Below are 71,435 nucleotides of genomic sequence, written 5' to 3'. Positions count from 1 at the left end.
ATTGAGCGTTCTAAACGTCCAGGATCTGAAAAGAGTAGTGTTTGTTCCTTGTTGCTTCTGGTACTATTGGGCATGCACCTGAAAGACAAGAAAAAAATTTATCAGTCTTTTGCAAGTTAGAAAAACTTAGACTAAACCTAACTAAATGAGATCTAATGGCGATCGAAGCTCCCCGGCAACGACGCCAAATTTGATATCACTCAAATTACCCCTAAGGAGTGATTTGTACTCTCTGAAATAAGAGGTCGAATTGTAGTACTTAGGGATCAAATTCATAGGAAGCTAGGGAACACAAAAGATCTAGTAGTTATGTGGTTAAGCTAGGCTAACAGGTTTAAATGTAAATAGCAGTGGTGTGAGCAAGATAAATGCTCGGTTGATTGATTGGGGGTTTTAAACAAATATGAAAGGTGTTAGACTTAGGGTTTATATTCAGTCAATCAGGATTATAGGGATATATAGACTAAGTGTATGTTCGATATTCTAGAACTCAAACTAAAGAATATTCGATCAACTTTCATATTTTTAGACTATCTATTGCCAGATATAAGACCTCAGCTGTTGCTCGTTGGTCCTGAGAAAGTGTCGATTGATAACAATTATGGATTGTCGATCGATACACCTTTCAGCCCGTCGATCGATGCAACTACTGAGTTGTCGATCGACGTTCCTTCCAGCAAGCTTTACCGCACGGGTTTGACTTGTTCACTAGGTTAAACTAAATCAGTTGTCGCTTGTTTCTAGCAATCCTAGCACAATGTAAACTAGATCAGACAAATGCCATGCTTCCGCCCTAATATCTATAGGCAAGGTCCTAGTTAGCTACTCTAGAACACATGCATTAAAGAACAGTTCAATTGATTGATATCCTAACATTTAGCAGTTCTATATTTTGGGTTAATCCCTCACGAATAGCTGAACCCTAAATCTAACAAAGAGAACTACACAGACATAGCAAAGCAATTCATAACAAGATAATAAATAAACTGCATAAATAGATATGAGTATAAAAACTTGGAATTCCAATCACAAATCTCTGAAAGAGTTCTTGGATATTCTCTCTAAACTTAAAACTCTAAGTATTTTACTGTGTAAGACAGTATGAAAGCGTGTGTTGCCTAGAACAATGGCAGAGCACATAAATATTAGGTTGAAACTCATCAGGGGCAATTTGGTAATTCTTGTGGGACTTGCGCTTAAAGTCGCCTGGAACCAAGTATGGTATTTGCACGCTTCGCCGTCGATCGACAACACGAGGTGTGTGTCGATCGATTATCATCTTCAATCATCGACCGCTGGACTGTTCGATGGTCAGCTACGGGTCATTTTCATTTTATCTCCAAAATACACCAAAATCACCACTTTCCTCCAAATCACTCCAAAACCCAAAAAATACTAAAAAGACTACAAAACAACTACAATGTATCTAAAAACACCTATATACCCTCTCTCTTCTCTCCATCTCCTAAGTTACTAGATGAAGGTTACCCTCTCTTTTCTCTCCATCTATCTCTCTCAATCCATCTCTCTCTCTCTCTCTCTCTCTCTCTCTCTCTCTCTCTCTCTCTCTCTCTCTCTCTCTCTCTCTCTCTCTCTCTCTCTCTCTCTCTCTCTCTCTCTCTCTCTCTCTCTCTCTCTCTCTCTCTCTCTCTCTCTCTCTCGGTGTTTCTCTCTCTATCTTCTCGCTGGATCTCTCTCTATCCGCGCCGGTGGCCGCGAGTGGTGGTGGTGGTGGTCGTGTGTTGTGGTCCTTTGCTAGATCTCGTTCCTCTTGTTCCAGTTTTCTATATCTATCTCTAGATCTATTCCAAGTGAGGTGTTCGAAACCAGTATTCTCTCATATCTTCTATACTGATGGATGTTAAAATTAGGATTGGTTAGACCCTTTTTGATGATTGGTTGATAGATGATAATGGGAGTTAAGTTTCTTGATGCATGATTCATGTTGTATAGGAACTTTCACATTGTTTAAAAAAAAGACTTAATGGACTGTCTTATGTTGATGCGAATGATGGCTTGTGATATTTCTTGTGTGATTGCTTTTATGCTTCTTATGGTGATTGTTTGGTGAAAGATAAGTTTCTAGAAAGAACTACTTGCCTAAGTTACTAGATGAAGTTTTCAATTGGTATCATTACAATTGGTATCAGATGAGAATGAATGATTAAAATGAAAGATGAATGTTATAAATGATGTTATTGAATGTAAAGTGCTTTGGATGAGACACCGATAACTGGTGGCGTCTATTGAAGAGTACCTGCGAAACAGAAACTAACATGAGGTACCCACAGGAATTTAATGATAAGTTAATGGTTAACGATGAATGGACATGAATGATGTTAAGACACATAAAATGGGTGGCGTCTAGAAAGAGACTTTAATTTAATGATGAGTATCCCCGGGACAATAGCCTAACATGTGGTACCCGCGGGAAGTAATGTAAAGGGTGCCATAAAATTGAGTCATGCCGAGTTATAGCATATGTGATCATCAAGACTGTGGGGGCAGACAATGCCGAAAGGGCCCAAAGGGCTGCGAGCAGGTGGTCACATAGGAAGCCTTGACACGGTTGTATAATATTAGATCTCGTGGGATAAGCATATACGAGGTGAGAAGTCTGTGAACGAGCCATAGGTCCTTACGTCTAGGTTAATTGGCGTCAGTTATGTCGAGTCGGTCGAGTCCATGTGTAGTAATGGCTGAGTTCTTGCAATGTTTTTTGTAGCATCCGCCCTGAACCCTGATAGTGGAGCGGATCATTACAATTTTAATTTGCAAAGTTCTAAAAAAATAGCATTATTTTTTTTTACAACAAATGACAATTTTAATACTTAAACAAGGGTTGGTATGAGAAGCAATACCATAATAAAACAAAAAACATACAAAAGTTCCATATTATAAGATCTTGCAGTTTTAATTAAAGAATCAACAATTACATTATAACCCGAGGAATGTAACATGAAATCATGAAAGCTTGAAATCTTTATGGAATTCAATCAATTCCTCTTCAAGCTATGTTAAGTAGTTTGGTCAATGCATATTGTTTCATCTATATTATTAAAGTTGAAGTACACATTGAGATTGTTTGGCAATATGGATTGTAGTTAAAAAAATAGTACTGTTTGGAAACATGGATAGCAGTAAATTAGAAAAAAAAATAATAGGATTATGCTACTAAAAAAATTGGAAGCCCATTACATTATTTTAAAAAGTAATGGGTCTATGTTACTTGATATATATATTCAAATCAAAATAATAATTTAAAATTGATTTATATCAAAAATTCATTCAAAAATATACATATATTCAAAATTTAATTTTTGCTAACATATTTTCCAATAACTATTATAAAAATGTTTTCAGTATATATAAGAAAAATACAATACAAAGCCCAATTTCAAATACCAACTTAAATTATGGTTTTTATATTTCACATTAAATTTTAAAATATAATATATGTGAATATTTATATGATTGTACGTTAAAATATTATTAATTATAAGAAAACTTATTTGATGGTACGTATAAAATATGATTAATATATGATAACACATATTTTGTAACCTATGATGACACATATAGGATATATATATATATATATATATATATATATATATATATAATAGTGATTATGGGTGGACGTTCGGGTCCGTTTTCGGGTCTTTTTGGAATTTCGTGTTTAGTTCAGATCTTTGAGGATTTGGTTCAGATTTGGATAACCAATTTAAATAGGTTTGGTTTAAATATTTGGATAGAGAATTAATAATTATTTAAGTATTTTTGGAGTTTTGAGTATTTTTTAACTATTTAAGATATTTACGTTTGATTATTTGTATATATTTCAAGAATTTATGTGAACTTAAAAGTATCATATATATTCTGGATGTTTTTATATATATTAAATCTAAAAATAATTAATATATATTAGTATATAAATCTATTTTGGATACCCAAAATACTTCGGTTCGGATCGGATTAGATTTCAGTGCTTCAAATTCCAAAATTTTGAATAATTCGGATATTTAATCATTTTCGGTTCGGATTTAGTACTACTTATTTGGATTGGGATCGATTCGATTCTTCGAATTCGAGTTTTTTGTCCAATCTTAAATAGTGACATAAAAATCAAATAGCATCATATTTTGAAAAAAATATACACCTGCATGAGCGTGCGGGTAAAAATCTAGTAATCATTATGATCAAATACTTGTATCATGTTCCAAAATTTTAACAAGTTGATCGATGTTACATATATTATTTCATAGCACAGTAAATTCATTGGTACAAAGAGCATACGAAGATGATTCTTTGTAACCATGAATTTAATGTTCTTGTGATGTATATATGTGTATATATATATATATATAAGTATTTAACCATTGGTTGAACTAAACATGATTTAATTTTTTAGTTTTAATATATAGCTTATATCTTACATTTCCAATTGTTCTCTAAAAAAATAGAACAATATCTGATATGGTAAACTATTACAATCAGTTTAATTTGCCAACGCAGCAAGTCTTAGATTATATATAATTGAGGTGTAAAACAATCCTACAAGCTCGGAATTAATTCTTCCTGATTTTGGGGTTAGGTATTTATGTCGTTTTCCGGAAAAGTTTGACGTTTCGTAGACGTTAAAGCTTGTTATGTCATCACTGTTGCATAAATTATGACCAAACAAACCAAAAACGGAAGAAAAGTAGTAAACTAATAAGTCACATATATTTACTTAACAATTAATTATGTTTCTTTATTTTGGGTAAGTAATAAAGTACTAGTGATATACGTTGGATTTTGCTGATTTTTTCTTTCGTCTACGATTATTTTCTGTCTACGGCATCGGATTTTGCTTATAGATATCATATATTTGCTTTTTGTGAATTGGTAGTAAGATGTTGTTTCTAATCGTGATAAAGACTTAAAAAAATCTGGTAAATACAGACAGAGTTACCGACTATTGTTTGAAGTATACCTCTCCTTCCATAGGTCTAGGATATCACATGTTAATAAAAAATATGTATATACCCTTTTTAAAAAAAAATAGTTTGTGTAATAACAATTTTTTTTTAAAAAAAAAGAAAAATTTATTATTAGTGTTTACATTATTAAATCTCCTAGTATTTTTTTATGCATAGTACATATTATTCAAATTTTGAAATGTATATGATTTCATGGAAGTAGGTAATGCTTATCCCAACGTCAACCCAAACCTTCTATAAACTAAACCCAAAACACTAATCATTAAACCCTAAAAGGAAATATAAACCCTAAAATAGAAACCTTAACTCAAATATCAAAATATGCACATAGTACATAATATGAAGCATTACTAAAATATAATAGTAATAAATGAAATATCATAGTACATATTGTTCAAATAGCATAGTACAAACGAGGGCGCTTCGATTGTAATGTCGTCGTGGTCTGTAAATTTCAGAAGTGGAGACGACATATGTAGCGGTAAAAACGATATATGTTGGAGACATTATGGATTTGGAGGTAGTTGTTGTGTCTATGGTGATGGTCGCTCAGTGATGAATGTGAGTATGAATGTGGCGATAATGAATATGTAAAAAGAATATTGATTATGGAAAAAGAGGTGGTGTCTAAGGAGATGATAAATATAAAACACAGTGTGGAGTTGGTGATGATCGTATTGTAACGTTGACGGAGGGCAAGGTGGTAGGGGTAGAAGAAGAGCGGTGGTAGTTGATAATCGAAGAAGAAGAAGGTATTTTGATCTTTCATTAACCAGATACTAGGGGTAATATAGTATATATTACATAAATAATTGAGGCATTTTCTTGTTAGATATTTAATGGGCTTATTTGCGAACTAGCCATATTTCAGCAACAAATTAGAAAATATCATTAATTTTTACATAATGTAATTTCTAACATTTATGCCACAAAGTATCCGATTTTATTTTTTCTCTTTACAGGTACCAGATAAATGTGGCCAATATAATATAAGGGCAAGAGCACCTGAAAACCATTTCATATAAAAGAAGGAGAAGCCATTCATGTATAACTTTATTGATCACATACATATGCACCGAGTGTTCTTTTTCATATTACCAAAGTAGTCTAGAATTATAACCCCACCTATAACCCTAAATACTAAACATATCCCAACCCCTAGATACTAAACCTTATCTCAATCTCACCCCAACCCTTAAATACTAAACTCTAATCATTAAACTCTAAACCCAAATATAAACCCAAAACCGAAGTAGAATGAAACAAAATAAATAACAATATTACATATTGGTGAAATTATGAAACGTCTATGATTACATGGAAAAATTTAATGTTGACCCCAACCACAACCGCTCACCTTATAAATAATAAATCCAAAACTCTAATCACTAAACATTTACCCATATATAAATCCTAAACCGAAATATAAACCCTAAGACGAAATTGAATGGAACAAAATAAATAACAAAGTACATATTAGTGAAATAGTGAAATGTCTATTATTACATGGAAGAAGTTAATGCTGACCCCAACCATACTTCCTTACCTTCTAAATATTAAATCCTAAACTTTATTCTCTAAACCCTAACCCAAATATAAACCCTAAACCCAAATATCAGAATCTAAAATGTACATAACATTATGTAATATCAAACTATACAATATAGATCATAGTACGATTTTTACAAGTTCAAAACATGTAATGATAGTTAGAACTGAAGATAATTACAAACAATATTGCTAAACAAAATAGAGTACTTTTTAGTAACCGTCAAATGGAATGGAACATGATTAAATAGTATAGTAACATAATACGTCACATAACAAAATATGAAAAATACATATTATTTTACATTTCTATTGTATATGAATATAATATAATAGAACACAATAACAATAACGGCTCATCTTCTCCCACATGCGATAGAGATTTACTTAAAATTCAGATATGTACATATTATGGCGTCATAGCGACTGTCGCTTTTGAAATCCGAGAAATCTCTTCTTTCCATCACTGACAAAGCCTTCTAAACCGGTCTTCTCCTCGACGCAGTGGGTAGCGTCTTCATCGTTCATATCTGCGGAAAAATCTATTTACTTTTTTTAAATATTAGCAATAAAAAACTTATTTTATGAGAGTGTGTGAGTAACAAAGGGCCACATTTTATTTTTCACATTCAATAACTACTAATTAAATTTTTGTTTCTTTGCAGGTTGCACCAATTTTATCGGAAGGTATAATAGCATTATTACACAAAATATAAAACATATGTGAGGAAGTTAGGTTTTTTTTGTCAAACACTGAATTATAATTTTTTCGGCTTCATACATCCCAATTTTTCATATTTAATCATACTTTGTTTTGTTAGCTATTTAGCCCAATTTTCCTTTTAAAAATGAATAAAGTAAAGTTGATAGAAAATATAGTTTTGGAAAACGAAAATCCATATCAAAACCAACTTTTGGTTTATATTACAGGTAGTCATGAAAAATATCGAAAATTTAGCACCTGCCTCCGAGTTAGAAATTTGGGAATTGCGGATCATCGCAATGATTCTAAGAAAGGATTCTCCTCTATAACATCTCAATCTCCATCCCTCTCACATCTAACGTTACTACTTTTGCACAGCGACGACCACTGTCTAATGTTGGGGTCAAAAATGGTCACGACGGAATTATCACCCGAAAACTCTCGGAAATCGCATTTCCGAAAAAGATAGTAAAAAGAAAAATATAATTTTCGTAAAAAAATAACCAATACGAAGTTTTTACGAAGAAATATCTTTGAAGGCTCAAAGCAAATGAACCAAGCTTGGTCATTGCGTAACTACAACACATACACGCTGTCCGTAGCGACCGAGCTCTTCCGAAACGTCGAGACGACACCAGTCCATGCACTCTCGTCAAACCTTCAATGCTATCTCCGGAAGACCGTAGCGAGCTCAGTCTAGTTTTTCCGCTATTCTAAATCATCGATCAAACTTTGCGGATTAATACCGCGGAAAGTTTGTTCCTTATCGAAAGAAATCGTGGTAAACGCTTCGAGTCGGAAGACGGCCCAAAGGGACATAAAACACGACTCGAGGCCCATCCTACGATTTCTTAACCAAAAGCCTGTAAACCACAACACGGTTTACGCTTGGTTCGCAAGGAAGGATAAATGTCAAATTTCCGCGGATAAATACGGAAGTTTTGAAGATAATTGTGAAGATCGGAAAAAAAAAATCTCCATTTTTATGCTATGACGGCTTAAGGGCAGAAGAGTAAAAGCGTAAACCAACCTTGGAGCTAGTTTATAAGGAGTCCTAGGCGAGGAGCGTGGAGAGATGATTTTTCAGAGAAAACTTAGCACTTAGAGCAATTTAGGCAATTTTCCGTTTTTGTTATTTCGAGCTGCGACTCAATTAGGTTTAGCCGTCTTTGGGTTGCTAGAACTAGGAATCTCGCCGACAGCTCTCGAGCCCAGGCTTATACCTTGTTGTCGCTCATACCCAAATTCGGAATAAGATCTTCTTTGCTCTCTCTTTTCGATTTCTTATTTTTATTGTTGTTATTCTCGTATTCTGATTGCTTGACGTGTGGTATTAGCAGATATCCGGGTCCTCTGGGAAATTAGGATTTTCCTAATTTCCTTATTTAAACGGAAATCGACAGTGCGAATTTCGGTTCCCACAGTTTAGCGCTAGAAGGAGGGGGATACGGATCAATCTAACCCGCAAAAGCCACATCACGCTCAATCAGACATGTCAACTAACGACGCGGATAATGTGCAGACTCCTCTTAACGGAGGCTGCGGCACCAATCTCCACACTCCAGCAGCGGACGTATCCGCGGCCAACGCACCAGCCAACGCCGCGGCGCTCGAGGAGTTTAAAAAGATGTTCGCCACCTATGAGAAAAGGTCGGAAGAACAAGATAAGCTCATGAGTACCTTGACCAAACAGGTTGAAACCTTAACGGCAAGGACTCGAGCAATCCGTCCCCGCGGAACCACCAAAATCCGCGGGAAGAGGCTCGACTTCGCTACCCCACTTGACAGATCTGGAGTCGCGTGGGAACGACCTTCGGGTCAAAACCCTAGCGAGAAATCTCCCATCGAAAAGGGGAACCCTGAAAGTCCTCCGCCTCCTGCAAAGGATTCGGAGGATAACGAAGCCGAAGGCATTGACCTAGATCCTAGTGATGTCTCCAACGACACCGACGAGGACGTCGACAGACATCCAAGAAGGACCAGAAGCCGCTCTGCTCGGGAAAGCTCTCCGTTCGACAAACCAATGACGGAAGAAGAGGAAATCGTCTATTGGAACGAACAAGAAGAGCTGGCTAAAAAGCAAACCGAGCTCGCTCGCAGTAAACGCCGACAGGCTCAGAAATCTACTGACGAGACGTCGGATATCCGCGATCTCCACGACTACATCACCAAGACTGCGGCAGAAGTAAGAGCCGTAAAGTCTCAAATCCATCATGTTACTAGTGCTGCCCCCGAAATTGATCGACTGCTGGAAGGAGCTCGGAATACCCCTTTTACCAGTCGCATTTCGGACATGAAGGTATCCGATCCGGAAAAAATCAAAATACCGAAGTACGATGGTACGGCCGATCCAAAAGCGCACCTTCAGGCTTTCCACATCGTGATGGGAAGAGCGAGACTGAAGAACGGCAAAAAAGATGCCGGCTACTGCCGCCTGTTCTTCGAAAATCTGGAAGGAGCAGCGCTCGAATGGTTTGCACGCCTTCATCGCAATACTATTAGGAGTTTCCAACAGCTCGCATCGGAATTTCTCAAACAATACTATGTGTTCATAGACAGAGAAACTTCCGATGTTGATCTCTTGAGTCTCTCCCAGAGGGAAGACGAACCCCTCCGTGAGTTTATCAGCCGGTTCAAGCTGATAATGTTCAGGATCAGCGGAATAAGCGATAAAGTGGCCATTGACGCGCTGAGAGAGACGCTCTGGTACAAGTTGAAATTCAGAAAGTGGATAACCCTCGACAAACCGCGAACGATCCAGGACGCCCTCCACAAAGCAACGGACTACATCATAGTCGAGGAAGAAACTAAAGTCTTATCGCAAAAACATAAGGCGGCAAGACCATGCTCGAAGGACGTGGATCCGAAAGCGAGAAAGAAAAACTCTCGTAACGACAAGTACGTCCATCACGAGGGGAAAGATCTCCAAGGGGCAAATAATTATGCGATCAATTTGGATCAAGGCCGAACCACGGGCAACACGTGGACCCGCAATCAAAGGTATGACGAAAACACCTTCTGCGAGTTCCACCAGTCCCGAGGACACTCCACGACCAACTGCAAAGTCTTGGGAGCAAGGCTGGCCGCGAAGCTACTCGCTGGAGAGCTCTCGGAAGTAACCAGCGTCAAGGATCTCATCCTCGACTCTGATCGCCCTCCAAAGACGGACAGAAATCCTCCCGCTGAAAAATCCCCTCAACAAAACCAGCCTTGGGATAAAGGCGGTAGGAGGCCGGACGACAAGGGGAATGATAACAATCGTCGCAGAGTCAACATGATCATCGGAGGATCACAATACTGCAGCGATACTGTGTCCGCCATCAAGGCTTACGAACGGAAGGCAGAGTCGAGTGCAAATTGGCCTACATGGTCTTCTCCCCGAGATGGCCAAAATTGCTCGATCACCTTCGAAAAGGAGGAAGCCGGCGGCATCGATCAACCTCACTGCGATCCGCTCGTCATAGATCTCGTCATACGAGACTTAGAAGTCGGAAGGGTACTCGTCGACACGGGAAGCACGGTCAACGTAATCTTCCGCGACACTCTCAAGCGGATGAGCATCGAACTCAGAGAAGTAATTCCGACGCCAAAACCGCTTACGGGTTTTTCAGGCGAAGTATCGATGACTCTTGGATCAATCTAGTTGCCAGTCATAGCCAAGGAGATCACGAAAATCATCGAGTTCGCGGTAGTCGATCATCCCACTAGCTACAACGTTATCATGGGAACTCCATGGCTCAATGCCATGCAAGCAGTTCCATCAACCTACCATCTGGGTCTCAAATTTCCGACCCCAAGCGGAGTCGCGGCTATCTGAGGATGCCAAAAACAGTCGCGGCTATGCTTCCTCGCAGAGCACAAGTTAAGGCAAATCAGGACTTCTGCAACTGCGAATCGAAAACGCACGAAGATGGATCAATCTTCGGCCAAAAACGCCCCAAGGAAAGACGAATTAAAATCGTCTGCCGACGCAAACGCATCTGACGTCGAAACTCGACACGAGTCCGAAGCTGACGCTACAACTCAACCGGAACATCCGGAAAATAGCGTTGACCCAGCCACGATCAACACGGTCAAGGCGGACAGCACGACGTCTACCGCCGAGTAAAAACGCTCGCGGCATGAAACAGAACTACGAGATGGCTTTATCCTCGAAAGGGGTACGTAGGCAGCTCGTCAAAAGACGAGTTCAGCTATCCCCCTCTCTAAAAAGGGGGGGGAGTGGGTGTGTATACTCGTATACTCCCATTTAGAAAAATCTTCATTATTGTAATCGAGTTTTTAGAAACTTCAAAAACTTTTACTACAATCTACGTTGCTCCTTTTTATCAAAAACGTTTACGCTTCAGTTAAACACAAAAACTTTCCGGACACGCCTGGAAACGTTAAGACTCTGGTTTGCGGCCTCATCCGGCCCAAAATCGTAAAATTATCATCTTTCAAACACTCAAAGATACACATATAATCCTCGAAACAACTGCGAGACATCGCAAAGTTAAAATTCGAAGATAATACGAACAAATTGTCCGAACGTGACCACCAAAATCTTACACCCAGTTCGTCGATTGGCCCCAACGAACACGCCAGCCGTCTTAAACAAACGCAATTCGATCACTCTTTTGATCTTCAAAACGTCCAACACAAGGACGAAAGCGCGCTACAACAAAAATCTGAAATTTTTGTTTAGCACTCCCAGTTGGCTTAAAAATTGCCTCTGAGAAGATGCTCGATTCGTACCATACAAGTCATATAAGCCGAGAACCTATCGCGGACTTTAAATCGGAACGAGTCAGGAAGAAATCGCAACAGGAAAAACGATAGCCGGCTAGTCACCGCACAAACCTTAACCGAAAGTAAACCTAGGTCTTGCCCTAAACCCAACGCTCTGGTCTCAAACATCTCAAGACATGATATCTAAAAGATACGAGATCCTAAACCATGTCTCTCCGTTCACATCTCAATGTTCTCGAAAATCGTAAAGATAAGTAATTTTCTACGAAAATCACGAACGAACCAACAGATTAAACGTCTCATCGGAATTAAATATGAGACGACAACTCATATTTACTTCTAACCTACTCAGGGAAAATTCAAAATGAAACATCCTTCATATATATAAAAGCCGCGTAAAGCGGTAAGGGATTCAAAGCCACCAACGGCCAGTCCCGATAAGCAATAAAAACGGCCAAAACAGGCCCATACAATCTCTCAAAATAAAGGCCACATTCGGCCACAAACATAGAATGGAAAGACAAGCATCTTCCTCTCAACAATCACTCCGCCTCTCATGGCCCAAAGTCAAAGTCCCCGGACAACGAAGCACCAAACGCATCTGCAGGACGGTCCACTTCCTCGCCATCATCAGTAAGCCCGGTCGGAACCTCTTCGGTATCAGGGGAAACCGGAATGGAATCCCAGAACCCTTGGATCCTCTCGTCGATCGAAGGAATGAGCGCCTCAGCGTGGGCACGTTTGTTCATGCCGCTCTTCATCAAGCTCATTTCCTTCTCGAACACATAGTCATCGGCTTGCGTTCTCCAAAGACTTCCGACTGAACCGCGGCACTCACGGAAATCACCTACCGAGGAAAAGGCATCCTTGAGGTTCCCATACTCGACCCGGAACTGAGAGACACGAGTCTTCATCACCTTGACGATTTCCCTTTTGCCCTTCCTTTCCGCCTTACGGATAGCCCGCGCATGATCGCAAGCAAGTTGCACTTCTCTCTCCAACATCTCGCCTTGCACACGAGCGAGATCTCGTTCCGCTTTCTACGCTTTAAAACGATAGACCATAGCTTCCCTATGGCTCGCCTCAATGGCCGAGCCAAGCAAGTTAAGGCCCTGCGAAACCAATTAATACGTTATAAGCAGAAAAAGAAACACCTAGGCAATCACAAACATTTTTGAAAAAATTATACCCCGTTGATAATACGAGACCCTTCCGCGACAACCTTCGGCCTCCCTGATTCATTCGTAGGTGGAGGAGTACCGAAGCCCGAAGGTAGACCAGCGAAGAAATCATCGAAGTCCGGAATAGGAACCTCGCTAGAACCGCTTTCGTCGCCATAAGCAAGGTATGGATCCCATCCCGTAAGCATAGAATCGTCCATCGAAAACTCTATGTCACAAAGATTGATATCCTTCCCCTTTGAAGAGTTCCACCCCATCGCAGCAGCGGGGGCAGCGTCGGGACTCTGACCATCGGGCTCGGAGTCGTTCCCCGCTTCTGCAGGATCGGGACACACAAACTTTAGCGCCTTCCGAACTCGTTTCAGCGTGAAAGAAGTCCAGAAAAACAGACCATTCCTAAGAAGGTCCCTCACTTCAATGATATCCTCAGGGAATGGGGCCAGCGGGTTGATGAAGGGACGATCATTTGGCAACCTCCGGAGCAGTGGGATACAACTATCTTCGACAGACGCAGCGTCTATACGAATAAAGAAGAAAAATTTCTTCCACGAGTTGAAGTTGGAGATGAATCTCTTAACCACCGACATGAAGCTCCGAGGGACCAGCCTATACTTCTCCTTGTCCTTGATGAGCTGTAGCCTCAAAAGCGTGTCAAAGTGATCAACGGAAAGGGAGAGGCCATGCTCGTAGCTCAAGATAAGGATTCCAACAAGGTGCTGAACGGCAAGGGGATTCAACTGGCTGATTGGCACCTCGAAACGCTCTAACACTCGGACGATGATTCCGGGAATTGGGAACCACAAGCGACAACGCACTACGTACGCTTCGTAGCAAGTGAAATAACCCTTCGGGGGGTTATCAGCGCTTTCCCCTCGACGAGGAACCCGGAACTCCACCGTGCTTAGAATACGGTAGAACAACCGCATGATCTCGAGGAACTCGTAAGTACTCCTGCTTGGTGCTCCTTCCTCAAATGCACGATGGGTCAGGACCGGGAACGGCTTCTCTTTGGGAGGAGTGATCGAACCGTAATGCGCAACCCACCATGCCTCATTCTCGGCAGGATCTACCGAGTGAGGCACAAACTCTATCATCGGAACGAGGAGCTCTTCATGAGCACTTGCGGACGAAGACCCTTTCCTCGCAATCTGTTTCTTACTCGACATTTTACACTCCTCTTTGGAAAAAATGGAAGGAAGGGATAGAGAGAAAGAAGGAAAGTTTTCTTAAGGAAAAATCTTTGAGAAAACAAGAAAGTGAAAAAAAGTGTGAAGAAGTTACCTCTTTTCTTATAGGAATGAGAATTTACTATTCAAGCTCGGACTTTCGGATATTAATTCCATCCAACACGCCTAACTTGCCAAACATGCCTAACCGCACGCTAGGACCCTACGATGCATGGTCCTAACAGGCTGGGGGGCTAACTGTTGGGGTCAAAAACGGTCACGACGGAATTATCACCCGAAAACCCTCGGAAATCGCTTTTTCGTAAAAGATAGTAAAAAGAAAAGTATAATTTTCGTAAAAAAATAACCAATACGAAGTTTTTACGAAGAAGTATCTTTGAAGGCTCAAAGCAAACGAACCAAGCTCGGTCATTGCTTAACTACCGCACATACACTCTGTCCGGTCGCTACGTAGCAACCAAGTCCGAGCCAAGCTCGGTCGCTACGTAGCGACCGAGCGCTCGTCCCGTTCGATCGCTACGTAGCGACCGAGCTCGAGCCAAAGCTCGGTCGCTACGTAGCGACCAAGCGTCCGTCTCGCTCGGTTGCTACGTAGCGATCGAGCGGGACGCGATCGCTACGTAGCGACCGGGCTCGAGCCAAAGTTCAGTCGCTGCGTAGCGACCGAGCTCTTCCGAAACGTCGAGACGACACCAGTCCATGCACTCTCGTCAAACCTTCAATGCTATCTCCCGAAGACCGTAGCGAGCTCAGTCTAGTTTTTCCGCTATTCTAAATCATCGATCAAACTTTGCGGATTAATACCGCGAAAAGTTCGTTCCTTATCGAAAGAAATCGTAGTAAACGCTTCGAGTCGGAAGATGGCCCAAAGAGACCTAAAACACGACTCGAGGCTCATCCTACGATTTCTTAACCAAAAGCCCGTAAACCACAGCACGATTTACGCTTGGTCCACAAGGAAGGATAAATGTCAAATTTCCGCGGATAAATACGGAAGTTTTGAAGATAATTGTGAAGATCGGGAAAAATGGAATATCTCCATTTTTATGCTATGACGGCTTAAGGACAGAAGAGTAAAAGCGTAAACCGACCTTGGAGCTAGTATATAAGGAGTCCTAGGCGAGGAGCGTGGAGAGATGATTTTTCAGAGAAAACTTAGCACTTAAAGCAATTTAGGCAATTTTCGTTTTTGTTATTTCGAGCTGCGACTCAATTAGGTTTAGCCGTCTTAGGGTTGCTAGAACTAGGAATCTCGCCGACAGCTCTCGAGCTCAGGCTTATACCTTGTTGTAAACGCTCATACGCAAATTCGGAATAAGATCTTCTTTGCTCTCTTTTTTCGATTTCTTATTTTTATCGTTGTTATTCTCGTGTTCTGATTGCTTGACGTGTGGTATTAGCAGATATCCGAGTCCTCTGGGAAATTAGGGTTTTCCTAGTTTCCTTATTTAAACGGAAATCGACAGTGCGAATTTCGGTTCCCACATTCAAGAAACAAATTAAAAAAGCAATCCAAGGATATTGTGCCATCTTGAGTGTCCCATAAAGTACAACTTTGAAAATAATAAGGGTGTGTATGACCCGTAAGGAACCAAGAGCTGTGATCAGTCTCCCCATAAATTAGAGAGAAAAATACGAGAAGAATCACATATCATCCTAATGCCTAAGTGACCATACTTCATCACAAGGTCCACATACATCATCTCAATATTTCTGCTTTATTATGTTTTGATAGATGCCCAACCACAAGAATGCACCGCACAAGCTCTCAGAGTCTCAGTTATCAGTTGACAAAAAAAATCTCTCAGTTATCTGATAACACTTTAGACCACTAAAATATACTCGTTCGTTTTGAAACGGTCCACAATCTGAATGCTTCATAGGTAAGCTGTCGAAAACACTGTTCCTTACTATCATGGGGAAGGTTGATTGGTATACCTACCTTTACTATTTTTCTTTTAAAGATAGCCCTTCTATGGTGTTCCGTAATAAAACGTATCCTTGACCTTCGCAAATATCTTGTTAATTGACATCCATTATTTGTTTTTTTGTGGCCACGTACAGTTTCATAATATTATTAAATAAACATTAAATTATATAATTACTATCTAAAAATATATAGTAATAGTCACTAAATCAAAATTATCTGTTAAACCCTTATAAAAATATTTTAATTAATATACATAGTAAATCATATAAATGTAGGAACTAAACTAAAATCTACAGTAACATCATAATTTCAAATAACTTAAAAGAAAAATCTGACAACATTTAATTGTGTTTATTTTAACTTTGACTAATGATTTAAAAGTTAGGCACGTGATTTCTAAGTAAAGGATGTTAATTTGGTTTCGCATAAAAAGATGGGGGCACATACTTATATTTTGCTTTCTCTCTTTGGAGCGACGAATTTTCAGAGCACGTTCTAGTTGGTGATGTGTTATTTGATACTTATTAAATGTTTTTTATTTTTTTTTCTCTTTTTTACCAAAACTTTTTTTCTTTTAATCAGAAATATTCTTAAATATTGGTTTATCTAGTAAACGTAGGTAGATCTGCAAATAGTAGATATGATGGGTCAACAATATGGGTCAATATTACATTTCTATATAATCGTACCTCAACTTCATGGTATTGTGACCAAAAACAAAAATATTTTGTTCGTGCCTGAGTTTCTCTTAAATGGACTCCAAGTGCGTCCAATTTTTCCAGAACAAGACGATTCTCGTCACCGGTGTTCCTGGTTTCCTTGCCAAAGGTACTCTCTTTTCGTTATGTCACCAGTTTGACATGAATTGGATATCTTACAGTATGGTTGATTATCTGATTGTTATGTTATGAACCACGAAGAAGATTATGTCACTCAATTCCAATTTGCTTGCCAATGTTTTTAGACACTAAGGTTCATTACGGTTTTTGGATTTCATTTGCATGCCACACATGAGAACTTGTTGTACTGAATCAATACTATTAAAAGGGAAGGAGTCTTAAAAAATCTATATATGAAAGTTGTTTGGACATTTTTATTTATCTCATTATTTTTTGGTCTTACCTTAAATTTAGACTAACAATATGTTACCATATATTTCTCTAACAATAATTTATTCAATTCATTTATTTATTCAAATATCACTCCTAAATCCTAATCACTACTATTACTATATTTACCATTTTGATTTTTAATCACATATATGTGTACCTTCTAACTTTCTATTTCCTTTATAATAAAGTAATCATATCATATATAAATTTTTCCACTAAAATCTCATATCATATACTAAACTTTTAACCGTCTATAGTTTGATAGATATTTTCATATTTAAAAATAAATTTTCTGAATATTCATGTTACATTCACAAAAATGTAGAAATTCATTGGTTTTGTTAAAGTTAACCCGACTTCGCGATATCAGTATTGATTATTCACGATTTTGAAAATTATTGGTTTAGATATTATACTTTTATATACTTTTCACTTAAAAACAAAGCAATACTATTAAAAGAAAAATAGTCTTAAAAAAATTAATATAAAAAAGTTGTTGCAGTCATGTATAACTATTTTTTTTGGTAATACCATTAATCATTCTAACCATACAATATTTTAAATATTTTTAACATATCCTAATATTATTTCTTATGATACCTTTACTCAGAAAAATATTTTATCAACCATGTTTTTGTACAATAACGTTAAAAATCTATATCAAAAGGTTGTTGGACCTGATATGGACGTAATGGGTCCACATATGTTCGGGTATTTAGGATCCTAAAAAAAATCAAAATATCTAAAAAAATTGAAAAATATTTGAAACTCCAAACAAATACCCAAAAAATTCAAATACCTAAAAATTCAAAATCTTTTTCAAAATCTGACACGATGAAATGAAAAATACCCAATTTTTGCTTTTAATTTGAAAATTTACCTGAGATCAAAAACTATAATCGTAAACTAAAAACTTTAAAAAAATATCCATAATTCCGGAACATATTTGAAATATCCAAATATACCTAATAAACACAATATATTTATGATCGGGTCTACGCTAGGACCCAGAGTCAAACAAAAACATGCGGATCCAAAAAAAACCCAATAGAATATCTTCTCTGGACCTGAACTAAACCTATATTTTCGGGTCGTTTTTTTTTTTTATCTGGATATAATTCTCATGCCTAAAAGAAACTTACGTAAAAGTGTACATATAAAATCTTAAATATACTAATTCGTATATTATATAATTGTTAAAAATTATATTTTTGATATAATAAGACTTTGTACTATAATATAATCCAAAAATCTGCGCTTTCCAAGCGCGGGTCAAAATATAGTAATAACTTAATCGTTGGTGTTATCTTATTCATTTCGTTCATTTGTTGTTCAATCTCGTTTTTTTTTCTATGATCCTTACACCATACGTGTACAGTCCTATGCGGAGTTTCCTCACCAAAATAATTTTTATAAAGTAATTATGATTCGAAGATAATTAATAGTTTTTTTTAATAATATGTAAATAGTGTTTTTGGAGAAAATATTGAGGGTACAACCAGACGTGAAGAGGCTTTACCTTCTCTTGAGATCATCAGACAATGAATCCGCCATGGAACGGTTTCGCACTGAGGTATAAATTGCTTAAACATTTCGTTCGACATAAATCAGTATTTATATGAATATCTATGAGGTTTGTTCAAAAAAAAAAAAAATATGAATATCTATGAGGTTTATAACAAAATGTTATGTAAACATTTTTTTTTATGTAAACATTTAGTCATTTATTTTGAGAGTATCATTTGACTTACATGCATACAATAATACAACAGGTTTTGGAAAAAGATCTTTTTAGAGTGTTGAGGAACGATTTAGGTGATGCAAATTTAAAAAATTTAGTGTTAAAAAAAGTTGCCCCGATTCCGGGTGATATTTCTGTTGTCAATCTGGGAGTGAAGGACTCTGATCTCTTACAACATATGTGGAATGAGATAGAAATCATTGTAAATGTTGCTGCCACAACGAACTTCGATGAAAGGTGTAGAACGAATATATAATGGTCGATCCATGGATTATTCAACTTTTTATCCTATAAGAAATATTGAAATCTAACATAAAAATTCAACTTTTAATATGTATAAAAAGATATGATGTTGGTCTTAGCATCAATACATTTGGACCGCTCAATGTCCTCAACTTTGCCAAGAAATGTGTTAAAGGACAGTTGCTTCTCCATGTCTCCACCGGTGAGTTTTATAATGCCATTTACTCTCACGGAAGCTAGAATACGTATTCATATCATTTGATTCATTATATATGTGTGTATCCTTATTTACTGGATGTAATGTTGTAGCGTATGTTTGTGGAGAAAAGCCTGGAATCTTACCAGAGAAAACATTCAAAATGGGAGAAACGTTGAACTCTAATGGAAAATTAGTTATTGAAACTGAAATGGAGCTAATGAAGCAGAAGCTGAAAGAACTGCAGAAACAAGAATGTTCCGAAGAAGAGATTGCACAGTCCATGAAAGATCTTGGAATGTCAAGGTTAGTGTAAAATTACAAACTAGTTCTTATACTCCCTCTGTTTCATATTAGATGATGTTTTAGAAGATTTTTATTGTTCCAAAATAGATGATGTTGTGATATTTTTATGTTATTTTTAGCTTTATTGAAAACTGTGTAACCAATTAGATGTTGTAGTCATTTCTGTAATTGGTTGAATGATTTTTAAATTATATTTTTAAAACTATTTTTATAGAGAAAAGTAAATTTCTTAATCTTTGTGCACTAAGGAATAACATCATCTATTGTGAAACGGAGGGAGTATAATACTCCCTCCGTATCAAAAAGATAGATGTTTTAGAAAAAAAATTGTTTCACAAAGATACATATTTTATTTTTTCTATGAAAAAATTGTAAATTTCAAGAAAATTAATTGATTTTATTAAATTACTATTTGTTAAAAGATGTTGAAAATTGAAAATTGCAGAAAACAATACATTTATTGAAGTGATTTAATGGGTTTTCTTAATATACGTGAAAATGCTATAAAGTCTATTTTCTTGAAAGAGGAGTAATTGACAATATCCATTGAAGTTAAATAAAATTACTCTTTAATAGGGCGAAGCTTCATGGATGGCCAAACACATATGTTTTTACCAAATCAATGGGAGAGATGCTTCTTGGTAACCATAGAGAAAACCTTCCTCTCGTTATCATCCGTCCCACGATGATCACTAGCACTTTTTCAGAACCGTTTCCCGGTTGGATTGAAGGGCTAAGGTAGATTAATAATATAGACCATTTGGACTTGATAGATTCATAATAATCTTTTTGTTCTAATCATGTGCAGAACCATAGATAGTGTGATTGTTGCATATGGCAAAGGAAGGCTTAAATGTTTTCTTGCGGATTCAAACTCAGTCCTTGATCTTGTAAGTTCAACTTCGTTTAGGGTTTTGGCATATAAGATCATCTAACCAGAGTTTTGGTATTATGAATTAATCAGTACATATTGTTAATTCATCTATAAATCAATACATACGCTGACTATATATCTAATTTGTTGTGGTGCACTGAAATCAACGTTCATAGATACCTGTGGACATGGTCGCTAATGCAATGGTCATGGCAGTGGCAATACACGCCGGGAAGTCAGGCTCTCAGGACGTGTACCATGTCGGCTCCTCTTCTAAGAATCCGATAACATTCGGAAAGCTTCACGACCTCGCGGCTCGTTATTTTACTAAAAGCCCTCTTGTTGGACGAGACGGGTCACCAATCATAGTCTCCAAAGGAACGATCTTGTCCACTATGTCTCAGTTCAGCTTCTACATGACCCTTCGTTACAAGCTACCTTTGCAGGTATGATTTGCATTAATTTTACTAACTAATGCTAATTATAATTCTAACACAGCAAGGAAAATGTTAAAATCTAGGTATCATGTAACTTAGGAGACTCGAAAAAAAATAATGAAGAGGGGAAAAGTTTTACTAAATTGTATATAACAAGTTTTAGGTATTATTTTTTCACTACCAGATGTTGCGATTGATAAACATAGTTTATCCATGGTGGAATGGAAATAAATACAAAGACATTGACCGCAAAATAAATCTGGCGATGCGGCTTGTCGACCTCTATCGACCTTATGTGTTGTTTAAGGGAATGTATGTATCCATCTTAAACTTTCAAAAAATAATTTTAATTTCTGAATCTTTACTTTTTCGGTTTTAATTTTCTCATTCGATTTCGCCATTATTATTTTTGCAGATTTGACGATATGAATACTGAGCGAATGAGGTTGAAAAGACAAGACATCAATAACCAAATATATGGTTCACTTGAATTTGACCCCAAGTCTATTGATTGGGAAGATTACATCACGAACATTCATATTCCCGGCCTCATTACTTATGTACTACAAAATTGAAGCTTCTATGCAATAATTTCTTTTATATTATACTGCGGTCGGTCCGAGCTACGCGCATATTATAAATTTCAATTTGTTATATATGATATTTATGTCATAAATTTGTTTATTATTTTGCTTATATGTTATATAATGTTTATAATATATTTTTATTACAATTGTAATAGGTAAAGCTAATATAATTTTTCATTATTTTAAGTAAGGCTAAATTATATCTCTTATTCAAAAAAATTTTTTTTTATAAAAAGAGTCAATAAAACAATTTTCCAAAATGAGTTAAATACTTTTAACATTTTTTTAAACTATAAACCGAAACAATATATTACAATCTAACTACATTTTATATAATATTTTCTATGTTTAAAAAACATGATTATATATTATGTGTCGACTGCTGTACAATTTATTAGTTTTATCATCCTTTTGGTTGAAATTATATGATATTCCCCAAATTATATCGCAAAAACTAAATTTAATAATTGGATTATTGAGATATTCTTATAAAATTATTTTCATTTTAACGGTGCAAGTCTTTTAATATGTTTATTTATTTTACTTTTACTATTTTTCAAATAATTTTTAATTGCCTCTCTTGTTCATATTATGCAAATATTTATTTTCATATTAGTATTTGATTTGTATTTGAGCACTTTCGAGTTCATGACATAAATTTTGCATTAATTTGATATATTTTAATTTAAAATATAAATATATATTTAATTTTTTAACAAATGTGTTGAAAAACATTATAACAATATCTTAATTATCAAAAATTATATCTAAATATTTTCACTAATTTTGTAATTAGTAATGAAATTAATTTATTATACATTTATATATATATATATATATGTATATCTTTTATAAAATGAAAAAAAATTATATCAAATTTTACTATTTTATAGTTATGTATATCATTTTAAAATAAAAAATTGTATTTAACTAAATATGATAAAATTATTTTAAACTGATAAATTAATATATTTTATTTTCACAAACATTAAACATTTATGCTATAAATATAATATGTTGGTAGAACGGGTTAACATTAGTAAATTAGATAATTCATATATAAAATTAACTTATATTAAACTTTATATAGATATATATATATATAGTTATTATCTTAAATGAATAAACATAAAAAGAATATTGATAGAGGAAATCCAGCGCTTTGAATGACAGATCATGATCATAATAATTGAATAAAAATAATTTTAAAAAATATATAATAAAAATATCAAATATATGTGATGATTTGAAATATCAATTAACTTACAGCATGAAAACTATCAAATTGGTATATTTAAAATAATTATATTTAAACATTCAAATATATAAGTAACTTAAAAAATATATTCTAATTATGTAAAATATATATAAACATGAAAATTAATACCCGCACGGTTGTGCGGATCCAAATCTAGTTTTCATTACATTGGTAAATGTAAACTTTAAAAACAAATTATGCTATCCAGAATTCTATTGGTAGAAAGTTTTGGGATATAGTTTATTATAAATTAATGTATCAATATTCAATATTTAATATTAAAACTTACATTTTTTGAAACAGAAAGAGTATCTATTTTTTTCTTAATATGTGTATTTAATTATCTGTCACTTCGCAAAAGCCTGACTTAGATCTGAAAAATCTACATATCCAAAAACTTTCAAAGGTCTTCAAAAGAGAGAAAAAAATCAAAAATAAATTTTATGTTTAAATAATAAATAAAATAGTCACATTATGTTGAATATATAACTTTTTAGAATCTAACATATAAAACAGAAAAACACATAACCAAAATTTATAGATCTACCTTTAAAAGATTGGAAGATAAGAACCATGTAATTAAAAACCTACAAAAACAAGATAAATTAGTGAGAAGTACATGACACAAAAATGACAAATTGATAACAAGTTCAAAAATATTAAAGAGAAGTTGAAAAATTTTAAAGGGAAAAAATGTGTAAATTTTCTATATATAGGAGACAAAAAAATCAATTTGGTTAAATTTTTTTTTTTTTTGATAAAAAGTTTTCAATTAAAAGCATAAGAGAGAAAATTATACAAGCAAAGCTTAGAGCATGTTTATTGGTGCCTCTTAAGAGGGGTTGTTAGCATAAATGAGAATTAAAATAAAAGAAAAAAATGTGATTAAAGCAGGAGACGCCCCTTAATTAGGAGCACGAAGGGACGGGTCTTAGCTGCCACGTGTCGCATTACTACTGGGAGGAAAGGAGCGGTGTCGTCTCGACGGTGAATTTTTTTTCTCTCTGTCCTTGGGTTTCTCTTCTCTCCTGCGAAAGGTGATTCAGTGGCGGGCTCTATCGGTTGGTCTCGCTCTAATCGTCGTTACATCTCTTCTTACTCTTATCCTCCATCGTCTTCTCCACTATTGTCTCCTCTCGGTTTCAAGCTTCTCTTTGGTCAAACAACAGGTAAGCTCGTATCTCTTCTCTAGATCTATAGTAATACGATGTGCGAATCAACGATTTGATGTTCCTGATGCAAAATTTTCAATCCAGAATTGAAATTTCAAAAAAAAAATTTGGTTTCTTGATTGAAAATCAGAATGATGAATCTCTGTTGTGTTGTTGTTATAAGGTCTGGTGAGCAAGCGTGTACTGCTTATGTGATGTTCAAGGATTCTTATTCTCAAGAAACTGCAGTTTTCAATTTGCGAGCCATTTCTCGGTGAATAGAATTCAGTGTACTCGGAATCGGACGAGGAGTGGAGCGAGTAGGGCGACGTTTCATTCTGCGTTCACTGGCACTAACAATTCAGCTTCTCTCTCTTCTAAGGGTACCTCCACGGTTTGGCTTCAATCCTGCTTCCTTTCTTTCTGTCTTTTTTCAATTTGGTTAGTTAATGTTGTGTGTGATGTCTGTGTTGAGTAGAGGGAGATATGGAGCTGGGTGAAATCAAAGACAGTTGGCCATGGAAGATACAGAAGGAGCGAAGTGAGAGCGGAGATGTTTGGTCAACTGAGTAGTGGACTCGAGGCTGCTTGGACCAAACTCAAAGGAGAAGGTTCGTGTTTCTCTTGTAAATATCTAAAGCCATTAGCTTTTGGTAGTTTTGGCTCAGACCCTGTGTTTAAAATGGCGCTCGCCTTTGGCGCCATGGCGCAAGGCGCAGTCAAGCGATGGCTCTGTCGCCACCACGTACCACCTAGGCGAGGGTGGGTTCCATAAGGCGTGCGCCATGGGTGCCTTGTCGAAAAGGCGAGCAAGTCGAAGGCGAGCGACATGGCGAGATTATACGTAAACCGTATCTAAACCATGTAAGCCTTAATTAATAATTAAACCCTAGACTTAAAAAAAACTTGACCGCCGGGGAAACTTAAACGCCTAAAAAACAATGAGAACCCTAGCTTTATAAAAGAGAAGTTACGTAAAACATAAACATAGATCTCAAGGTTTTTTGCTTAAGGTTAGAACTCTCTAGTCTCTACTCTTTCCAATCTCGTTTATGCTTATTCTTCTTATAGATTCTAGTGTTCCTTTGTCACAGATTAGAACGTACTGCGGTTGCTTTGGTCGGAGTTAACACACACGGTTAGTCTTTTACTCTCTACATTTTTTTTTGTTCTCTTTTTTGTCTTCATTCTGTCTCATTTTTGGTCAGTGATCACAGTCTAGTTATGGATAATAACTTATGATCAGTATGGTTATTTTTACTTTGATCACAGTTTTAATGTTTGATGAGGCTGGGGGTAGTGCTACATGTCGTGAAGTTGATCCATGAAGAAAATATGGGATGATGTTGAATAACAATTCCAACTCTTGGAAGTGTATATTCTGTAAGAACAATTTCAACGCTGGAATTTCACGTCTCAAGCAACACTTGAGAGGGGATCATAGGAATGCCAAAGCTTGTACTTTATGTCCACCACATGTGAGAGAGGCGTTAATCAAACACAAGCAGATGAAGGAGGCCGAGATAGCTGCTCGTAACTTGGCTCTCCAAGAAGAAGAAGAAGGTCTTGACGAGTATGATGAAGAGTGCGGGAAAGAAAGTCAGCCGCGACGGTCTGTCCATGCTAAGAAGAGGAGACTTAGAGGTCCACTGGACATGTATGTGATTGTTCCTCCTCCTGATGTTTTGCAAGGAAGGAAAGATCAAAAGAGTACTCTTGGAACTGCTTGTGATAAAGAGGCAAGGGAAAATGTATGTGGAGATATAACTAGGTGGTTTTTGGATGCTGGTCTTGCGTTCAATGTAGTCAACTATCCTAGTTTTGACAAGATGATTCAATCAATTGGGCTATATGGACCAGGATTGAAACCACCAAGTATGTATGAAGTGAAGAACACTGTTGTCCAAATTGAAGATAACAAGAAGGAGTGGGCTAGTAAAGGATGTTCACTTATGTCTGATGGTTGGAGAGATTCAGTGGCTAAGAAAGACATTGTCAACTTCCTAGTTAATTCCCCTAAAGGTTCTGTTTTCATCAAGTCAAAAGATGTTTCCGAAGTGGTACGTATGATCTGAACCAATATTTAATTTCAAAGTTTATATTTCTTTGTTTTAACACTTTATTTTTTTTAGGTGAAAGATTCAACGTTGTTGTTTAAGTTGCTAAATGATATGGTTGAGGAAATTGGAGAAGCTAATGTAGTTCAAGTCATCACAGACAATGCAAAGAACTACATAAAAGCTGGTATCTATGATCTGAACCAATATTTATTTCCAATCTTTGTTTTAACATTTGATATATATTTTTTGTAACACTAATATAAAATACTTAAATTCAGGAAAATTGCTTCAAACAAAAAGACCTCATCTCTACTGGACTCCATGTGCTGCACATTGCATTGATCTAATGTTGGAAGACATTGGAGAAATCCCAGCATTGAAGAATGCAATGAAAAAATGCATGTTCATGAATGGATATATCTACAGCCATGTCCTTCTTGTGAACATGATGAGGAAATTCACAAAGCAAAGAAATCTGCACAGGCTGGCTATAACAAGGTTTGCTACTTCTTGCATAACCATGACTCAGTTTCTCAAACAGCAGAAGCCTTTAAGGGATATGATAAATTCTGCTGAATGGAGTGAGTCTAAATGGCCCAAAGAAGCTGGAGCAAGAAAAGGTAGACAGTATCTTATGCAAGCGAGTTTTTGGAAGAATATTCGACGTGCTCTGAAGATTATGACTCCTCTTGTCAAAGTACTTAGGATGGTTGATGGAGAGAAAAAAACCAGATATGGGATACATTTATGCAGCCATGGACAGGGCAAAAGAGACAATCGAAAGGGATTTCAACTGGAATAAAGAGAAGTACGAAGAAGCCTTTGAGATCATTGACAAAAGGTGGCAGTGTCAGCTTCACCATCCTTTGCATGATGCTGGGTATTTCCTAAACCCTTCAATCCATTACAAATATCACGATGATGTACGTTGCGCCGAAGTGGAAGGGAGCTTGTATAATTGCATTACTAGGTTGGTTTTTTAAATTGTGTTTTTGTTTTGTATTAATAGGTTGGTACACCATTTTCAGATGATAGTTTTGTTTGTGTTTCATTAATAAGTTGGTTCCAAATACAGAGACTCAAGACAAGATAATGACAAAGTTGGATTCTTTCAAGGACGCTTCTGGTATTTTCGGCCACGACATGGCCATTAGGAAAAGAAATATCAAAGCACCAGGTAACACAAATTTGAATCTTTTAAATAATTGATCTATATAAATACTAACAATTTTTTTTTTTTTAATAGCTGAATGGTGGTCTTGTTATGGATCTTCTGCTCCAAATTTGAGAAGCTTTGCTGTTAAGATCCTTAGTCTGACTTGTAGTGCTACTGGTTGTGAAATAAATTGGAGTGTTTTCCAACTTGTAAGTCTTTTTAATCACCTTTATTGTATATTTGTAGGTGATTTTTTTAACTTATAAATTTTAAACTTGATTTGTAACAGCTTCATACAAAGAAGAGAAATCGCCTAGCACAACATCGGCTGACACTACAAGAAAACAGCGGTATTCTGATGGATATTCCGACGGAAAATGAAATCCTCGGAAAATCCCGAGGAATTTCCGAGGATATTCCGAGGAAACACAAAATTTGGTTTCCTCGGAATATACCGACAGAATTCCGAGGAAATATCATTCCGTCGGAATATTCTTATGGAATACCGAGGAAAATTCTATTCCTCGGAAAAAACCGATGAATTCCGAGAAAATATTATAGACGTTAGAGAGCCGTTGGAGAGCCGTTGGGGGATTTTAAAAATTCTAAGGAAATTCCGACGAACTAGCTGTTGGCATCAGAATTCCATCGGAATTTCCTCGGTCAGTCGGCAGGATTTCAACTATAAATACAAGCACCCCTCTTCCTCTTCATTCACTCCATATCTTCATCCTCCCTCTCACTCTCTTTACACACGAATTTGATTCATAAAAAACATGTCTTCTTCAAATTATTTTCGTTCTTGGATCGATCGACCTCATTTGGATCCGAACACGAGATTGCTTACGGAAGAATACCAACGAGGTATAACCGAATTCATGAGGTTAGTTCACCGACAACCGGAAGCAAAAACACGTATGTTAAGATGTCCTTGCTCTAATTGTAAAAATAAAAAGGTTATTAAAGAGTGGGATGTTTGGACTCATCTATATTTGAGTGGGTTTACACGAAGTTACAAAATTTAGTATCATCATGGGGAAACTGATTATGAACATGGTAGTACTAGCGAACCTCAGCCAGCGGTTAGATTAGAAGAACCAATTAGAACGGATGTAGATTATGGTGTAGGTACTGAGCAGATGGTAAATGATCATTTTAGAGGGGAAGATTTACCCAATGCAGAAGCTAGGAGATTTTATGATATGTTGGATGCTGGAAAGCAACCATTGTACGAAGGTTGCAGAGATGGTCATTCAGCTTTATCATCTGCTACAAGATTGATGGGCATTAAAACGGATTATAATTTGGCTGAAAACTGTGTGGATGCGATTGCTGATTATGTAAAAAGTATTCTACCCGAAGATAATGTAGCTCCTGGTTCATACTACGAGGTTCAGAAACTCGTAGCTGGTCTTGGTTTATCGTATCAGGTAATAGATGTATGCAGAGACAACTGCATGATTTATTGGAGGGCGGATGAACAGCGGGTTTCATGCAAATTTTGTGGGAAGCCTCGTTATAAAGATACGAGTGGAAGAGTTCCAGTGCCATATAAAAGGATGTGGTATTTGTCTTTGACGGAAAGGTTGCAGAGGTTGTATCTGTCTGAACGCACAGCGCAACCAATGAGATGGCATGCGGAGCACTCAACAAATGGTGAGATCAGACATCCTTCAGATGCAAAAGCGTGGAAGCATTTCCAATCAAAGTATCCCGACTTTGCGTATGAGAGAAGAAATGTCTACCTTGGATTATGTACTGATGGTTTCAGCCCGTTTGGCAAGAGTGGAAGACAGTATTCTCTATGGCCAGTCATTCTTACACCATACAACCTACCCCCAAACTTGTGCTTGCGACGAGAGTTTTTGTTTCTCTCGATTCTCGTTCCCGGACCAGAGCATCCTAAGAGATCACTTGATGTGTTTCTTCAGCCACTAATATATGAGTTGCAACAACTATGGGTCAAGGTGCTGAAACATACGATGTTTCGTATAAAGAAAACTTTCAAATGCGGGCAGTACTAATGTGGACAATAAGTGATTTTCCAGCATATGGTATGTTATCTGGATGGACAACGCATGGAAGACTATCATGTCCATATTGTCAAGATAACACTGATGTTTTCCAACTAAAACACGGAAGGAAAACATGTTGTTTGACTGTCACAGGAGATTCCTACCACCAGATCATCCATATCGTAGAAGTAAGAATTTGTTTACGAAGAACAAGAGGGTGTTTGACAGTCCACCTCTGGAAATTTGTGGGAAAGATTTGAAGACACAACTTAGAGATTTTGGTGCAGAAAGGACGCCAGACGTCGGTGGACATAAGCGTTTTCCGGTAGATGGTGTTGGAGACCTACATAACTGGCACAAAAAAAGTATTTTCTGGAATCTGCCATACTCGGAGGATCATCTACTAAGGCATAATTTAGATGTTATGCATATTGAGAAGAACTTTTTTGACAATCTCATGAACACGATCCTTAATGTTCAAGGTAAAACAAAGGATAATTTGAAGTCAAGACTGGATTTAGTCGATATATGTGCTCGTTCAGAACTTCATGTTGATGAGAATGGTAGGGCTCCTTTTCCCATATACCGACTTGATGCAGCGGGAAAGGATGCGTTCTTTTATTGGATTTCAAAAGATGTGGAATTTCCAGACGGTTATGCATCTAATTTGCGTAACTGTATCGACAGAAAGGAAGGAAAGTTTACTGGCTTGAAAAGCCACGATTGCCATGTAATGATGCAGCGCCTCCTTCCGTTTGCCTTCAAGGAACTATTACCACGAAATGTTCATGAAGCAATTGCAGGGATAAGTGGTTTCTTCCGCGATTTATGCACGAGATCAGTGACTCTTGAAAGTATTGAAAATTTGAAGACTAACATAGCCGTGATTCAGTGCAACCTTGAGAAGATATTTTCTCCCTCATTTTTTGATGTTATGGAGCATCTTGTTATTCAGGGATAAGTGGTTTCTTCCGCGATTTATGCACGAGATCAGTGACTCTTTAAAGTATTGAAAATTTGAAGACTAACATAGCCGTGATTCAGTGCAACCTTGAGAAGATATTTTCTCCCTCATTTTTTGATGTTATGGAGCATCTTGTTATTCACCTGGTAAGAGAATTGGAACTTGGTGGTCCTGTGCAGTATAGATGGATGTATCTGTATGAGCAGTATATGTTCCATTTGAAGAAGATGGTGAAAAATTTAAGTAGGGTGGAAGGTTCTATAGTCGCACAAATGATCAATGAAGAAACTTCAAACTTTGCCGAGTACTACTTTCCAGCAGAAGTTCAGACCAAAAACAGAAGACCTGCTCGGCATGATGATAGAGGCGAACGGGCAACATATCATGTTACGGTTCCAGACATTTTACAGACGTTGGACGACTTAGCGGAAAACCAAAGGACCGTCGACTTACTGAGCAGGAGCGCAGTCATTTGGGTGCGTAAAAGGAAAGGGCATCTACAAGCATAACTTGGGTGCTCAATCTATTGCCACTCTGGGGGATCGCATGGTAAGTTCAACCGCTTTTTCTTCAATTATTTAAGTTTCATAATTTTATTTTTTGTGCATTTCTTCAAATTTCTAATGTTTGTTTAATTTATGTTTTTTTCAAGGCGGAAGAAAATGAGGGCGAGCCGGTTGATGATCTCGCCCTAATGAAAAGGGCGTATACCAACAAGAAGACCGGTCAGATTGATGATGGTCTTGTGAGGGACGTGGTCAGCCTGGTCCAAACTCAGGTGTATGACGAAGTGTCTCAGCTTCAGACCGATGATGACGATTCGGCGGTTCGAGCAACTTGTCCCGGGTTCGAATCAACGAAATCGTTGAATCGGTAAGTTCTTTTTTTTTTTAAAGTTCAATTCATTTATTTCTTGATTTTTATTTTATCATCTTTTTATATTATTTAAATTTGGCTATTTAATATTTCAGTTGGTTCCAAAGAAGAAGGGACGTTTGGTCGGTTTGGGTCGTCGCTCCCGGTCGGCTGCTCCTTCTTCTGCACCACCGCCCTATGTTGATCTAGAAGTACTTACGGCTCAGCTGAAGGACAAGGATGATCGCATATCTGCGTTGGAGACCCAGATGGCAGCTCAACAAGCGGGCTTTGAGACACAAAAGAAGCTGAACGAGGAAATGATGGAGATGATGAAGAGGATGTACCCGAACGAGGTGTTCCCGAACATTCAAGACCCGTAGTTTTTTTTTTTTTCAAAAACTCGGAACGTTTTATTTTTATTTTTACAACTTTGAATATTATCTAATATGTTTTCAATTTTAATTTTATATTTTCGAATTTAAATTTCAAAAATTTTAATTTAAAAAAAAATTAATTTTTTTTTAAAAATTAATTTTTTCGAATTCCGAGGAAATGCACCCTCGGAAATTTCCGACGACTACGTTCCTCGGAAATTCCCGATGAAAATTCCGAGGAACGTCTCGTCGGAACTTCCGAGGATTGGACCATCAGAAAATCCATTGAAATATTCCGAGGAAGTCCTCCCTCGGTATATTCTGAGGACTTTTCCGACGAACTGGTTGTCCTCGGAGTTTCCTCAGAAATTTGTTTCCTCGGAATTGCGTCGGAAATTTCCGAGGGATTTCCGAGGAATAATGAATTTCCGAGGAGTTTTTTCCGAGGGATTGTTTCATCGGTATGTCGTCGGAATACTGTTATTCCGACGACATACCGACGATTTTTTCCCTTAGTATGCTGCTGTTTTCTTGTAGTGTGAACAACATGGTTTTTGTGAAGTACAACAGAGCTCTAAAACGCAGAAGCTTGAGAAGTTTGTATGCCACCAGAGATCCTATTCTTTTGGATGAAATTGATGACAGGAATGAGTGGTTGATTGGTTGATGAAGAAGATGAGTTGGAAGAAGATTTAGATGAAGATGACCTTGGGTATGAGGATGTTGAGTACGATGATGAAGATGATAATAATGGTGTTTCTGAAGATGAATTTTAGGTATTGGTTTTGAGTTATTTATTATGATATTATCTTTTGGTTTCTACATTTGAGACTTTGTTTTTGGATTATCTTTTTGAATAATTTTGTTTTCGTTTAACTTATCTTCAAATAATAAAGCTTGCATCTTATTTAAATATAGTGTATCAATCATTGCATAAGTGTTTTCTACGTTTCTTCTACAATACAAAACAAAACAAGACGTAACTAAAATGACGTAACTAAAATGTTCTTCAAGGCGAGCGCCATATTGCGCCATGGCGCGAGGCGCAAGGCTCGGTACGTCTCGCCTTGGTGCGCCATGCGCCATTTTAAGCACAGCTCGGACCCATATAACAGAAACTTAAAAAATCTTAGACGACGAATGTATAATAACTATAAATAAATGATAGCTAAACTCTTAGAATAAGGAATGTATTAGAGAGATTTTAGATTTCTTTATTTTTTAATGAAATTGATCAATTTAGTATAGTCCAAGGCAGTGTGATATTGGCACTATTAGATGCAGAGAGGATGAGTACGGTTTAAAGTTAGTTATGTTTAATTAAACATGCAGATGTCATGACGAAGGAAAATATTGCTGAGCCAATAAGCAGTTTGTTTAAAATGTACTTGTTTCATAGTCTTGTAGTCTTGTATCAGGAGATAGAGGTCAGGTGTTATAGTCTTGTGTCTGTATGTATTCGCGAGACACACTCATCCTCTCTATCTTTCATCTCAAGTTTTATCTCCATCCTCTCTATCTTTCATCTCACGTTCTTTCCCTTCTGTTTCCATATCTGAAACAATTTATATTTTATAAACAAGAATCTAAAACAAATCTTGGATGGCTTCCTCTTCTCATCACAATTTTTGATCAATATTTTGATCAAACTTTCGATCAAACATTTGAGAATTTGTTCAATCATTTTTATTGTTAAGAACTTTTATTAAGAAACTACCAATAAACCATTATTATTAAGTGTCTCTTAACAAAGTCTCTGATCTTAATTTTAATAGTTAAAAATTCACTAAGGCCCACTTAAAAACCTGTCAAAAAAGATAGATTAGTGAGAAATACATGAGACAAAAATGAAAAAATCATATAAAGTTTGGTATTTTCAAGTCAAAGAGATTATAGTGGGTTTGAAGAGTTTTAGTTTAGAAAAAAAGTAAGATTTTATACAACAGAAAGTTACCAAATGAAGAAAAATCAAACATAAAAACTTATCAAAACGCTCAGATCTATTATATAAAAGAGAGAGACATGGGAGAAAGACTCCGTCAGACGATTTCCAAGAAGTCCAGACGACCTCTTGGAAGTCGTCTAGCGCATTATATTTTAGATGACTAACAGGTAAGTCGTCCCAGACGTCTTCCAGATCTGAAAAACCTGCATATCCAAATCCAGATCTGAAAAACCTGCATATCCAAAAACGTTCAAATGACTTAAATCAGAGAAAATTAGTGGAAGATTAGATAAATCTAACATTATTGAACACACAAAAATACATATCTAAAATTGATAGATCTACCTTTAAATGAGTGGAATATGAGAACCATCTGATTAAAAACATGCAAAAACAAGATACATTAGTGAGAAAGAAATGAGACACAAACAATAAATTGATATAAACCTTAATGTTTATAAGCTCAAAGAGATTAGAGAGAGGTTGAAAAGTTTTAGAATGATTAACATTACATTTTTGTTGTAGCCATTTGAGAGAATGAAAGAGAATGTGTAATTTTTTCTTTATATAGGGAGACAAAAAATCCAATTAGGTTAAATATTTTTGATTTAGACGACTTCCTAGACGACTTACTTGTAAGTCACCGAGAAGACTTTAATATTTTTAGCGGGAATCTAAAATATTTTTAGCGGGAAACTAAAATAGAAGACTTCCTAGATGACTTACAAGTAAGTCGTCTGGTTTAAATTATTTAAGCGGAAAATTAATTTTCTTAAAAATTTTAGGCGGAAATATTTGGACGACTGAATTATAAGCCGTATGCGTAATATTATTCACCAGACGATTGAAATATAAGTCGTCCACACCCTAAACATAACCCCTAAACTTAATTATCTAATTAAACACTTCATAAAATCAAATTAAACTTGAAAAGTGTTTACTATACACAAAAATAAACACATACATGTGAAAATTAATTTTTCAAAAAAACATTTCAGCTTTCCAAAATCTAACCTTAATAATACATATATACTACAACATATGTTTGCCAAACCCCTAAACCAAAGAATATCATGATTCACTACTTCCACTTATCTATCTTCAAAACAAATCAATGTTATCATATCTTAATTTATATTACTTAAAACTGTTTATAATTACATGATTTTTATTTTTCACTCATCAAAGTATTTTTTACAAAATTTATAAATTATTTTTAAGGTAAACTGGTACCAATACTTCCTAGGCCTGGGCGTTCGGTGTACCATTCGGGTTCGGATTGGGTGAAACGGGTTATCGGTCTTTCGGATCTAAGGATATAAACACCATTCGGTTTATTTGATTTTTCGGTACATTCTCGGTTCGGAACTCTTCGGGATCGGTTCGGTTCGGAGGATGATTTCAAGATCCGTGAAAACCCGAAGTATAAATGGTTTCGGTTCGAGTCCGGTTTATTGTAACCAAAGCAACCGAAAGAAAAAAAAAGTACCCAAAAATAACTTAACAAACTTAAACATCCGAAACTGAAATAAAATTCATCTCGTTCAAATAACAACCAAATTCAAAGATACTTAAGTTTTGAACACAACAAGAACATAAGAACCAAAATGAAAACAAAGGCATAACAAGGTACTAAAAAAACAAGTGCAAATCGTTCAAGTTTCAAACATAAAGACAATCTTCTTCTTGGTGACCGGCTGGCCTTCTTACTCCAACATTGCTGCATCTTCATTCTCTGCAAAATGGAAGTTAGAAACAATGTTTAAAATGTACGTTTATATTGTAAGCAATAAGAAAGATTGAAGTAAGAACTAATATTTTTACCTCTTTCAAGTTTGTCATCCTCTTCAAGATCAACAAGAACTTGTGCATTTGAAGGCTGTCGTGTCTCCACCTCAAGATCTTGTTTCATCCACTGCTCTGAACACATTAAAACCTCAACCATAAAATGTGTAAGACAACTCCTGTGTGGCTCTAGAATCCTCCCACTGGTGCTAAAGGCACTCTCTGAAGTAACTGATGACACTTGCATTGCTAAAACATCTCTAGCAATCTCAGACAACACTGGAAATCTGGTTGAGTTCGTCCTCCACCACGACAGCACATCATAACCATTCCAACCATCAACTCCGGGTTCTCCACACTCTCTCTGAGGTAAGTCTCCAATTCATCCCTTTTCTCTCTAACCCCAATCTCGTTCAGCTTCTTCTTGTATCTCACATCAATCCTCTTATAACCAGCACAATCATCCACTATCTCAATGTTGCTAGACAGCTCTCGAGAAGACTGAGATTTGTTGCTAGGCTGAGATGATTGATCATCTGGATCAAAACGATGTCTTGCACTGTATTCTTTGAACAGACTTCTGAAGACGGTAATCAAGGACTCGTACACCTCCTTGTACTCGACAGTGTCTAATCCATACAATTCCTCAAAGCACATCTTTGCAAGCTCCAACTTCTTGGTGGGATCAAAGACAGTCGCAACCATTAGCATTTTGTTCAAGTTCTTGAGACCATCCCAATACTTGTCGAACTTCTTGTACATTTCTGTTGCCTTCGACTTCAACTCAGAATCATAGCTCTCGATGAGTGCCATCAGATTTGTTGCAATGGTTACTATCTCGCCATAACACTTGTGCGCATTGAGAGAATTTGAGGCTGATACCGACACAGTTTCTCCACTGCATCCCAGTCCGTATGATGAGGAGGACCAACCCTTGTAGAACCATTCTCTAACTCACTGAAGTAGTCGTTGTACAACATGTCTTCTGCCTCCATCTTGTCGAACGCAACCTTGAATTTCAGCGCTGTTGTCAACATCAGATATGTTGAATTCCACCTTGTCTTGACGTCCAAAGGCAAGCTTCCTCTTGTGATCTTCCCCGAGTCAACCTTTAGCTCAAAAGACCTCAGCCTATTTGTATGTGATCTGACATAGGCGATAGCATTACGGATAGCAGCCACATTCTGGTCTATCTCTGCCATTCCATCCCTCACAATCAAGTTTATTATGTGAGCACTACACCTCATGTGCAAGAACTCACCATCTAAGACAAGAGACTGCTCAGACACTAAGGCAAACGCAGTATGAAACTTTCTTAACGCTGAACTATTCACAGTAGCATTATCAACAGTAATACAGAAGACCTTCTCAATTCCCCATTCAGCCAAGCAATCTAGCAAAACAGTAGCTATAGTCTGACCTTTGTGATCCGTGATGTGCTTGAAGCCTATGATCAGTTTCTTCAAGCGCCACAAAGCATCAATGTAATGCACTGTGATCACCATGTAACTAGCACCTACAAAGAAAAATTATACAATGTTAGTAAGTGGAGGAAGCTGTTGCTAATGAAAAATTAATCATGGATGTTTCTAATGTATAACCTGTTGTTTGAGAAACCCATATATCTGTAGTAACAGACACACGTTGCTTATTGCATAAGAACCATCTCTTCAATGCCTCTTTCTTCTCCACATACATCTTTACGATGTCTTTAGATGAGGTCCTTCTTGAATGAGGAGTGTACAGCATTGCCTACAAACATATAAATCAGAGACATAAATGTAAATATTGTATTGAAAAATTAACAGCAAACGCTAAATTACACTTAAGGAATGCATACCTTTTTACAGAAATGCTTCCATGCCACACTGTCAACAAACGCTAAAGGAAATTGTCCCAACAGAATCATCTCATTCGTGGCTTCTCTAAACACAGTTTCAGAAAGCTTACACGTCTTGAGCTTCCCATCTTCAGCAATACCTTTTTGTTTCTCTTTTTTGCTAGCTAACCACGCTTGATGGTTTTTGCAGATTTCAAGATGTTTCTTCAGGTTTGTGGTCCCTGATGTGGTGAGACACGAGTATTCCTTCTGGCAATAGTTGCATAAACACCTGTCTTTGTCCTCCTTAGTTCTTGTATAATGTTCCCATACTTCTGATCTTGTTGGGAGGAGCCGCTTGACTTTGGATGGTTGAGAAGTCACTTTGGATGGTTGAGAACTTCCTTCACATTCTTTTCTTTTGCTTTTGTTGCTATCCGGAGTTTGAAAGTCATCTTCTTTGCTACGGGTTTCTCGATCAAGAGATGATGTCGAGTCCATCTGTTTCAACGAAATAACGACAAGAGATGAACAAGTCAAGACCAAATTCGATTTCAAATCAATATGAAGAAGAAGCGTATACATAGATATCGATTGAAGTAAATGGTAAGCTTCTTCCTAAAAGATTAAACTAGTCCTAGACTAAACATATTTAAACAAGAACAACAATAACATCGAAAGAATTCGAACCAAGGAGAAGAAGAAAGAAGAGAACCTGTGATTGATTGCTGGAAAGATATGATGCAGTCGAATGGAGAGAACATATGATTTATAGTGGCCATTTTGCAGTGATTACGGGGTTGAATCGAGGAGCTTTTGTGGGAACTAGGGTTCCACCGCCGAAGAGAAGAGGAGCCGACGAGATGTAACCGAGGAAATGGTGAGATATAATCGAGGAGACACATATGTACACGAGCTTTCATTAAAGTCGGTTATGTCCGGTTTTTGATTCGGATAATGGTTTATTACCGATCCGACCCGTCCTCCGAACATTTGATATTACAAAGCCCAATAGGTGTTTTTCCTCAGTACCGTTACCGATCCGACACCGGTTTTTCGGTTCGGTTAGAGGTTCGGTTTTCGGGACCCGTTATAAACGCCCAGGCCTACTACTTCCAATATCTCAGACGACTTACTGGGGCTATTTTCGTAAAAATGGCTTATGTTTTTTTGTTTGGTCACAAGGGGCTGGACAGTAATTTCACAAGGCTTTTAGGTTAGTTTTGCATTTGATTCAAGTTTGGGTATATGTTTGGGGTTAAAATCAAGTTGCAGGTTAGTTTTGGCAAATTCCCCTTTCTTTATACTACTATCCATGTTTCTAAACATTTCTTTATACTACTATCCATGTTTCCAAATAACAATATAATAAATCTTGTGTCCAAGTAATATAAAATATTAGATATCATTTTTTAATAATTTATAACAATTTTCTTCCAAATTATTTAGATAAATTAAATAATTGAAAGATTCAAATAATTTATAAAACAAAGAAAATAAATAAAACTGATTTTTACATGTTTAAATACTAGAAAACATTTCAATCAACAATAAATCAATATAATTAATGAATTATTTCATTTATATTTCCTAAATAATGCGTATATCATTTATTTAAGTAACATAATAATTCAATAATAAACACTACATATATATACATACACATATATATATATATAAACATTATACATTGTACAATAAATATAATAAACAATAATAATTAAGAAAAGTGTTCAAAATATATGTTATCTAAAGATAAATGCATAACACTAATTGTTAACAACAAATTTAAACTGATTATAATATAAACCAAATAATTAACAAGAAAAATTACACAAAACAATTAGGGAAATTTGCGAAAACTAACCCACAACTTGATTTTAACCCCAAACCTATACCCAAACTTGAATCAAATGCAAAACTAACCTAAAAGCATTTTGAAATTACAATCAAGTCCCTTGTGACCAAACAAAAAAACAGAAGCTATTTTACGAACATAGCCCTAGTAAGTCGTTTGAGTCGTCTGAGTCGTCTGAGAAGTTGGAAGTAGTCTAGACGACTTACTTGTAAGTCGTCTAATACCAGTTTATCTTAAAAATAATGTATAAATTTTGTAAAAAATATTTTGATGAGTGAAAAATAAAAATCATGTAATTATAAACAGTTTTAAGTGATATAAATTAAGATATGATAAAATTGATTTGTTTTCAAGATAGATGAGTGGAAGTAGTGAATCATGATATTCTTTGGTTTAGGGGTTTGACAAACATATGTTGTAGTATTGTATGTATTCTTAGGGTTAGATTTTAGAAAGCTGATATGTTTTTTTCAAAAATTATTTTTCACCTATATGTATTTATTTTTGTGTATAGTAAACACTTTTCAAGTTTGATTTGATTTTATGAAGTGTTTAATTAGATAATTAAGTTTATAGATTATGTTTAGGGTGTGGACGACTTATATTTCAGTAGTCTGGTGAATAATTTTACCCAGAGGACTTATATTTCAGTCGTCCACATATTCCCGCCTAAAATTTTTAAAAAAATTATTTTCCCGCTTAAATAATTTAAACCAGACGACTTACTTGTAAGTCATCTAGGAAGTCTTCTATTTTAGTTTCCTGCTAAAAATATTAAAGTCTTCTGGATGACTTACAAGTAAGTCGTATAAGAAGTCGTCTGAATCAAAAATATTTAACCTAATTGGATTTTTTGTCTCCCTATATAATGAAAAAAATTACACATTCTCTTTCATTCTCTCAAATGGCGGCAACAAAAATGTATTGTTCATCATTCTAAAACTCTTCAACCTCTCTCTAAACTCTTTGAACTTATAAACACTAAGCTTTATATCAATTTATTGTTTTTGTCTCATGTCCTTCTCACTAATTTATCTTGTTTTTGCACGTTTTAAATCAAATGGTTCTCATCTTCCACTCATTTAAAGGTAGATCTATCAATTTTAGATATGTATGTTTGTGTGTTCTATAATGGTAGATTTATCTAATCTTCCACTAATTTTCTCTATTTTAAGGCATTTGAACGTTTTTGGATATGCAGATTTTTCAGATCTAGATTTGTATATGCAGGTTTTTCAGATCTGGAAGACGTCTGGGGCGACTTACCTGTTAGTCGTCTAAAATATAATGCGCTAGACGACTTCCAGGAAGTCTTCCAGACGACTTCCAGGAGGTCGTCTATACTTCCTGGAAGTCGTCTGGACTTCCTGGAAGTCGTCTGATGGAGTCTTCTCTCATGTCTTTCCCTTTCATAACAGATCTGAGCGTTTTGGTAAGTTTTATGTCTGATTTTTCTTCATTTGGTACCTTTTTGTTGTATAAAGTTCTTAATTTTTTTCCCAAACTAAAACTCTTCAAACCCATTCTAATCTCTTTGACTTGAAAACACCAAACTTTATATGAATTTTTCAGTTTTGTCTCATTTCTTTCTCACTAATCTATCTTTTTTTGCAGGTTTTTAATCAGATGGCTCTCATCTTCCACTCATTTAAAAGTAGATATATTAATTTTAGATATGTATTTTTGTGTGTTCTATAAAAGTAGATTTATCTAATATTCTACTCATTTTCTATGTTTTTAAGCCATTTGAACGTTTTTTGATATGCAAGTTTTTTAGATCTCGATTTGATATGCAGGTTTTTCAGATCTGGAAGAGTTCTGGGACGACTTACCAGTTAGTCGTCTAAAATACAATGTGCTATACGAATTTTAGGAAGTCTTCCAGACGAGTTCTAGGAAGTCTTCCAAACAATAGTAACTAGTCAAAGCATATCACATTTTTTACAAGTTTGTGTTGAAAAACTTAGTCAAATTTAGTAAAACTTGGTTACCCAAAACGTTGTAGTCCCATGTTTCACACTTGCTCTAACCTTCCATTGACAACCACTAACACGACATGTTACCACAAAGAGAGTTTTCGTTGACTTGTATATTCCAACATCCATCTTTCAACAACAATTTTCCATACACTGCATGTAACTGACGCATCATCTAAAAAAGTCAAAATAAAACACATTAGCAAACATAGAGCAAAGAAAACGAAAGTTTATTAAAGATTGACGCAGACTACTTCAATCTAAGTCTTCCAGATGACTAAAATATAAGTCGCCTGGTCAACGTAGAGGTTATTTTTGCAATTGACTTTGAAATCTATTATCTGAGACGACTGAAAAATAAGTCATCTACTTTTGTTTGGTTAAAAAAAACTCCAAAAAAGCTAGACGACTTACATTTCAGTCGTCATAGGTTAGTTTTGCATTTGACTCGACTATTTCAGAAGTTTGACTTTCCTGGACGACTTACATTTCAGTCGTCTGGTGAAAAATTGAAATATCAATATTTTTTTTTAAACTCGACGACTTACAATTAAGTGGTCATAGGTTAATTTTGCAATTGAAAAAAAACTTCAATATTTCATTATATATAGATTACTTATAATTCAGTCGTCCGTCCGACGACTTACAATTCAGTCGTCCGTCCGACGACTTACATGTAAGTCGTCCAGGATTTAAGAGTTTTGACCAGAATCTCGGAATAAAATTCTAGACGACTTACATATAAGTCGTCGGGCGGACGACTGAATTGTAAATTGTCTGGGTATAATTATGTATTGAAGTTTTTTTTTTCAATGGCAATACTAACCTACGACAACTTACATGTAAGTCGTCAGGTTTTTATAAAATATTAATATTTCAATTTTCAACCAGACGACTGAAAAATAAGTCGTCCAGGAAAGTCAAAATTCCAACAAAATTTAGTCTAATGCAAAACTAACCTATGACGACTTACATGTAAGTCGTCTAGGTTCTTTAGAGATTTTTTTGTAACCAAACAAAAGCAGACGACTTAACTTTCGGTCGTCTCAGAAAACATATTTCAAAGTCAATTGCAAAAATAACCTCTGCATTAACCAGACGACTTCTAGGTAAGTCGTCTGGATGAACAGATCTGGAAAAAAACTCGATTTCATACCTTAAATTGGTGAGATAACTTCCTTAGCACAGATAAGGCTTCTCCAAGCACACAGAATCTCAAACGAAAGTGACCCACCCAGAATCGTAACCATAAAAAATGTAGAATCAAAATCTTGGTTTTTTTAGCTGAATGTGGAGAGCAAGTGAGAGAGATGTTGTGTTTAGTTTATAAGAATGGAGAAAGAAGAAGGCTAAATCGATTTTGGGAGCATTAAGAGCTTTAAATTAGTTGTTCATGGTGGTTGGGGTATTGATGATAATGGCAATCTTGTAATTACTTGAAGATGATGAGGGTGAGAGAGTAAAAATATCATTTTCGAAAGAAAAAAAATTTTGATGGCATTTTCGTGAATTATATGAACTTGTGGGGTGAATATGACAAAACTAATTTCCAAAAAAAGGGAGGTTAGTATTGTGTTTGACTTTGAGTTCTATTTTCATTTTGCAAAAAGCCCAAGCAATTATAATAAAATTAATTAAACTATATAAAAAGGAGTAATATGATCAAGACATATTTATAGCTTTTAATTATTTTATACCTATTATTTTCTCTATCAAAATTATCTAGAAACGTCATAATTTCATAAATTGCAAAAAAAAATGAGCTTTAAAATTTGGATTAAAATATGAAAATTAAACTAAAACAATTTAAATCAAATTGGATTACATATCGGTCATCCATCGGTTCAATCGGTTAGTCTCGGGTTTTAGCGATTTTTTTAATATGGATATTTAAAAACCTTATATTGAATAATTAGATCACCAAATTAACCGATTTGACCGTGGATTCGGATCAAATTTAAAAGGACTGATTTAAATGCAAAGTAAAAAATAAATACACAAAATTCTTATAAATTAACAAAATATTTGTTAAGTTATAAGTTGAATTTTTTATCATAAAATACTCTGTTTTTGTAAAACGCAGATCAACATCTAGTATATTGTTAGAGTTTAATGTTCACTATTTATGAATAGGTCATCAAGCTGATACCCGGATTTGGATGTGTGCCGACTGTGCATTTGGGCATGACCCTACTCTCGTTTTGTAGTAAATTTTTTGAAAATGTTAGGGGTTCTCAAGTTTTGATTTTTTTTAATAAGAATTGGTCTTAAAATTTTGAATTGTATTAAAAGAGTCCTAAAATTTTGATTGTCCACAGAGCCCAAATATACTTTACACTGGCATGAGGTCAACACGTATTCCAGTTTTGCACAAGCATGCTGTCAGCAAATCATAGGCGTAAAAAAATTAACCTCTTCTGACTCTGAACAAATCTTACAAAAATAGAGATAAAAACTAAAAAAAATAAAAATTGAACGACAATATTACAAGTCTTTTCCCAAAACCCAAATTCAAAGATTCAAATTAAAGCACTTTTGTTCCAAATTGTACGTTTTTTGGCTAGTTTCTTGGCTTATATTCATGAATACAACCATTTTCGATGGTGATTGCACATCGTCATTCTTTAACATCTCATCTGATGGATTGTGGGAGAATCTAAAGTCACCCGATATGATTTTTGGGTATTCGCTACCTCTTGTAGAGATCCAGATATTACTCATTTTCATCGTCATGACTCATATGTTCCTTAGACATATTGGCATTTCCCAGATCGCTTCTTATATGATCGTAAGTGTATTCCCATTTGTAACTTGATAAGCACGTAAGCGAAAACAAAACTAGATAGATGTAGCTTGAAAATGCAAGTAAATTGTTTAAACATTACCATGCGTGCTACCTAATATTTTTTTTATTGCTATAATTTCACGTACATATAAATTTACTTGTAGGCTGGACTGATGCTAGGGCCCCAGCTTTTTGATGTATTAGAGAAATCTTCGGGAAAAGTATCTGAAGATCCCGCGTTAGATGGAAACGCGACCTTAAGAAGCATCTCAGTGTTTGGAACCATAATGTTTACATTTTTGATGACTCTTAGAACCAGCCGGAGAGTGGCGTTCATTAGCGGAAAGCTGCCCGTTGTGATAGGGATTTTGTCCTTCTTTGCTCCTCTGTTCGGTCTCGGTTTCCAGAACCTCTTTTCCGACAGCATTGACCCTAATTACATGCCTCTGAAAACAGGACTAGGCGAGCGCACAGCAATCGTCATAACACAGTCTTCAATACTTTTGCCTTCCACAACATACATCTTGCTAGAGCTCAAGATCCTCAACTCTGAGATCGGTCGCCTTGCATTGTCTGCATGTGTCATCAACGACATCTTTGGGATAATTTCCATGGTACTCGCTTCTATTCAGGCAACGTACAAGAATGTTTCACATGTAACAGCCTATCGGGATGCTGTCGCAGTGGTCATCTTCGTTCTCATCGTCTTTCTTGTTTTTAAGCCCATCGTGCAATGGATCATAAATCGCACACCGGATGGTAAACCCGTGAAGAATATGTATGTTAACGCTGTGATTCTGACCGCATTGGCTTCCTCTGTTTATTCTATGATATTTAACATGAAATATGTCCTGGGACCATTAGTAGTCGGTCTTGTCATACCCGAGGGTCCACCTTTAGGATCGGCATTGGAGTCTAAATACGAGAAGCTCACAATGAACGTCTTCTTACCAATCTCGATCACAGTCAGCGTGATGAGAAGTGATGCAACTAGGATGTTAACGGAGTTCAGTCACATCCTCGTTAACATCTTCCTAACGGCTTTAACACTTGTCCTAAAATTTGTCGCATGCCTTGCACCTTGCTTGTACTATAAGCTACCTCTCAACGAATCCCTTGCTGTTTCCATCATCTTGAGCTACAAAAGTTTCGCTGATTTCGTTCTCTATGAGTCCGTATTAGACGCAGCAGTAATTTTCTACTCTTGAAACAATATAATATTATCATTATCGATTTTTTTTTTATTTGGGTGGTGGTGACATATTTAATATGTTTTGTTTTTGCAGTATATATCACAGGCAACGTACGCGTTCTTGATCATTTATTCGCTGCTAAATGCTGGGATTGTTCCAGTAGTGTTAAGGAGATTGTACGATCCGAAAAGGAAGTACGTTAATTACCAAAAACGGAACATATTGCATTTGGAACCAAATTCCGATCTTCAGATTATAACTTGTTTGCACCGACCTGAGAACGTCTCTGCGACCATTGCATTCCTACAGTTGTTGTCCTCACCAAACCTAGATTTCCCTATAGCGGTCACGGTTCTTTATCTGGTGAAGCTCGTAGGCCAGATCAATCCTGTTCTGATCTCCGACAATAAGAAGTCGAAACGACTTCATACCGACTCTTACATCCATACCGCAAACCTTGCATTCAGGAAGTTCATGCTAGAAGGCTTGAAGTCCGTAACAGTGACAACGTACACCGCATTCTCGCATGAGAAGATGATGCACGAAGATATTTGCACGCTTGCACTTGACCAGACATCGTCAATGATTATTGTCCCTTCAGGGAGGAGATGGACCGTAGATGGAATGTTCGAATCAGACGACGACGCCATAAGGCGACTAAACCAAGCGTTGCTACAGAGTGCGCCTTGTTCTATTGGAATACTAATTGACCGTGGACATTTCTCACGCAAAGGCAATGATGTATCGAGCAAGAAAAATTACAATATCGATGTCGGTGTTATTTTTATCGGCGGCAAAGATGATAGAGAGGCATTATCATTGGTGAAGAGAATGAAACATAACCCAAGGGTTCGTGTAACCGTGATCCGACTCTTGTTCAAACAAGAAATTGTAACGACCCGGTTTCCTTAACCAGTTGGTTTGTTTTTTTTTCTTTCCCTTTAATTAATTTGGATTGAACCAAAGTATCTATCCATCTAAACCATTCGTAAACCAATCCTATGTATAAATAGCTATTTACCTAATTTTATTATCATAAGTTTTTCTCCTTCTATGAGGAGCCGTCATTGTGCGTTTGAGTGCACCACCGTCATGTCGATTCCATCTCCTTCATTCTCCACTGTTATTCTTCTTCTTATTATATATTATTAATTCTCATTTCCTCTTCCCCCTCTTATTCTTCTTGTGGTCTCGTACGTTTGATGTCGGAGAAGACGTTACGCATCCACAACCGTGAGCCATCTCACCTCATTTCACCAGAGCTATTGTTCATCACCAGAAGGGTACAGCTACTGTCATGGAGCATCCTCTTGTTGGCGTTGTGTTATGGAGCCAAGAGGAGGAAGAGATGACGTACGGATCGGAGTTGTCGCGTCTCATCACCATCGATCGTTGATCTCCACCACCACCAGCCGTGAACTAGTGGAGGAGTAGGCCATGTCACGGGAGAGCTGCAGTGTGTCACCGGAGTTGTAGTTTACATCGTCGGAGTCCGAGATCCATAACTGTAAGCCAAGCCTTAAGAGCTAAGCTCTTCTTTCACATATTGTTCTTGGGCCATAAGTAACGTTTGCATAAACCCTAAGATTTATTATATTTAATAATGTATTATGTTTTGTCTTCGAACTTTCCGGCTTGGTGTGATGTTGGCGAGAGTCAAGATCCATGGTGAAACCTTAGCTTTCATGGGAATCAAGTCATCTCGTTTGTTTTCCGTTTCTGGTTTTTGATATGGCTAAGGTGAGGGTCTATTCCGTAAATCCTGTACCAGTGTAGAATTCTCTCTATCGTAGTTTAGATTTCGAATCATGATCCGTCTGTTTGAATTGAGTCTTGATTGTTAGCTAATTCATTTATTGTAAACTGGAACTAGGGGTCTAGAGGATTCAACCTTTGATTGGATTGTGTGATGTTAAGAGATGCGATATATATATATATGTATACATAGTTAATAGTAGGGACTATGTGCGCGGGCGGGGGCTCAGAGATGTCTGGGCTAGTGACGCTACTTTGGTTGTGCGGGCAGGGGTTCAGAGACGTCTGGACTTGCGATGCTACTTGTGCGGGCGTGTGGTGCAGAGACGTTTGTATCATGGACGCTACTTGAGAGGGCGGGGGTACAGAGACATACTGTACTAGCGACGCTACGTATTATATATCCATATGAGGAGATGCGGGGTGTAAGGACTAGCTTTATGCTATCATCGCATTGTTTGGTTTGTGTGACGCGCTAGGCGTCGTGTGTGTTCATGTTAGAGCTAAACTTCCATAGTGGGAGTTCTATTTACTCAAGTCAGTGGTTTGCGTGTTTAGCATCCCAATACCTCACGGAGTAACTCCCCTGTTGCTCACCCCTCTTCTTCCCCTTGCAGGTGAGCTTGTTGAGTGTTGGATATCTGGACGGATTGGTGTCTTGGGATCGTTGTATTTTATTTCGGTTTTAATTAACTTTTCAATTTAATGTATTTGGTTTTTAAATTATAAACCAGTTTTATTTGGAAATTATTTTATTTAAAGGTTTACATTTTATTCAGTTTTATAAATCAATTTAATTTGGTATATTCCGGTTAGTAGCACGCCGTTCTCGAGAGAGGAGGAGACGGGTGTTACAATTTGGTATCAGAGCGGGGTTCCGTCCCGGCTCTGACCCGGGACGGCGATTTATGGGACTCAGATTTCAACGGTTTTCAATGTTTCGGAATTGGAGTTTTAAAAAAAAAATTGACACCAAGAAGTCCAGTATCATTCGGTTAGTTCGTAGTGTTTCTCTTTTTTTTTCTTTGTAGGAGAAGGCCAAGGTTATGTTCGTTTCCTTTGTTTTCTCATCTCTTGTTCTTCTTCCTTCATAGTCGTTTAAATCCTTTCCTAGTTCTCTCTAAGAATTCGGGACGAATTCCGATTAAGTAGGGAAGAATTGTAACGACCCGGTTTCCTTAACCAGTTGGTTTGTTTTTTTTTCTTTCCCTTTAATTAATTTGGATTGAACCAAAGTATCTATCCATCTAAACCATTCGTAAACCAATCCTATGTATAAATAGCTATTTACCTAATTTTATTATCATAAGTTTTTCTCCTTCTATGAGGAGCCGTCATTGTGCGTTTGAGTGCACCACCGTCATGTCGATTCCATCTCCTTCATTCTCCACTGTTATTCTTCTTCTTATTATATATTATTAATTCTCATTTCCTCTTCCCCCTCTTATTCTTCTTGTGGTCTCGTACGTTTGATGTCGGAGAAGACGTTACGCATCCACAACCGTGAGCCATCTCACCTCATTTCACCAGAGCTATTGTTCATCACCAGAAGGGTACAGCTACTGTCATGGAGCATCCTCTTGTTGGCGTTGTGTTATGGAGCCAAGAGGAGGAAGAGATGACGTACGGATCGGAGTTGTCGCGTCTCATCACCATCGATCGTTGATCTCCACCACCATCAGCCGTGAACTAGTGGAGGAGTAGGCCATGTCACGGGAGAGCTGCAGTGTGTCACCGGAGTTGTAGTTTACATCGTCGGAGTCCGAGATCCATAACTGTAAGCCAAGCCTTAAGAGCTAAGCTCTTCTTTCACATATTGTTCTTGGGCCATAAGTAACGTTTGCATAAACCCTAAGATTTATTATATTTAATAATGTATTATGTTTTGTCTTCGAACTTTCCGGCTTGGTGTGATGTTGGCGAGAGTCAAGATCCATGGTGAAACCTTAGCTTTCATGGGAATCAAGTCATCTCGTTTGTTTTCCGTTTCTGGTTTTTGATATTGGCTAAGGTGAGGGTCTATTCCGTAAATCCTGTACCAGTGTAGAATTCTCTCTATCGTAGTTTAGATTTCGAATCATGATCCGTCTGTTTGAATTGAGTCTTGATTGTTAGCTAATTCATTTATTGTAAACTGGAACTAGGGGTCTAGAGGATTCAACCTTTGATTGGATTGTGTGATGTTAAGAGATGCGATATATATATATATGTATACATAGTTAATAGTAGGGACTATGTGCGCGGGCGGGGGCTCAGAGATGTCTGGGCTAGCGACGCTACTTTGGTTGTGCGGGCAGGGGTTCAGAGACGTCTGGACTTGCGATGCTACTTGTGCGGGCGTGTGGTGCAGAGACGTTTGTATCATGGACGCTACTTGAGAGGGCGGGGGTACAGAGACATACTGTACTAGCGACGCTACGTATTATATATCCATATGAGGAGATGCGGGGTGTAAGGACTAGCTTTATGCTATCATCGCATTGTTTGGTTTGTGTGACGCGCTAGGCGTCGTGTGTGTTCATGTTAGAGCTAAACTTCCATAGTGGGAGTTCTATTTACTCAAGTCAGTGGTTTGCGTGTTTAGCATCCCAATACCTCACGGAGTAACTCCCCTGTTGCTCACCCCTCTTCTTCCCCTTGCAGGTGAGCTTGTTGAGTGTTGGATATCTGGACGGATTGGTGTCTTGGGATCGTTGTATTTTATTTCGGTTTTAATTAACTTTTCAATTTAATGTATTTGGTTTTTAAATTATAAACCAGTTTTATTTGGAAATTATTTTATTTAAAGGTTTACATTTTATTCAGTTTTATAAATCAATTTAATTTGGTATATTCTGGTTAGTAGCACGCCGTTCTCGAGAGAGGAGGAGACGGGTGTTACAGAAATAGAGCCAGAAAACTGGGAGTACATTCTGGACAACGAAGGCTTAAAGGATTTTAAGATTGCAGACGAAATGAAAAATGTTGATTACACGGAGAGGACTATGACCAGTGGAGCTGAGGTTGCCAGCATCGTCCAATTCCTGGCCCACGAGTATGATCTTATCGTGGTTGGAAGAGATCAGGGCATTGCATCACCAAACTTCTTAGGACTAACAGAATGGGTCGAACTTCCAGAGTTAGGTGTCATTGGAGATTTTTTAGCCGCTAAAGAGCTTAGCTCTAAGGTTTCTGTTTTGGTAGTTCAACAACAGCAACAGACGTGAGATATTCATGTATCTCCTTTTATCGCAAAGACTGTATATTCTTTTAGGACAGCTTTCAAAATATGGAACGTATAAACAGATCATTCGTTTGTTTTAAATATTTTATTAGGTGTTTTTTCTGTACATACGAACATACTCTTCGTATATGTCTTATTAACTCAAAAGCCAACATAATATATGTTTTCAAATAGTTTAAACTGAACATCAAATTATTATATATGACAAAAGTTTTTCATCAAAATATATGTGCTTATTATTGCATTGAAATTTTAGGAACACTCACATATTAGAAATGTTTTCAAAAATATCTTTATATAAATATTTGTGCTTGATTAATATTTAACAATAAATGCATTAATAATTCAAAAAGATCATGATACATTATTGTTTATGTTCTCAAAATTTTTTAATACTTTTTATCACGTTAAATGTTTCGCAAACTCTCACGTATTATAAACTAGTGGTATATCCATGCTGTGTTGCTATTTATGCTATTGCCATATGCATTTGCTTAAGACTGCTTGGTTTATTTGGAACGTTTGTGATGTATTTGTTTTGTTGCCTTGGCGACTGTAGTTTGATGTTAAAATATTGTTTCACGGTGGAATATATTAAATAACCTGAAATCATAAGAGTAACAAACCGAAAATGTCAAAATCCTAATCAAAGTATGTACCTTGCTCTTGAGAGCATTAGTTGCAGTGCATTTAAAATTTGAATCTATTGGGAACACACGGTTTAGAAACAAAAATAATAGACAATCTGGAAACTCTTTGAATGTCTCTGCTTGCATGTCTAACATTAGAATGTACAGAAAAAGCTTGAGATTTAACTTGTTTTTCTAAGAAAAAACCAATTGGAATGTCACAGTTTAAGAAAAATCGATTCAAATGTAACAATTTACCTTGTTGGTATATGATGTTTTTGACATCATAGGAAATACGTTTTCAAAGATTTTTTCAAGTCTTTTAACGAGTCTGTTTAGTCACTTTAGAGTCATTTCAGGTCTGGAGTAGGTTAAAGAATCGGAGAAAGGTGCATGATGAAAATATGCCATATTTGAAGGATTTTTTGTGGAACAGCCATGCGGAGCAGTTTGACGATTATTCCCCTCAAGGAACAGTCCGAGTGATTGTTCCCGACATTTAAGGAAACATCCAAGTAATTTCGGGCGATTGCCCTAGCCGTCCCACTTCTCCTCTAACCTAATGACGCGTCCATATAAAAGTGCCTCTATCATTATTTTATTATGTACGTTTTGCAAGAAACTTAGACTTGTTTTGGCGGGAAATCGGCCAATTCATACGTTAACAGGGGCTAACGGTCCCTATCAGTACATAAACACATTACATGTGCGAAAACATACATCAACTAGTATAAAATTCAATTTTCCATGCATGAACTTACAAAATTGGGTTTTAACATACATTGACTTAATTTCCGTTAGCCAAACGTTACGGACTAAGAGTTTTCGTTAACCGGTAAAATAAAATTGGCCAATTCCTACATCAACAGAGGTCAACGGTCCCGATCAATACACAAACACTTTACATGTGCGAAAACATACATCAACTAGTACAAAATTTAAATTCAATACATGAACTTTCGAAATTTAGTTTTAACATACATTGACCTAATTTACGCTAATCCAACATTACCGAAGATAAATTGTATGTCACGTGTTGATTAAGTGAGGTTTTTATTGTATTATGTGGTAAATAAACTGTATTACGTGATAATTGACTCAGAAAGATAAATCATTTATGCCAAATGATTTCGTTCTAATTAAACTGTATTACATGGCAATTTTCTGAGAAAAATAAATCATTTAGACCAAACAATTTTGTTTTCGTGTAACTCATTAGTTAGTTTTATTCTTTAACTTTTTGTTCTTCGACTTTTTCGGCAAAAAACCTAATACAGAGAAAACAACAAAGAACAAAATCGAATAGAGAAAAACGAAAATGTCTAGCTTATCCAATCCTAATTTCTCTTTTGTTCGATAAGTTAGACATTCTCGTTTCTTTGTATTCGATTTTTTTCTATGTTTTGTTTTTTTTCGTGTTAGGCTTTTTGCCGAAAAAGGCGGAAAACAAAAAGTTAAAGAGAATCTAACTAATGATTTATACGAGAACGAAATTGTTTGGCCTAAATGATTTATGTTTCTTAGTCAATTACTACGTAACACAGTTTAATTAGCACATAATAAAATAAAAATCTCACTTAATCAACATGTTACAGACAATTTATCTTTGGTAATGTTTGGCTAGTGGAAATTATGTAAATGTATGTTAAAACCATATTTTAAAACTTCATGTATTGAATTTAAATTTTGTATTAGATGATGTACGTTTTTGCACATGTAAATTGTTTACGTATTGATCGGGAACACTGACCAATGTTAATGTAGAAATTGGCCAATTTCATGTTACCGGTTAACGAAAACTCTTATTTCGTAACGTTTGACTAACGGAAATCAGGTCAATGTATGTTAAAACTCAATTTTGTAAGTTCATTTATGAAAAATTGAATTTTATACTAGTTAATGTATGTTTTCGCACAGGTAACATGTTTATGTACTGATCAAGACCGTTAGCCTCTGTTGACACATGAATTGGCCAATTTCCCCTTGTTTTGGCTATTGCAACTTGTAAGGGAGATGACTTCATCTCTCATCTAGAGAAGATCATCATGAACTCTCTCGTATCTGTTTCGATTTATATGCAGTATTATTCAAAAATCATGTCTTTGGTATCTTGTGTGATGTCTGAGTAGTCGGCTAGCTATTATAGGGTTCTAGGGTGTTAATCGCATGAGCTAAACATAGATAAGTAATTCATTATGTTGTCTTCAATCAGTTAAGTTATTTCTGCTTGCATTAATCTGATCATTTAATGTTTGAACCTAGGTCTAATCAACTCGCTAACCGCGTAGAAGATGACTCGACATTGTATGAATGAGCTTAGCAACCCTAATCAGTGAAAGTAGATATTATGGTGTTTAGTGAACCTGTCGGAATTGATATCTAATGCTTGCCATCGATCTTGTTCCAAGCGAGAGCTTACGTATCAGGATTGAGTGGCATAGGGGGCAGTTCCACAACAGTGGGCTGTTCTATTTGAGTGATCCGAGTTCTAGATTGTGTTTAATCATGCTTGAATAATTGTTTGGCTTAGTATTGACACCTGATGAAATAACCCTAGGCTGGTTTCTTGTCAAATTTGCATTCTTTAATTAATCTTGTTACTTGTTCTCACGAAATCATCAATTCAAACCCTAATCTTGTTTTAGCTTAGCGTTGAACCAATAAAATAAAGTGTAAACTGGTCCTATGAAATTGAATCTAAACATATTACAACAACACTGTTAACTTGACAGTAGCAAGGTTCATTTTTATTGTATCAAGTGTTGGCGCCTTTGCGACGGGGACCAGATTTTTACCTCAATTTTACGGGTTATACATTAAGTCTAAGCCCTCTAACTTGCTTATTCATTTTTGTTTCAGCTAATGTTCCAGGTGCATAACCAGTAGACATACTCGGAGAAACGCACAAGGAGACCTAGTTACGCTTTCAAATCAGGAACTTGCAAGATTAGAACGAATGAACAGACAACAACCAAGGCCAACTAACACCACAATGGGTGATCACGGCAACCAAGATGACCTCGCTTCTGCAATGGCACTCATGCAGCAGATGCAGCAAACTATGCAAGCATGCGAACAAGTTGGTCAGCAAGCAGCCGAACAGGGCGCACAGAAGCAAGGTGTTTCGAAATAAGAGAGGAACCTTTCGTGTAACTTTCCTGCTACTCGTTCTGCCATCAACCCTCCTCCATGTTAGAGACAGGACTTTGAGATCAAACCCGCTTTCATCAACCTAGTGCAGAGGAAGATGTTCAATGGTCCCTCAGTAGAAATACCGATGGATCACATCGAGAACTTTGAGAAACTTTGCGGATTTACTCGAGCGAATGGTGTGTCACCGGACTACATCAAGTGCACACTGTTCCCATTCTCTCTTCACGGGAAACTGCATGATGGTTGGACTCTCTTCCAACTGCCTCTCTCACTACCTGGGAGCAAGTCCGATAAGCGTTTCTGAGCAACTCCAAGTTCAAGCAGACCCATGATGAATCCTTATGTGATTCATGGGAGCGCTTCAACAACTATCGCAGGGGATGCCCCCACCATGGGTTCGAGAATGACTACCTCTTAGGAGTGTTCTACGATGGAGTTGGTTTAGAAGCGCAGAACCAACTTGACTCCTCGAGTAATGGAGATTTCATGACTCAAACAACTGAAAGAGCCTTTGCACTGATCGAGAACATGGCTTCCAGCTCGGCTAATAAGAACCCAGAGACTGACCGCTTCATGGCGTTGACACGGAAAAAATAGACGAGCTCTCAGCTCAGATGGATCAGTTGATTATGAGCAATCAAAATCAGGTTTTCATCATGGACGAATCGGCGCCAGAATAGAAAGCCAAGGACAATGCATCAGAATCAAACAAACTGACAGAGGATCAGTAAGAAGTCAGCTACATCAACGGACAAGGATGGCAGTTTAACAACTACCATCGGAACCCAAACATGAGGAACAATCCACAGTTGTTCAATTACAATAATGGCGCGGAAAATCCTGCTGACAAGGGACAGAACACAGGTTATCATAAGACTTACTCTCAGAATTTTTCAGGACAAACCTTTGTTCTCAGCAATACCGGAAACTAATGCTGGAACCTAAAACCGTAGAACAACCACTCCAGTTGTTACCACTGCTCCACATGATGAAATGAAAAGCCTAGCCATGATGATGCAGAAGTTTCTGCAAGGTCAACAGATTCAAGGCAATCCACTGAATCAAGTAACTACATACATCAACGCCAGAATGAATAACATGTTCAACGACCTGAGCACCAAGTACGACAATGTCGCCAGACACTTATATTGTTGGGGAAAAACACTCAGGTATTGAATTCCTCCAGACCCCAGGCAGGACACCAGCCTCTGGATCTCCGCTGGAAGGAACCCCGGTTCCCAAGATCCCTGGCAGAAGGAACCCCGGTTCCCAAGATCCCTGGCAGAAGGAACCCCGATTCCCCGCTATGGAGTTCTTCCGGGTCTGGTCCAGAACCGCACCCTTCCTTCGGGAAATGGAAAACTTCCGATAAGGAGAACCTTCCATATGAATATGGAAGAGTTAAACCTACTCCGGCCGACTAAGGCCCGCCTTAGGAAGACTATATAAGGGGAACCCAAACCCTAAAGCAAGGGATCGACACTGGAAGACTTAGAGATTAGAGTTAGACGGCTAAAACTAGGGTTTATACACCAATTGTTGTAGTTCCAGCTCTTTGATATAATAAAACATCTCTTCAAGTCTATTTCTCTCTAAATCAATACGAATTCAGCACAAATACCATCCTTGTCCATCGTTTTGTAGTACTGACAAAGATCCTACACAAAAATCCCCTAACAGTTTGGCGCTAGAAGTAGGGGAGTAATCTAAACTCTGTGATAATGGCGGTGAATAGGCATGATGAGCTACCCGAAGCTACCCAGAGAGAAGCCGAACTCCTGAGGCAAATCGACGATATGCTAGATCAAGTAACCAGGTTGCATCGAACTCGAGAAGAGACCAATCCCAAGCTTTCCCCGGAGTTCAACAAACACTCCAAGCAACTGAAGCAGAGCGTCGAACACTCCAAGCAACTGGAGCAGAGCGCCGAGAAGCTCAGCCAGCTCGAAGTGGATAATCTCACCCTCCGAGACGAAAACCAAGCCCTTAACGCGGCAAGCAACAAGAAGCGTCGATTCCGGACTCGGGTTCGCCCTATGCCGACTCTGAAACACCCAATTCCGGGACAGGTGCGATCTCCCAACTACGGCGCCGGGAGGAGTGTTGGGGTCAAAATCGGTCACGACGGAATCAATGTCTAAAACTCCCCAAAAATCAGCATGGACATTTTTACGAAAAGTAATCTTCATAAAGAAATCTTTACGAAGAACTTTGCGGTGAAATCTTGCACTAATCTCAGTTGATTCATCAAAACTAAACACCCATAGTCCAAGAACACGTTCATAAAACTTCAGAAAAGGATAAAAAAAGATCGCCATGTAGTGACCAGTCTGCGAACGAGCCGGTCGCTACGTAGCGACCGACTAAGCCATTCGGTCGGTCGCTACGTAGCGACCGACCGGGGAACGAGTCGGTCGCTATGTAGTGACCGACCAAGCCACTCGGTCGGTCGCTACATAGTGACCGACCCGCGAACGAGTCGGTCGCTACGTTGTGACCGACTAAGCCATTCGGTCGGTCGCTACGTAGTGACCGACCCACAAACGAGTCGGTCGCTACGTAGTGACCGACCCACAAACGAGTTGGTCCCTACATAGTGACCGACCCGCGAATGAGTCGATCACTACATAGTGACCAACCAAGCCATTCGGTCGGTCGCTACGTAGTGATCATCGATCGACACTTTCTAATTGGTCGACATACGATAGTTGAGATCATTAGATCTAGTTTATAGACAAGTCTAAACATGCAAAAGCTGATAGACTTGTTGAGTAAGTAGTTGAGCTTTACATTATCATGCATGCAACTCATTAGGCATCTGTAGGATTATAATCCCAAGTTTCTTGAATAAAAACTCTAAGTCTAACTATTTCCTTTTTAAGCACCAAAACCTCAACCAATCAATTGAACAAACACTTGTTCAACATAAAACTGCAATTTACATTTAAATCTCTAAAACCATCTAGCTTAACAAATCATATTGGATTTCTTAGGTTCCCTAGCTCCCTGTGAATTCGATCCCTAAGTACTACAACTCAACCTCTTATTTGAGAGAGTATAAATCATTCTTTTGGGTAATTTGAGTGGTATCAAGCGGGAGAATGCGAAATCCAAACAGGTACCGGTAGTAGTCTCACCTAGGGAGGCAGAGTACGGTCCCTTCGAAAACAAATATTCTGGGTTCCCAAGGAACTCTGGGTCCATATGCAAGCGCACGATCTGGAGAGGAAACCCACGGTCCCCATACAATTTCGGGTCATATGTATAGCATATGAGGAAGAACTTCCGGGTTCCCACATAGCCTCCGGGTTCTAATCAAAGATCTCAGGATCCAAAGAAGAACCTTCGGGTTTCTTATATGGCCTCAGGGTTCCAAAGATAATTTCAAAAAAGGAGCTAGAACCTCTGTGCAGCCTAGGGCGCACCAGGGTCATCGCAACTTCAAGAACCTCAGGGTCCAAATACAAACACCAGGGTCCCGATACAATCTGCAGATCTAAGGGAAAACCCTGTATCACAATCTCGAAAACCTCCGGGTTCCAACTGTGATCTCCGGATCTATAAAAGAATCTCGGGATTCCGATACCGCCTTCAGGCTCCAGTCATGACCCCATGATCTAAGGGAGAACCTCCGGGCTCCCCCCACGACCTCCGGGTTTTCAGACGACCTCTGGATCCTCGCGCGACCTCTGAGTCCCCGGGTAATCACCAGATCTTTATGCAATCTCCAGGTTTAGAGCCCATCTCCCGGGATCCTATTATATAGCCTACGGAAAGGATAAAAAGTGAACATATACTACAAATCCCACCTCGATGGAGAAACAGGCGGAAAGAGATCCTCTTAAAAAGAAAAAAGCGAACACTACTATCAAAAGCATGCGAAGCAATAGGAAGGAGTGGACAAAGAGGAACAACTATGAAGCATCATTATTCCAAAAATAAAAGGGGGCTACAAAGGGCCATTATTCAAAGCAAGGAGATTCAACAAAAGCAAGAGTTTTAGAAGGATCCTCCGAGAATCGCGACCCCACAATGGATCTTGGGGCGGCAACCTGTGAGAAACTCCCCGCCTGCTGGTCGGCTCCCCCGGACAGGAACAGATGTCGACGATATTCTTTTTCAGGGTCCCAATGTTCCACTCGCTTCTCCGGCCATTCCTTCATGAGCTCCCACCTGGCCGACACTTTAACTTGCTGGATTAACAAATCTCGGTAAGCCATCATGTTCTGCACCTGATTACGGAGGAAGAACACCTTGCCAATTAACCTTCGATGAGCATCCATCAGTGGGTCGTGATTAGATACGACTTCAACATCTGTTGACGAGATGGAAGATGAGCCATTAACTAGTGAAGCAGCCCTTTCCAGTCTTGGTGGAGGGGTATAAAGAGGACGCCTCTTCCGAGTTTTAGCCTTCTGGTGGTCATCATAGATGGCCGATACCGGGAGCTTAATCATGTTCCCTAGAAAAGGCGATGTAGGAAATAAGAAAACGGAATCCTATAAGGAGAAAACAGAGAAGGGAAGGCTTACCCCAAACGCGGCTATGACGTAAGACTTCCTTGCTCACCAGAAAAGTAACCCATCGAAATCGCCGAGGAGCTCCCATTATAAGCTTCGCTACTGCTTCTCCAGAAAAGGAAACCAGGCGGGACACATCTGACAGCGAAAACCAAACATCAATGACAACAGGCTCCCAAAGGAATGGTAAAACTCAAAGTTCAAAGAAGAACTTATCAACAGTACGCCAAGACGAAGGATGACCAAACGGCTCTTGGATCTTCATGAAAACGTACTGGCTGTTCCAACTATCCCGAAGGGGTAATTGCCCCTGATACCACTCAAAGGTTCCTCGACCAGAGGGGTGCCATCGCAGGATCGATGGTGATAAGACCCTGCTTTGTTCACCAGAGGAGCAAAATAATAAGAATATAAAATCTCACGCACCCCGACGGAAAATCCATGAAGTTCCTCGAGTACTTGAATGGCCATTAAAGTCCTCCAGGATATAGGAGTAAGTTGAGACGGACTGAAACCGAGGAAAGATGATACTTCGCCTATAAGAGAAGGGATAAAACCCCCGAAGCCTACTTCGAGATATGCCTCATAGATAGCCACCTCACCCGCTCCCCTATCTGGAGCACATTCGAACTCAGATGGACTCCTGATCCCCACTGAAGGATGAATCACATACTTACTCCCCATATTAGCAAGATTTCTCTCTTGGATCTCAAAAAGGGGACCGTCATCGAATAAACAAGAACGGCGCCTTCTCAGGGTGCCATCAGAACCGCTTCACTATCAGCCTCCAGAAAATCTCCCCAAGAAGGAACAAGAGATGAGAAAGGATCGGTGAAAGGACGACGTGGCCTTGGACGACCACCCACGAGTAAGGATGGAAACATAGGGAATTCGGGATTCATCTTAACTAGGAGTCAGCGATGGAATTGAGTTGAGGCCAATTAGGAGATATTGGGAGTCCTTATATACATTCGGATCATTCCCCTTCGCGGGATTAGAAAAGAAAGTAGAGATGTTTCCAAATATCCTAAACAGTCCCTAACATAAAGAACAAGCAGTGAAAAGTAGATTTGGTCCTTGCAAGAAAAAGGGAAATCCTTCCTAAAAAGGAAAATTTCGAGAAAGGATACGCGCTTGTGAAAATAAGAAGAGCACCTTGTACCATCAACCGAACTATTGCCAGCCTCCAGATCTGTTCCTAAGCGTCAAGCCTTCAGGCCTCATCTTCGGCAATAATCAGGGCTCCAGGCTCCGCCGTCTCCAAGACGCCATCAAAAGCCCCGAGCTTCTCCATCTTCGACAAGACATCAGGAGTTCAAGAAAAATAGCGCCAAACCCCGGTGTGCTATCAGGGAATCGGTCCTCGCCCGGGTTCAGAGTGTGGTTCCGGCCTTAGTGGAACCCGGGATAGCATGATTACTGGAGCGATGTCCTGCCTAAGGAAAGCCTGTTGAGAATGAGCAACCCTAGTTGACTTGAGTGCACAGGTTATTCCCTGAGTTTGATGATGAAATCGAGCAACAAGGGGCGACTGTTGGGGAAAAATACTCAGGTATAGAATTCCTCCAGACCCCAAGCAGAACACCGGCCGCCAGGTCCCCGCTAGGAGACACCCCGGGTCCCCACTACACAGTATTCCGGATCCGGTCCCAGGGACCGCCCCCTTCCTCCGGGAAAAGGAAAACTTCCAATAAGAAGAGCCTTCCATATTTCCGAATATGGAAGAGTTTAACCTACTCCAACCGACTAAGGCCCGCCTTAAGAAGACTATATAAAGGGAACCTAAATCCTAGAGCAAGGGATCGACACTTCAAGACTTAGAGGCTAGAGCTAGACGGGTAGAATTAGGGTTCTTACTCAAATCATTGTAATCCTAGTTTGTCTACTCAATCAACATCTCTTCAAGTCTATTTCTCTCAAACTCATACGAAATCAAAGCCTTATCCATCGTTCCGTTAGTACTCACAAAGATCCTACACGAAAATCCCCTAACAACAGGAGTATGTTATTACTATAACTCCGACTGAATTTACAGTGGGGACAGTGTAGTTTAAGTATGGGGGGAAGTTTACTAATATTAGTTTACTTCATGAGTCTTATTAAAATGATTTAGAAAAGAAGTTTGAATTGAGTTTAGAAGGGGACAATAAACTTATTGATTTTTCTTATTATCTAACCACACCATTCTAAACTTACTAGTTGCAAATAGCACTAAAGATACCAAATTTGATCAACCTGTCAAATATGTTACACTTGCTGAGAATATTTTAAGGAACCAAAGCTGACCTCCAACCTAATTGAGCTCAACTCTGCTTGGCTTGGGGCTTGGTACACATGGGATCGGATTCTTCAAACAAGTCTGGAAAGTAAAGCCTTGTGTAGATTTATCACCATCTCTCTCTATTTCAAAATTTAGATTATAAAAAAAAGAAAGAAAAAATTCTATAGGTAAATATAATTATAGATAACAATTTAGGAAAAAAATTCGAACAGGACTTGGTGGCTACAACCATTAAGGCTTGATTCATAAGAATTCTATAGGTAAAGGATTCGAATAGGGCTTGGTGGCTACAACCATTAAGACTTGATTCATAAGACTTCTATAGGTAAAGGATTAGAACAGGACTTGGTGGATACAACCATTAAGGCTTGATTCGCAAATAATCCTAGGATATAGGTCAAAAAGAATTGAACATGATTTGGTGGCCAAAACCATTAAAGCTTGATTCATGGAAGCATGTCCAATCTTGGTCAATGATCTTGCAATATAAGCAGACTTTGATTGTGAGAGAAATTAGTAGAGAGAGAGGAAAGGAACTCTTATTTACCTGCAGGTCCAGATACTTGTTTGAGCATCCTTGCATCATGTGATTGATACTCCCAAGGTAACGCCTACACTTTTATTTATATAAGATTCGAGGTTGGTAGAGGGGATTGTCAGACATGATTTACTAAGTTGTTGACTAGGTGAATTTGGTTGCTAGTATAGGATATGGTATAATGTGCTTCTGAGATTAGGATTTCCTAAGGTGATGATTCTGAGTTTTAAATTTGTGAGTCTCGCCTGTTTTCAAACTTCTTTCAGAGAGACTGTCTGTTTCTTTTGCTTAAGGACAAGCAAAAGGATAACTGGGGGAGTTGATAGGCCATGGATTTTATCTATTTTTAGCCATGGTTTATAAGTGTTTTAATATATATTTACTACTATATAGAGTATATTTAGAGTATTTTCAGGTTCATAAACGATTTGGAGGAAAGTGGTGATTTTGGTATCTTTTGGAGCCTTTTTGAGTGCAGAGCTGCACAGATGCGCCAGATGTGTAGCTATGTATGGAGACCTTCCCACCGTTAGATTGAGCCCATCCTTTGTCACAAGATAGAGCTCTGAGTTAGCTTTCCAATGCCACTGGTTTGAGGTCAATCAGCATCATATAGCGAAGTTATGCATGTTGTACTGAAGAGTGGTTAGTCTGCCTCGCGAGTGGAAGCTGTCGAGGAGATGAAAGACTGTCGATCGATGGTGCACCCTTGCCATCGATCGACGGTGATGCCAGAACGTCGGCCAAGCATTATTTCAAGACCGATGGAAACCCAGAAGCCATACAAAGTTACCAAAATACCAATGGACGACCAGAAACCCTATTTATGTTATTTATAAGCCATTGTTGACGGCTACGCTATCTAAGCTTTCTTTTATTCTTGTTCTAGATTAGGAGAGAAAGGAGAAACTTCTTTAGAGTCCTCCTGGAACTCCTTGGGTTTTTATATCTATTTTATTGCTGTTTATATCTATTCATATATGATTTATGTGACAAACTTCATGCTTGAATAGATGCACCTATTAGGTTTAGGGATCAAATAGGTTACGAGGGATTAGCCCCAAATATAGATTGCTAAGTTGTGATATTCATCTTTAGGATTGTCATTAATGCATGTTTCTAGATTAGCTACCTAGAACTTGCCCTCGGAGCCTAGAACTTTCCCTCGGAGTTGTAGACAGAAGCGATAGCTTGCATCTCACATGAATCCATTCTACTGAGCTAAGATTGATAAAGTAAGACAAGAGCAGATCTAGGAAGCTTAGTGAGAACATTCAACCCGTGCATTACGCTTGACCAAAAGCGTTGATCGATATTCTAATCAAATAATCGGTCGACGTTTCAACAGGTGTATCGATCGATATTCCTATAGAATCATCGATCGATATTCCTACAGAATCATCGATCGATATTCCTATAGAATCATCGATCGGCATACAACTTGTTAGGCATCTGTAGATAAACCTAGAAAGCGAAAGCCTAATTAGTTGTTTATAAGTGTTGAGCTCTATAATATCATGCATACAACTTGTTAGGCATCTGTAGGGTTATAATCTTGATTTCCTGAATAGAAACCCTAGATCTAGCAACCATCCCTCCATCAAACCTCAATCAATCAGCTGAGAAATTGCCTTGCTCACAAACTTGCAACTTTACCTTTAATCATTAAATCAACCTAGCTTAATCAATCTGTTAGATTTATTTGGTTCCCTAGCTCCACGTGAATTCGATCCCTAAGTACTACAACTCGACCTCTTATTTGAGAGAGTATATGTGAGAACCGAAATTCACACTGTCGATTACCGTTTAAATTAGGAAACTAGGAAAACTCTAATTTCCCAGAGGTCCCGGAGATCTGTTAACACCACACGCCAAGCAATCAGAAGACGATATAAAGACGAGAAAAATAAGAAATCGAAAAGAGAGAGCAAAATAGATCTTATTCCGAATCTGTGTTTGAGCGTTACAACAAGGTATAAGCCTGGGCTCGAGAGCTGTCGGCGAGATTCCTAGTTCTAGCAACCCTAAGACGGCTAAACCTAATTGAGTCGCAGCTCGAAATAACAAAAACGAAAAATATGCCTAAATCGCTCTAAGTGCTAAGTTTTCTCTGAAAAAGTCTCTCTCCATGCCGCTTGCCTAAGACTCCTTATATACTCGCTTCTAGGTCGGTTTACGCTTTTCCTCTTCTGCCCTTAAGCCGTCATAGCATAAAAATGGAGATATTCCATTTTTTCCAATCTTCGTAATTATCTTCAAAATTTCGTATTTATCCGCGGAAACTTGACATTTATCTTTCCTTGCGAACCAAGCGTAAACCGTCATGCGGCTTACGGGCCGTTGGTTAAGAAATCGTAAGTTGGGCCTCGAGTCATGTCTTAGGTCCCTTTGGGCTGTCTTTTGACTCGAAGCGTTTATTACGACTTCTTTCGATAAAGAACAAACTTTCCGTGTTTTTACCGCAAAGTTTGATCGATGACTTAGAATGGCGGAAAACATGAAATGGTTCGCTACGGTCTTCGGGAGATATCATCGAAGGGTAGACAAGAATGTATGGACTAGTGTCGTATCGACGTTTCGCAAGAGCTCGGTCGCTACGTAGCGACCGAACAGAGCGCACGCTCGGTCGCTACATAGCGACCAAGCTTGGCTCGAGCTCAGTCGCTACGTAGCGACCGAGCGGGATGGACGCTCGGTCGCTACATAGCGACCGGACAGCGTGCATTTGCGGTAGTTGCGTAATGACCGAGCTTGGTTTGTCTATGTTCCAATCTTCATACTCGAACCTATATGTAGCTGGTTTGGGTATGTTTCCGATGACTTATATTTGATCTAAATAGAATTTGAACGAAGCTTTATCTTGGGAACATACGTTGTGATGTTTTCTTGACCGAGCACGGTTTGTTGCGGAAAGACATACTTGTATTTTGCGGAGATTTGGACGTTAACTTCGTCGTAACCATTTTCGACCCCAACAGTATAAATCACTCCTTAGGGTAATTTGAGTGATATCAAACAATAAATGTCAACAACACGCGCTGAGGATACACCAACCAACACAGAAACTATCCACGATATCATCTCTGTACCCTTTCATGAAATGGTCCAAGGATATAGTAGGACCCTTGTATCTTCGGGACCGGCTCAGCTGTGATTCCTTCTAGTACTAACAGATTACTTTACCAAGTGGATCGAAGCCGAGGCGTACCCAAAGATCACCGCTGCCACGGTAACAAACTTCATTTGGAAAAACGTTATATGTCGGCATGGTTTACCATACAAAATAGTAATTGACAACAGACCACAATTCATCTCGAAAATATTCATGGAATTCTGAAACATATGGAAAATCAAGATTAAGGCCGCAAGCCCCCGATACCCAAAGTGTAATGGACATTCCGAAGCCTCAAACAAAACCATAATGAACAACCTCAAGAAAAGACTCGATCTCAAAAAAGAAAGGTGAAGCGAAGTACTGCACAACGTTCTCTAGGCTTGTCCAACGACCCCTCACATGGCAACCCAAGAAACTCCATTCTCACTATCTTACGGAGTCGAGGCCGTAATCCCAGCAGAAATCGAGGTCCCAAGCCAACGACGCAGGTTGTGCCCAGAAAACACCAAGCTCAATGAAGAACTGCTGATCGATAAACTAGACATGATCGAAGAGCGACGAGAAAAGCGGCAATACACGTACATAATTACCAACAAGGCGCATCACGTTACTATCAGTCTAATGTGAGAAACCGTGCCTTTTCCGTCGGTGACCTAGTCCTTCGGAAAGTATTCGACGGAACAAAGAAGCCAAAAGCAGGAAAATTAGGAACAAGGTGGGAGGGACTGTACAAAGTAACCAAAAAGATCCGAGCTGGATTCTTTGAGCTAGAGAAATACAAAACTGGCGGCCCCGAAATGAGACCCTGGAACGCATACAACTTAAAGAAATACTACAAATAGTATAGAACTGGGAGGCTACCGAGGTTCACAACTCAGTAAAACGAAATATAGAACTACAAATAGGCTTGATCCCTCACAAGTGGTACGTAGGCAGCTCGAAATCGAGCGCAGCCCAAACAACCAAACCATTCTCACACTTTTATGTAGGAAACACGACCTCAAGTGCATCCCAAACTAACAATTACATCCTTTGGTCTTATAAAGGCCCACAAACCAGATCCCTGATCAGTTTCTGCTCTTTACTCAAAAACACTCACAAAGGATAGAACACAAATCATTAAACACCAAATTGATTATAAAAGGTACCTACCCAATAATCCATTGAAAATATATATATGTTTTCAACGACAGCACAAAAACATAAAAAAAATATATATTATACAAACAGACAAAACAGATAATCATCCTATCATACAGCCTGGTTAATCGAGTCCTCAGACGTCTGAGTAGGAATGTCAAACAGGTTGAACCGTCCCGTCCCGTCCCGACCCGCCGCGGGCTCAGCATCTCGCGGGTCCAGGCGGTCCCGTCCCGCGCGGGCTGCGGTCTAGAGAAAGCCGGCCCAGTCCCGTACCGCCTAATTGCACAGTCCCTTACAAGCCGTCCCGCGGGCTGGACGCGAAAGGAGTGCAGCATGACGTTTCTCGACGCTGCAGGCTGCTCCAGTGACCACTACATACCTAAGTGCACATAATGAATGATATATGAACACATGACCCATCTACTATTGGAGCTTAACAAAGTTTTACATATATTCATCTTGTTCTGTATTTTTTTTCTATTACAACTTGTGCTTCATTCACCACAACAATATCAACGACACTCTTTCTCTAAACAAGTCAGTGATTCGATAACCTATGCAAAGCCATCTAATCTCGACTGTGTTCTATAGACAACTTACTAACCTGAGGTCATTAAAGCACCTACATTGGACGAAGCTGGTAACTACTGGAGCAGCTGCTCAACGGACTCTTGTTCTCCTTGTGATAAATCCAATCCTTCAAGACAGAAAACAAACAAAAAAAAAGACGTGTAAAGAAGAAAATTATAAGCGGCTGGTTATCAATATGATTCGACAAGCAGGGACAAAATAAAGTAAGACCATACATGTTCAGTTGGATCTTGTATCTTCTTCTCTTCAACAAGGAGGCGGCTGGTTATCAATGAACAAGCTGGTGTGCTTATATCGTTTTGAGCCTACACCAGCTTTAACAGTGATTACCATCCGCCTCCTTCTCCATCTACATCAACAAAAAACATATAAGAGACTTGATTTTAGATTAAAAAAGCATACACTTGCAATTTTCAAAAACAAAACACTAATCAGAGACTGAACACAAATACAAGAACAAACTGAATCGAGTTAAGACAAGCAGTGACTGAATAAAATATTCATTGTCTGGTAAAATTATACAGAAACCATATACTTTGGTGATTCATCTCACAAATCTCACACGATCAAACAATCACGTGTTTCAAATTCTAAAGATGAAAAAGGTAAACAAGCGCACTAACCGGAACAGAGTTATTAACATCAGAATAGAAACAAAAGTCTTTTTTGATGATGAAATCTAAGAGAAACAAAAGGTGGAAACTTGAAAAAAAGAGAAGAAGACGTACATGCATGGACCGCAGGAGAGCGCAGGAGCACCGTCGATGAAGAAACCATGACCGGAGCTGGATCTTCTTCTTCAATGGAGAGTTACTTCGCAAACTTCTTGTTATGTTTCCACGAAGCTTCACTCAAAGAGATAGAAGGCGAAGGGTAGACAGGAAGCATCATCGAAGAAGAAACCATGGTCGGAGCTCCATTTCGTGCGGCGGCGACTCCTCTTTCACTCTCGCTCTCTCTCTCTTTTGTTTTTCAGGTGGCCGATCAAATGAAGAGAGAAGAAGCTGCGGGACATTAGGGTTAACCGCGGTCTTCTTCGGCCCATCCCGCACAGAGCCCATCCCGCGCAGGTCTATTCCCGCGAGGCCCGCAACATTGCGGGATAACAGATCTTAGGCCCAAGCCCGCTCCGCCACAGGTTTAAACGGGCCTATCCCGCGGGCCAAGCCTTCCTTTGACATCTCTACGTCTGAGGAAGATCAATACAATCAAGGGAAGGGTCAGACACCACGGCTGCACCATAGTCAATATTGAACTCGATCTCCTTATCTTTAAGACGCGCCAGCTCCTCATCTATCTCAAAACCTCCTTCTTTGTTCTCCGACAAAGCCTCGATGCGAGCTCTCACCTCTTGCAAGCGGATCTCTGCGGCCGTTTCTTCTTTCTTCTTGAGAAACTTGGCCCTTACCAAACCTAAGATAGTGTCGTACTCTTGAATAAGGGCTCGTCTAGCTAGACGACATGCCCTACGAACCGCCACCTCGCGACCGTTGATTTCTCTCTTGCATTTCTCCCGCATCGACATGAGATCCCCCTCGAGGCCAAACTTCTCTTTATCAGCAAGAAGTAACTTGCCTTTTATTTCCTCGATCTCCTTGGTACGTAACTGATCTCTTACTTGCATTGCCTCCAAATCAGCTCAAAGCCGCTGAATCGTGAGCAAGTGCTTCCCGACCTCCTCCGTGTTCAGAAAGTCGTACAAACGCATCTCCATCAGAGCAGCATATTCGTTACTCGCCACCGTAGCCTAAGGCAAAACAAAACCTTGGTTAAAAATCATAAAAACCAGAGACACGACGAAAACCAGCTTATCCTAGCATTCGCAACCGCCACCCTAATGTATGCGTCGCGCTCGACCATCTTATCTAGCGAAGAAGCTCGCAGTTCCTTGGTCTTAGCTTGCGCCAAATGGATACAATCCGTTCGGGATCCTCGAGGATCGGAACCTCCTTATCATAGGAAAATGCCAAAGTAGACTTCCCCTCAACCTCCAAGGCCGCTTGGGCAGGAATCATCCTAGAAGTACCCTCTCCAGAAACTCGCCCCTGCGAAGGAATCCCTGGAACAGACGAGCTCAAGCTCGCAGAAACTACGCTCTTGAATACTTGACGCTGAGCTCGGTGAGCCGACAGATCGAATTTCCGAGTTCTTTGAGGTCGATCTCCGATAGAACCAGCCAAAGCTTCTGGAGCCACTTGATCTTCAGCAGCCGGAATAGCGATTGACAACGGGTCGACCATCATCCCAGTAGACCGCCCCTGCAGCCTCGAACGAAGAATCGGTCCACGAGGAGTCTTTCGAACCCCCGCTAGTGGGTCGACCTCGGAAGAAGCATCGGGCTCCTCTGAGTCCCTCACTCCTGAAGAAACATATGAATGAGGACACTGAGATCCAATAGCGACAAAAATAATAACAATAAACTCACTCTTGCTTTCTCGGATTTTTCTCGGACGAACCGGAGCCGCCAGTCCAACGGGGGTAGTGGGATTCTGACCAGAAGGGAGGGAGTAGGTCACTCGGATACGTTCCGCATTAAAAGCTAGCCATAGAGACGGTCACGGCGCAGCACCTCGATCATCCCTTGAAGTTCAGGGGACATCGGGGCACTCCCAAAAAGATCTAAGAAAAGAAAACAACTATTTTCAAAAGCAAATAGCAAATAACAAATAGTTGAAGAACGGTAAAGTAAAACGCGCCTATCTCATCGGACCATTCCTGAGGAATCCGGTCGAAATCGAAATCTCAGACCGACACCGCATCCACCTTAAATACGAAACTTTTCTCTCCATCGATCATCGTGGTTAGGAATACCGTCGACAGTAGTACGACCAGGGCGAGGAGAGAGAAGCATCTTTCCCAGAAAGCCTTGATTTTTCTTGATAATACACAACTGCTTCAACTCCTCCAAGTCGAACTTGAGACCCTCTTCTCTAGCATGAATCCACAAGGTCAAATAATGACGAAAGAAATTAGGGCACATCTGGGTAAAAGCCATTCCCAACTCGGCGAGTGCCTCGAGAATGAAACGAGGAAGAGGGAATGATAAGCCGCAGCCGTTGAAATGCGACATGTAAGCCCTGCAGTACCCATGCCTCACGTTCTCCGGAGTCTCACTGGTAGACAGAATCGAAATGTGATACCACTCAAATTACCCTGAGGACTGAATTACTCTCTCAAATAAGAGGTTCAGTTGCAGTACTTAGGGATCAAATCCACAAGGAGCTAGAGAACCTATTAAATCTTGTAAGGTTATTAATTCTAGGTGTTTTTTGTTTTATGGGTTTTAAAGTAAATAGCAATCCTAATTGAGCAAGTCTATTGCTCGACTAACAAGATGATTGGGGGTGTAACTTATTGGAAGATATTTGATACATGGTTTCTATTCAGGTGTTGGAGATTATTATCCTATAGATGCCTAACAGTTGCATGCATGATATATTAGAGCTCAACTCCTTAATCACAGTGATCAGCAATGGCAATGTTTCACTGGTTAACTAACTAGATCTTGGATCTCAACTGTCGTCTTTTGATCACACGAAAGTGTCCATCGATGATCCTATATGGATATTGATCGATACACCTTTCGCAAATATCGATCGATTGTAAGAAGACAATATCGATCAATGCTTCTAGCTAAGCCCTAGGCACGGGTTGATAATGCTCACTAGTCTCCTAGATCAGCGTTCCTGATATTACTCTAACTGCAATGCAGAAAGCGAAAGATACAAAGTTTGCTGAGTGCTGCAGAGACTATGTGAGTTTTATTGTATTAATATTATCGAGTTCCACGATTTTTATAATTGAACTTCTAATTCACAATAATGTTATTGTATTGCAGATTAATGAAGCAACTCAGTTTTACACATTTCCTATGTGGATGTTGGATTTTGTACAAGGTCCTAGGCGTAGTTATAGGTCCTGGCCAATATATCACACACGTGGATACATTTTTCACACTCATAACCACGATCAAAATAGGAAAACTCAACATTATGGTGTTTGTGTCCCTGGAACCAATGATATAGACTACTATGGCCTCATACAGGAGATCATGATGGTGGAGTATCACAGTGATGTTGGCTTGAAAGTCATGGTTTTTAAAGGTTCATGGTTTGACACCACAGAAAAGTCGCAGAATGAGAAGACATTTATCTGGTCTTGTTGATGTCTCACCACGCAGGCAATATGCAAAATATGATCCTTTTGTATTACCATGTAGCTGAAATATATATATATTGTTTTTTGAGATTTGATGTCTATGATGTTATTATGTCATGAACAGGTAACTGTGATCAAGCATGTTTTATTCCTTATCCACAGGTGCGTCGACATTCAGGCGATGACTGGTCAGCATGTGCAAAAATTATTCCCCGAGGAATCCGAGAAACGTCAGAAATTGCTCTAATTGCGTGGCAAGATGATAGGTGTGACCAAGTTGCTGAAAGTTCATTATTACGGGTGGAAACTCATGTTGTTGATGATGTGTCTGATTATGATATTGCTCCGGTGAATCCTCCAACCGATGAGTATGTATCCGATGCAGAGGTAGATGGAGCAGATGATGATTCAGACGGTGATTCAGAGTAGCCTAATATATTCTAATGAGGTAAAGTTGTAAAATATGTTGTAAGATTGTTTAAAAAACTTATATGATGTAAAATATGTTCTAAGGTTGTAAAATATGTTGTATGGTTGTGAAATATGTTGTAATATTGTTTTAAAAAATCATATGATGTAAAATATATTATTAAATGTGAATTATAGTTTTTGTATGAGTTGAATATTGATGGAAAATGGTTTGGAGATGGGTAGAAGGCTGATGGAAAAGGGTTTGGGGTTAAAGTTTAGGGGTTAGATGTTTCTGGTATCGGGTTTTTAAAGATAGTCACGCTAATTTCGTGGCTACACCGTGGCTATGTGGAAATTTCCCAAAACCAATGGTTTGGCTCCAATTTATTCGGTTTTGGCTCCAATTATTTTTCGTTTGGCGGTTGATATTAAGACTTAGCCACGGTTCTGTCGTGGGAAGGTTGTGGCTAGTACGAAATTTTGGTAACCAAAATGGTTTGGCTCCAATTTATTCGGTTTTGGCTCCAATTGTTTTTCAGTTCACGGTTATTATTAAAATTAAGCCACGGTTTGCCATTGTATTTTCGTGGCTGCGTAAGAAGGGTTTAATTTCGATTTTCCCCTTCACTCTCAACACTTAGAAAAAAAAGAAGCAAACTCTTCGAAACTCTCTCTCGTATATCGTCTTCTCCGATTTCAAGTCTCATCGTCTCCGATTCCAAGCCTTCCGATTCTCCCCTCTCCCTCTAACATCTCTCCAGGTAACTCTCTATCTCTCTTCCTTTAACTCGAACCCGAAACCCTTCGATTCTTGATTCGATTTGATGTTCTAGGGTTTCGAATAGGGGTTCTTTAGATTATCTTTATTCTCTTTGATTTATGGGGTTTAGTCTTCCTTGTTTAGTTTAACAGCATCGATTTAGGGTTTCTTTTTCTCTGCTTAAATCTCGAGTTTTTTTTGCT

General features: G+C 38.3%; 5 protein-coding genes across 13 annotated transcripts; 4 read left to right on the top strand and 1 right to left on the bottom strand.

The window, feature by feature from the left end:
• Positions 1-15,734: 15,734 nt before the first annotated feature.
• LOC103873613 (probable fatty acyl-CoA reductase 4) lies at positions 15,735-21,935 on the top strand. 2 transcript variants are annotated; one of them, XM_009152024.2, is made up of 10 exons: positions 15,735-17,090; positions 18,844-18,947; positions 19,147-19,352; positions 19,460-19,560; positions 19,668-19,860; positions 20,437-20,598; positions 20,669-20,750; positions 20,911-21,180; positions 21,356-21,483; positions 21,587-21,935. In XM_009152024.2, exons 1-10 carry the CDS (start codon positions 17,015-17,017, stop codon positions 21,744-21,746), a joined length of 1,482 nt encoding a protein of 493 aa, XP_009150272.1. In that variant the 5' UTR covers positions 15,735-17,014; the 3' UTR covers positions 21,747-21,935. The 2 variants fall into 2 exon arrangements, with proteins under 2 accessions (XP_009150272.1, XP_033129948.1); XM_033274057.1 differs by lacking the exon at positions 15,735-17,090 and having other exon boundaries at positions 18,839-19,007; positions 19,046-19,352.
• A 745-nt stretch (positions 21,936-22,680) lies between these two features.
• LOC103873712 lies at positions 22,681-35,024 on the top strand. Of its 4 annotated transcripts, XM_033274068.1 has the most exons (7): positions 22,681-24,185; positions 24,352-24,561; positions 24,646-24,778; positions 25,262-25,305; positions 25,440-26,227; positions 26,300-26,411; positions 26,506-27,278. In XM_033274068.1, exons 5-7 carry the CDS (start codon positions 25,508-25,510, stop codon positions 27,027-27,029), a joined length of 1,356 nt encoding a protein of 451 aa, XP_033129959.1. In that variant the 5' UTR covers positions 22,681-24,185; positions 24,352-24,561; positions 24,646-24,778; positions 25,262-25,305; positions 25,440-25,507; the 3' UTR covers positions 27,030-27,278. The 4 variants fall into 4 exon arrangements, 3 of the variants coding, with proteins under 3 accessions (XP_033129959.1, XP_033129958.1, XP_009150352.3); XM_033274067.1 differs by having other exon boundaries at positions 22,681-24,561; XM_009152104.3 differs by lacking the exons at positions 22,681-24,185; positions 24,352-24,561; positions 24,646-24,778 and adding an exon at positions 24,821-25,031.
• LOC103873614 lies at positions 27,292-28,225 on the top strand. Of its 3 annotated transcripts, none has more exons than XM_033274114.1 (3): positions 27,292-27,404; positions 27,474-27,592; positions 27,673-28,225. In XM_033274114.1, the coding sequence occupies exons 1-3, from the start codon at positions 27,320-27,322 to the stop codon at positions 27,922-27,924; spliced, it is 456 nt and encodes a 151-aa protein (XP_033130005.1). In that variant the 5' UTR covers positions 27,292-27,319; the 3' UTR covers positions 27,925-28,225. The 3 variants fall into 3 exon arrangements, with proteins under 3 accessions (XP_033130005.1, XP_033130007.1, XP_033130006.1); XM_033274116.1 differs by having other exon boundaries at positions 27,296-27,404; positions 27,688-28,225; XM_033274115.1 differs by having other exon boundaries at positions 27,296-27,404; positions 27,685-28,225.
• Positions 35,025-36,802: 1,778 nt separating the features above from the next.
• Positions 36,803-37,777, bottom strand: LOC117126264. Its single transcript, XM_033274101.1, has 2 exons — positions 37,165-37,777; positions 36,803-37,076 (listed from the first exon to the last, which is right to left on the bottom strand). The coding sequence occupies exons 1-2, from the start codon at positions 37,726-37,728 to the stop codon at positions 36,864-36,866; spliced, it is 777 nt and encodes a 258-aa protein (XP_033129992.1). The 5' UTR covers positions 37,729-37,777; the 3' UTR covers positions 36,803-36,863.
• A 3,758-nt stretch (positions 37,778-41,535) lies between these two features.
• LOC103873615 (cation/H(+) antiporter 10-like) lies at positions 41,536-61,001 on the top strand. 3 transcript variants are annotated; one of them, XM_033274090.1, is made up of 3 exons: positions 41,536-46,695; positions 48,195-48,721; positions 49,556-61,001. In XM_033274090.1, the coding sequence occupies exon 1, from the start codon at positions 43,936-43,938 to the stop codon at positions 44,968-44,970; it is 1,035 nt and encodes a 344-aa protein (XP_033129981.1). In that variant the 5' UTR covers positions 41,536-43,935; the 3' UTR covers positions 44,971-46,695; positions 48,195-48,721; positions 49,556-61,001. The 3 variants fall into 3 exon arrangements, with proteins under 3 accessions (XP_033129981.1, XP_033129980.1, XP_033129979.1); XM_033274089.1 differs by having other exon boundaries at positions 49,354-61,001; XM_033274088.1 differs by having other exon boundaries at positions 48,195-61,001.
• Positions 61,002-71,435: the final 10,434 nt, after the last annotated feature.

Source organism: Brassica rapa, chromosome A06 (genome assembly GCF_000309985.2).
Source record: "Brassica rapa cultivar Chiifu-401-42 chromosome A06, CAAS_Brap_v3.01, whole genome shotgun sequence".
Lineage (NCBI taxonomy): Eukaryota > Viridiplantae > Streptophyta > Magnoliopsida > Brassicales > Brassicaceae > Brassica > Brassica rapa.
This window is presented reverse-complemented; position numbering and strand designations above follow the sequence as displayed.

What these genes read in the sequence shown, in the direction of transcription:
- LOC103873613 (XM_009152024.2), top strand. Translation starts at nt 17,015, where the DNA reads ATGGACTCCAAGTGCGTCCAATTTTTCCAGAACAAGACGATTCTCGTC. An exon ending in CAAACTCAGTCCTTGATCTT is followed by an intron (nt 20,751 to 20,910) that starts GTAAGTTCAACT and finishes CAACGTTCATAG; the next exon opens with ATACCTGTGGACATGGTCGC. An exon ending in GTTACAAGCTACCTTTGCAG is followed by an intron (nt 21,181 to 21,355) that starts GTATGATTTGCA and finishes TTTCACTACCAG; the next exon opens with ATGTTGCGATTGATAAACAT.
- LOC103873712 (XM_033274068.1), top strand. Translation starts at nt 25,508, where the DNA reads ATGATGTTGAATAACAATTCCAACTCTTGGAAGTGTATATTCTGTAAG. An exon ending in CAAAAGATGTTTCCGAAGTG is followed by an intron (nt 26,228 to 26,299) that starts GTACGTATGATC and finishes TATTTTTTTTAG; the next exon opens with GTGAAAGATTCAACGTTGTT. An exon ending in AAAGAACTACATAAAAGCTG is followed by an intron (nt 26,412 to 26,505) that starts GTATCTATGATC and finishes ACTTAAATTCAG; the next exon opens with GAAAATTGCTTCAAACAAAA.
- LOC103873614 (XM_033274114.1), top strand. Translation starts at nt 27,320, where the DNA reads ATGACAAAGTTGGATTCTTTCAAGGACGCTTCTGGTATTTTCGGCCAC. An exon ending in AAGAAATATCAAAGCACCAG is followed by an intron (nt 27,405 to 27,473) that starts GTAACACAAATT and finishes TTTTTTTAATAG; the next exon opens with CTGAATGGTGGTCTTGTTAT. An exon ending in ATTGGAGTGTTTTCCAACTT is followed by an intron (nt 27,593 to 27,672) that starts GTAAGTCTTTTT and finishes GATTTGTAACAG; the next exon opens with CTTCATACAAAGAAGAGAAA.
- LOC117126264 (XM_033274101.1), bottom strand. Translation starts at nt 37,728, where the DNA reads ATGTATACGCTTCTTCTTCATATTGATTTGAAATCGAATTTGGTCTTG. An exon ending in GGAAGCATTTCTGTAAAAAG is followed by an intron (nt 37,077 to 37,164) that starts GTATGCATTCCT and finishes ATATGTTTGTAG; the next exon opens with GCAATGCTGTACACTCCTCA.
- LOC103873615 (XM_033274090.1), top strand. Translation starts at nt 43,936, where the DNA reads ATGCTAGGGCCCCAGCTTTTTGATGTATTAGAGAAATCTTCGGGAAAA.